Here is a 71443-nt window from a genome sequence, read left to right on the forward strand (position 1 = left end):
TTTCTGTCCATATCTGTGGTCTTGCTGGAATTTCACACCAGCATCATGGAATCCACACCTTCACCTTTCAGCCACAAGTAAGATCAGGTCATCTTGACGCCTCTCCTTGAGGTGTCACGTTCAGCTCTGAAAATAAGACTTTGTAAAGTAACCCATAGTAACTGATTACTATTAGAAAATTATTAGAATGCAGTTACATTTACTTATATATAGTATGTTAGTAATATATTTAAATGTATGCATGCATCATTCACTATTCTCAAAAACGTGTGGAGAAATGTACATTCGAATGCATTTATCTTCATCTGTAAAACAAATGTACATTTTAAAAACGTAGAATTGAGCCTTTACGCATTGTGAACCAGCAAAATCTGAAAAAGCTGCAGACTTCAGATTTAGATTGGCTCCGTGTTGGAGAGTAAATACAGCGACTATGAAAGGTAATAGCATTGTAATAAATTTACACAAGTGCCTGTCAGAAGTGCATTCATGTTTAATGGGATCATATCCCCTAGTCTTTGTCCTGAGGGGAGAGGAAGTACTTGAGATGGGGGGGGTACTCCTATCTAACTGGGGGCAGATGTGGTCTCTTGGTCCTTTGGGAATAATGGGGTCTGTTGATGCAGGCCAGTGCTGTAGATTTAATCATTTTCATGTTGGTCACCAAACTGAAAACATCAAAGAACTTCCAGATTATTGACTCCCAAAGGGGAAGAGAGCTTTAAAGCAAACCAGCCCTCCCAATTAGGCCGCACCAACAATGTGGCAGCGCTGCTTTACAGCAGAGGTCAACGTTTCTGAGCCGACTGGTTCATCGGTTCCAAGAAACTTTTTTTTAATTGGGGATGTGCTGTCCTGGCACATTAAGGTTAATGAAACTAGCTGTAGGCGTCAGTAAACTGTGAAACTTAATTATGTGGAGAAGAGCTGCTGTATGATCTCACGGGTCCAAAAGAAGTTACAACCCAGTGAGAAGGATTTCCATTGTGACGTCTCCAGCTCTCACTTTAACTCAATGAATCCTTTATTGCCTTCGCATTTCTTTTCTGACTTATGGTAAAATGTTGGACTACAGTGTTTCTGCTGCTTTACTGGCAATACCCACATTCATTTAGATCTAATCACTTCCAGGATAAGAAATCAAAGTCTGGGCTAAAAGACTGTTGAGAAAGACTCATGTGTTCACAAACTGCATTCCTTAGCAAGGACACATCTATAATCAATATTTCCTCTGAGCTTCTGGAGATAAAGTTTTATTTACTACTCTGCAGTTAAAGGCAGTGTGTAATTTAGATGCAATCTGGAGGTGCTGGGACACAGCTGAGGAAACACTAAACACCTATAAATAAAAGCAGGAAAGCAGCACAAGTCCTGGGTTGGGACGGCTCTATACGAACACCTTCTCCACTTTATGATGACTCACTAAATATGCACGTTCTCCAGACATTTAGAGGCATTTCCATTTTTTTTTTTGCAACTGTTGTAAATATGAACGCTTACATTGTCTTTCTCGTCATCAATCTTGTGCACTCACTTTGTCATACAGACAAAAAGAGAATGAGGGATGGTGTTGGTTGTACAAGTGGAGAAAACGAAGAGTACAAAACAATCCACATTTTATTCAAGTTTTATAGTGTATTGTTTTAGTACAACTAAATGTAACAATGTAATGCAGAAAATTTAAGATCGTAAGGCATTTTGCAGATGTACCTATTACAGAGGCTTACTACAGTTTCCACATTATAGTTAAACTCTATAACAAGCAACTATCGACAAACAACATCACTTAACTGACAATAACAATATTTACTGAGACAAATTCTGGAAATCTGTGATTCAAATAAAATACAATAGTGGAGTCTCATTCTTGATGCATCAGAGTTTTCTCGTCCAGCATTCAATAAAATATTAGTGTTGAAATACATTTATTTGATATGGTGGTGTGCTGGTATTAGAAGTAATCATGAGAACAGAAGTAACCTCAACTCCCGACGAAGAAAGAAATTCAGGATGAGCAGTGATTCAAATCCAGGTCAATCAAAAGTAAGAACAAACTCTTGGTTCTTAGCATCCCTGTATAAGTGGCGGAGAACTGAGATTTTGCTGATAATTCTTACATTTGTTGTGCACATTCATTGAGATACAGCCATGTACCTGAGTTGTGTTATCTTGACAAACAACCAACAGATGGCATCAACGCCTCTCATCAGCATCATCATCACAAACTGTTTTGGTTTCACAGTTGCTACTGAAGTCATTTTTGCAATCACGATCATAACAGTGGCACTCGATGGTTCCTTTTTTTAATGACACATTGTTTCATATGTACTGTTTAAGAGAGCAAATAAAGGATGTCGCTATGATGAACTTGTCATTAAAGTAAACTCAATAGTAAAAAAATAAATAAAAACATTGGTTTCTCTAGCCCTTTGTTATTCAGTATAATTTTATTGCTTTCTTAAAAGCCGGAATGCAAAAGGTGATTAAGATGTGACAATAAGATAGATATAAAACGCCGTCCTATAGTAATCTTTGCGCCTTGCCATAGGCAGGCACAAGAATTAATACAATGTAGTGTCTATTTGGATGGTCTATTTTACAACAGTCCTGGCAGCAACTTACTGCAACTTGCAACAAATACATGGACAGTTTTTAATACAGAAAAACATCCTGTCGATAAAACAATTCAGTGGAATTGATAAAATATTTAAATGCCAAAAGGAATTTTATGGATCATACCTTGCACATCCCCATAAGTTTTCATCCAACCATCCCTCTTGTACATATGCTTATCCAACTAGGAGGAAGAGGAAAAAACAGACACATCACATTCACACCTACCTCGCGGGCAATTTCTAGAGTCATCAACTAATCTGAAATACATGTAGTTATACTGTAATAGGAAACTGGAGTACCGAAAAAGAAATCCACACAGATGGAGAACCTGCAAACTCTTCAAGGAAAGGCCAGTGATGTCCTCACTACAACCAGAGAGTGCTAACCACGACACCACCTTGTCTCTTCCCTAAAAGCTTATCAAAATGTTCTGATATGCAAAATACCAGACATCAGAAATATGTTCTTGATTTGCTCCAGCAGACCCAGATGTGAACTGACTTAGCAGCAGTGCTCTCTCCTCACATGTCAAAAGACCAAAAGGGACAGTCCAGGTGAGGACTGTCAGGTCTCTGTGTCTGCCTCTGTGTGTCTCACCTCGTGTTTCCAATTAACCAACGTTCCACTAGTGTCCACCCCTTCCTTGTGTATTTAAACCCCTTCTCCCCCTGTTGTCCTCTGACAGATTGTCTCGTTAACATGTCACTCCTCTCATCGTGTTGCTCCTGTTTTCCTCGTGTTCCCTGGACTTTGCGTCAATAAACCTGGTTTTTATGGATCTTCTCGAGTCTGTGTTTGGGTCCACCCTGCATTCCCCTGGCATTCAGCTTCAAAAATAACCTCTTGGTTTCCACCAGCTTGAGAAACTTTATTTGAAAGATGATCAAGCTTTGAGACAAGACAGGTGTTTTTTGTTTTTTTTATTTGAATTCAAGAAAATATTACAATTATATACTTTCTTTTTTTTTTTTTATTAGCATGTATATTCATAGATCATCTGCATAAAATAAAAGTCTGAGAATAATTATTTGGGGATATGGCGAATTTCAAGTTTCATTGAATGGCATCACTGTTTGTATATGACATTGAACTCCTTTGTACATCTATTTCCCACCACAGTGGTTGATGGGTAAGACTGACACTTTCCGGCCGGTCCCTTGGCCTATCTGCTGCCTTCTGTGTGCACACAGGTCTCCGCTGAACACACAGTGACAGGCTGTCAAATATGCCTGGCATCTGAAACTGGCCTCGCTTCTCAAAGAAAGCCGTTGTCCGTCTTTTTTTTTCTTTTTTTTTTCAGTACTCATGCCACAGCTCTTCATCCTCCTTTCACAGGCAGGAGGTTGAGGGATTACTAGACAAACATCAGCCCTCTTGATGGGGCTTTAGGAGAGAAATGGCTTTGGTGACAAGTGCCAGAAATCGTACAAATAAGATAATATGAGTGGGATGAGTTGCTTCTACATGGTTCTTTCAGTTAAACTTGAGTTGAAGAATTGGAGTGCTGCGTGAGACGGAATCGTTCGAGGAAAATCCTGATGTGGTGTGATGAGATGTGGAAGTGTGACGAAATAACCGTCTGCTCTTCCGTACAAAACTTGTAATATCACAAAATCAACAGACACCAAAACAAAATCACCAATTTAAAACACTATCTAAAGTGCCAAAAAAATACAAATACTGAAGATTCAACGATTTTACAGGAAACTCAATTCAAATCCCCCTAAATGGCAGATGGATGACCCCAAACAGAATACTTGTATTGGTGCATCATTCATCATTTTATTTATTAGTCACACTGTGAAATTCCCAGTAAACTATGAAATCCTATTGGATGTGTTTATGGAAAGATCGGACGCGTATGCCAGGTAGTGTTTTGTGGGTCATCCGCTGATGCTTAAGCCAGATGCTAAACACGAATGGAGGCCCGTATCAAAACCCAAACAAGAGGTAGTTGCTAGGAAAAACGGCTACATGAGCAATAAACTGGAGCAGAGAGTGGAATCACTAACATCATTCACAGAGAGAAACTAAAGTCCAGAAGCTCGGTTGGACCCAGTGATGGTTTTTTTGTGTGCGAGTGTTTCGGTCTGTGCCATTTAGTTGCAGACAGTCAACACGCCCACACTGCACACATGGGGCTCATGAGAAATGAAAGAATGCACTTGAGTCAGCAAGAGCGCCAATCTACTGCCATCACAGGGCTCCTAAATAAGGCCTGCACAAACTTTAGATTGAAAACTTTGACAATGATAATGCGTGACAGCAGAGGAGAGCTCATCTGCAATGAAGAGTAGAAACATAGACTCGCAGTATTTTTTTAGGTATTCCACACCCCTCACCCTCTGTTCACCTCTGATTTGTCGGCATGGATGGCCATATGGGAGGCAGACCCACTGGAACCTACACTGAACAGCACACCAGCAGGCGCTAAGGAAACCCTACTCTATCAAAACAAAACCTGGCCCACACATTTTGAACTATGTAAAGGGAAAATATTTCAAAAAGTCTGCCAAAGGAAATCTGCACAAATAAACATGCATGCATAAGGAAAGGACAATTACACTGCATGAACAAACGACAAGAGAAAAGTTTTTTGTCTTGTCTTTCGCTCTGTATGTGGAGAGAAACCTTTCCAGCGTCCCTCAAAGTGTCACCGTGACAAGATGATCAACCGTCGTCTGTTTGCAGGGGTCAAAGGTCACAGTTCACCCTCACGCCACACTTACATCAACCAGCCTTTTTAGTCTACAGCTGTTCTGTTCGGCGAGCAGTCTGTTATTAGCTTCATGTTTTCCCTCACACACAAAGCACTCCTTTCCATCGACTTCTCCCGAACCTCATAATAACCCCAACCAACCACAAAGTTCTCCCAATGGCTACGTCAGGACTATTTTTACTCAAAGCAGGACTGTTAAAGGCGATACCCCACAGAGAGACGTTAATCTCCATCCACTCGTCAGTTTCATTATTGTTGCAGTGAAAAAGAAATGAGTGTCTGACTCTGCAGGCAAGACAGTAGCTCTGCTCAGGCTGGCCTGCGGTCTGCCACCAGGCAGTGAGAGTGGGTGTGTGTGTGTGTGTGTGTGTGTGTGTGTGTGTGTGTGTGTGTGTGTGTGTGTGTGTGTGTGTGTGTGTGTGTGTGTGTGTGTGTGTGTGTGTGTGTGTGTGTGTGTGTGTGTGTGTGTGTGTGTAGGGGTGACGGGGTTACGAAAGCCCTGGAGGGTTTAAATGGAATTTCAAGCAAGTCTTATGTTACGTTTTATTTCTTTAAATCTCCTTTCCTCATTGCTGTTTTCCGTCTGTCTGAGAGCACGCTGACAGGGATTTCAGTGTTTGTGAATGTAGTGCAGCTGTTCCTGAGTCTGCCCAGTTTCTAACTGTGCATTTACATCATACTTGATCATTCCGGCTACAATAATAAAAAAAAAAAGCTGACCAGTCATTTACCTTGACAACGTCTAGGATTTATAACTTTTCTCATGGAAAACAATAATCAAGACTTACAGTCTCCAGTGTATTTTTATGTTCCTAAACTGATTGACATTTTGTGGTGCGGTTCTAGTTGAACCTGAAAACTCAAGACATTTACTGAGGTGCATGAGCGGGAGAAAGTGGAAACAGTTGAGTGGTAGCCCCTCGGACACCGAGGTGATGTTGAGGTGGTGCTAAAAGCGGCGCTGGTGGCTGCCGAGTCCTCTGCAGCAGACTGCAGGCTCAAGTCACACCTGATCTAACCCAGCTGTGTGCAGTGATCACAGCTGTAGGAAACATGCTTGAGTGTAAATATGGAAGCTGGGAAAATTGGCAGCACATACAGTAGCACAAGTATGATGAAACTTAGATATAGCTTCACGTGTAAAAGATATGTGGCATGTCCACTGAGCCAGACACATCGAGAAGCCTTCACATAGGAACCGAGTACTGCTGATCGTGCTCGTCTTGCTCCAGACAGGAAGTTGCAGCACTGCCATGCTCACTGATGGCATTCGAGACAATGAAGGGTAGAGGGCAGAGTCATGATCCAGTGATGACTATAGAAGCAGATGCCAAGTTTAACTGGAACCTGTAAACAATTCCTCAATACAATTAATCGAAATATGTTGGTACTCAGATTATAATGAAGGTTTCATTGTTTCCATGGGCTGTTTTTTTTTTGGTTTGTTTGTTTCTTCCCCTGGACTCTCATTTGCCTTTTAAGAGTCTCAAAACTTCAAACTGGAATAAGTGACTCCAGCTTCTCTTTAAACAGTGGAACTATTGTTTTGAACACGCTTTTGCTCTTGCCCGGATTCAGATACGATATAAAGGAATGGTAGTGGTTAGAACTCTCACCTCATAATGAGATCGAGGCCTTTCTGTTTTGGAGTTTGCATGTTCTACCTCAGCGTTCTGGGTTACTTCAGTTTCACCCGGGAATAACCTTGCACGATTTAAAAACTATGAAGAACACATTAAGTGCAATTCCTCAATGAAAAAAAAATGCTTGTTATATTAATCTGTTTGGGGGGGGGGGGGGTCACAATGTTTGAGTAGCACAACTTCCCAGTCGTTGCTGCAGGGAAAGCTACTCGATAACCTTTCTGCCTCTTATATATCACATTAGCATAAACTCAATAATACGGTGGAGGAGTTCATCAAAACATGCAGATTAAAAGCTGCAGAAACCATTGCAGCCTGAAAAGGGACATGGTTTTGTCAAAGGTTTCTTCAGACTGCACATGTTGAAAGATATTATACGTCTATCATCACAACTTCTGTTCAGAACGCACCTCTGTCCATGTTTGGGCTGAAATTAAAGAGTAAAACTTGACTTCTCTGTATCTCGCCGTACGTCTTTCTACTGATCTGACATCACATGTAGATGTATTTGGCTGCTGAAGCGCAATTTGAGCTCATTTTGAGCATGTTTGCTAAGGCTGCTGCTCGGTCAGCCCAACAGATCGCAAAGCCATCCTAATTTAAAGAGACAGATGTTGTGTATGTCTAATGATGTGGCTGTTTGTTGTTTTTTTTGCCAACCTTAAATAATGGTTTGATGCGGGACATCGCTTTGTGTTAAACAGGTCTGGCTTGTTGCTCTTTTGATGGATTAAACCGAAAAAAATATCTTGTGTGATGGAAAAAAAACCCTGTATTAATGTGGCACGACTATGTGTCATTTATACAGAGAGGACATTTAAGTCTAAAGCAGAAGTGGCTGAAATTACACAATGTTAGTCACAAAGAGTGAAAGAGGTGAAGGAGAGGAAGAACACTGTCTTTCGAAAGCCAAGAGGAAATATTTATTTATAGAAGCGGAAATCAAATTCCACGCCACCAAATATCTCTGGAACGTTCACTTTAAATAATGTCGAGCCGCGGTTTAAAAGTTTATGTTGGAGTTCATCAGTGCTGTTTTGCACGTTATTTCCATTGTCAGTTGTGTTTATCAGGGGACGTGAACTGCACAGGGGCTCGTACACTGTCACTTCGGTTCACGTTTGAGGCTTTGTGGGGTAAAAACTGGCTCGAGGATTCATGTCATGTACTGTCAGTTTGCTCACACGAGAGGATGTGGGTGTGTCTTCACACGGAAAGTAGCTGACCCAGCATCCGTTAGCATTATTTGTACAAAATACAGAGGAGAGGAGGAACCATTCAACTTGCAAGGCACCTTCCCTGATGCACAACAACGAAACTGTCAGGTCAGTCACAGAGACATCATTGTGTCAATAATCAGTGCAAAAATGCTAAATATGCTTACACAGCAAATGCTGAACTCGTGTTTGTTTCAGGCTGCGTACAGACTTTGCGAAATGCATTTAAGACACGAAAACTACATGACGTCTCATCAAACACCCTCAAGGATTTTTCTTCTATTCAGTTTTGTTTCTTTTCATACAACAAAGCACACTCAACTTAAACTTTATTAATAATGAAATTTGTCTTGTTTTGGGGATTTCAAGACTTCTGAAGCGGCGGTCTCTTGATATTTCTTTTAGGGAACACACATGGAGAGAAACTCAACTTTTCCGCTGTTCCCTGGCAATCACAGCCAGACCAACAGCACCTGCTCCCGAGACAACGTTTTGAAGACGGTGGTGTTTCCCGTCCTCTACTCCTGTCTTTTCCTGGTCGGCCTGACGCTCAATGGGGTGGCAGTCTGGGTGTTTTTTCGCATTCCCTCTCGGTCGCACTTCATCATTTACCTAAAGAATATTGTTGTTGCGGATGTCGTCATGACTTTCACCTTCCCTTTTAAGGTTGGTTTTATTTTCAGATGGCTTACCTTCACTTCACAATGTCTTGGAACAACAATCACATGCAAAATGTTTCTTTTGATAAGCAGTGTTTCATTTTTAATTGACCCAGGAGAGGTCAGTAAGTCTGCAGGGAGATATGTAAAACATTATTAAGTTAAAAATGGTGGAAGATTGTTGAATTATTGCTCCATTATATACAGTGAATATCCTTGAGTAAATGTCTTTATAGATAGATGATCAACTTTCGACTTTAAAGAAGTTTTTTTTCCAGAAAGATTTACCCGTAAACCTACAATTAAATGTGTGTCAATGTTTTTTTTTTTTTCAATATAAGACAGATTCCTTATGTACAATTTTATTTTGCTGTGTTTGTGCAGGTATTGTCCGACTCCAATATGGCATCCACTGGCCTTCGAATCTTCGTGTGTCGGGTGTCTTCTGTGCTCTTTTACCTCACCATGTATATCAGCATCCTCTTCTTTGGCCTCATCAGCATCGATCGCTGCAGAAAGACCCTGAAGCCGTTCAGGGGCACAAACTCTGCGCGTCTGGCTCGTCGTAAATTCCTCTCAGGAGCCATTTGGACCTTCCTGCTTCTTCTCTGCCTGCCCAATGTGATCCTGACGAATAAAACCCCCAAGTCGCATTACTTTAAATGCAGCGATCTGAAGTCGCCGGCCGGGTTGTATTGGCACGAGGTGGTAAACCACGTCTGTCAGGTGATTTTCTGGAGCAACCTGGTGACTGTGATAATATGCTACACTTTAATAACCAGAGAGCTGTACAAATCCTACTCCCGCACAAAGTCTCCCAGCACCAGAGGGACTGTATCTCAAGCACCGAATGGGGAAAAGGCTCGAAAACCCCATCAGGGCAAAAGAAAAATGAATGCAAATGTGTTCCTGGTTCTGGCGGTGTTCTTTGTGTGCTTCGTGCCGTTTCATTTTGCCCGAGTGCCGTACACCATGAGCCAGACCAGAGGAGTTCTCTTCGATTGTAAGCTTAAGCTCTTCTTCTTCCAGCTGAAGGAAAGCACACTTTTTCTCTCATCGCTGAATTCTGTCCTGGATCCTCTCATCTACTTCTTCCTCTGTAAGTCCTTCAGAAACACTCTGTTCAGGACCCTGCGGCTGCCTCCGGGTACCTGCAGCTGGCTAACAGGGAGAGAGCCGGATACAGACACAGGCAGCTCCCCACTGAGAGACTCCTCTGCCTGCACATAAAACCAGTCACCACCACGAGAGAGAGACTTTTTATTCTGTGATGTGCGCTTTTACATTTTCTGTTCGCGGTGTTCGATGTCCCACCAGTCGGAAATGGATCAAATCTGAACTATGCGACAGCTTCAGCAAACCGTGTGACTGCGGTTCTCCAAGAGAAACAACATGACGCCAGCATTTTGAGATCTATGTTTTACACTAGCCAACTCTCTTTATATTTTATACGGGAAATAATGAATTGCTTGTTTAAAAACTGAACAACACATAAACACAAATAGACACTTATTTCTGAGATGATCTTGCTTGTGTCTAACTTAAATATCTCATCTTGAAACAAATTGCGTTCTTCTTTCTGTTCCCCTTTGGGGAAAAAAAAACATGAAGTTTCTGTTCTTTATTTGTTTTGTCACTACTTTTTAAAAGAGAAATGTGACTTACTAACTTTTGAACAAACAAAAAGTCAATGAAAGATGAACTGTACACTGTGGGCAGTTATTTGCGATGGCAGTTTTATTAGATAACAAAAAAACATAAGACTTACTTTCTGCATTCCTCTATGAATTTAAAACAAAAAAAAAAATAACATTTATATTGTTTTTCCACACTCAAACAATATCGAGACAATATCGGTCTTTTGAAATATTCAAGAATGCTTTTAATGACTTTGAAGGAATTTAAAACAGTAATAGGCCTAAATATATATTTATTTGTGGGTCACAGAAACTGCTTCAACACAAATGTTACCACAACAGACGACTAATTTGAATCATCCACATTGAAAGCACACACAAAGCAGCTCACTGTTCATGGATTTGCATTTTTTAAATTTTTTTTTCTGGTTGAAGAAGCGGGCAAACATTTGTAATGTATTGCTTTCAGGGTAATATGTCGGGCTGCCTTGTGGAGAGTTACGTCCATTCTCATTGGTAATGGATTTACTATTTCTTTCAAACTTTTAATATGGCAACAAGTCACAAAAGCAACGAAACTAATGTCACTTGTTTGAAAGAAAAGGGATTTTGAAGCAAGTCACAAATGTAATTGTGATAAATACGACATAAGCTGAAGTTTAACGACATTTAATTTTTGCTTGACTGAAATGTATATTCTGAAAACAGCCTTTTTTGTTATAACCGCAACATTTATTGCCATTAGTTTTTACTATTAAAAACAATTTTTCTTCATAATAATTGAAAATATCAGCTGGAATCATTCAGAGGAAAGGGTTGATACATTTCAAGAACATTTGTTATTCTGAATTAAATGTTTAGTGAGTGAAAACCCCACATTTGGTCACTTCCTAATTTTTCCGGTTTACCAGAAACTAACAGTGATGAGTTGATAACAATCAAAGAAAAAATGAAATAAATGTTGTGCAAAACAATGAAATCTGTCCTGGTGATGGCGGATATTTTTGGCCCCTTTGCCATCAACAAGCACTTCTTACTTGAAATGAATACAAATCTTTTTATGTGGAAAATAAGAAAACGTGTGACTTAGTACTTAATCAAAGAACTAATAGAATAAGTAAATAAACACAACCTTTGATACCCAATATGAAATACTTAATTACACACATGTACCGAAAGATAACTGTTAATACGTCAGGTCATATGTGTGTCTGATAAACTACCCTGAGGCTGTAGTTTCATGGCAATGCAAAGCCAACACCAGCATAGCTGCCATCCTTCAGTGCTCAGCTTGAGTGTTCAGAATATATTCAAATACTCTGGTTATGCCTTCAGAAACAAATCAGGGTAACAAATGTTTTGTAAATTAAATGACAAACGCAAATCAGTTTCAATGGGGAAAGTTGAAAAAATCTGAAGCCGTGGTACTTAGTCTCAAGCAAATGGTAAACAGGACCAGGTCTAGTTGATCCAGATCTCCCATTAAGGTGAGTTACTTTTCTAATCATGCTGATTAAGTGTTACAGCAAAATTAACATTTTAGAGGATTTGCTAATTATTGCATCATTTTTGTTTATGTTTTGCATATCGTCAATGTAATAGACTTTTTTAGAATTGTGGTTGTGTTGTTCACATGCCGCTCCAAATGGGACATTTATTCTTTGATACCAATGATCATTTATCCTGTGTATCATTCTCACTGGGCTTGTTAAACCACTTTAGCCTGAGGTTACTCCTTCTTAATCGTCTTGATTTTATTAAAAATTCTTTCCCAGATGTCCAACAAAACATCCCACATCCCCCCTGTCTGCGCCTCAGCCAACCTCGAGTCTGTAGACGTGGTCATATCCATCCTCTACTTCCTCTTGTTCCCCGTTGCCTTGCTGCTCAACGGGATGGCAGCGTGGGTGTCTTGGGACCTGCGTTCCACCTCTACCTTCATAGTCTATCTTAAAAACCTGGTGGCGTCTGATCTCCTCATGACGCTGACACTTCCCCCGGTGGCAGCCAGCATGCTTCCTGGAGTGAGCGTGGAGTTAGCGGCTTTCACCTGTCGCTACGCTGATGTTGTTTTCTTCACGTCTTTGTACACCACCATTGCACTGATGGGTCTCATCAGCCTGGACCGCTTCTTCAAAGTCGTTAGGCCGTTTGGGAAGGCGCTGGGACAGAGTGTGAGGTTCAGTATAATCACGTCAACCTTGGTTTGGGTTGGGTTGGTGGCCAGCACAACTCTCCCAACTATGATTCTGACAAACAAAGATCCCACAAATATGTCTGAAAAATGTTGCATGGCCATGAAAGGTGACTCAGGGAGGCATCTCCATGTGGGTGTGGTTGTTTCTATGGAGAGCCTCTTCTGGTTGGTCTGCATGCTGGTTGTGCTTTGCTACATCGGCATAACTCTGAAAGTCCTGCAATCCTTCAGAAACTCTGGGAGCAGCAACAGCCAAGGAACAAAGAAAACCAAACTGCGAGTCTTCTTGATCATTTTTGTGTTTTGTGTGTGCTATATGCCTCTTCACCTGATTCGTATTCCTTATACATTAAAAACCTTATTTGCCTCTGATGTCTGCCTGGGAATGTGGACTAAAATACTGAATAAAATATTCCGCTGGATCTCAACCACTAATGCTTGTATGGACCCAGTTCTTTACTTCTACCTGTGTCGGGAGTTCAGAGACAAACTGGTTCATTTGATGAAAAGTAGAGGTATTTATATAGGGCGGGGGTCTTCAAACTGAAGCTCTCCAGCCTCGTGGCTCCTTGGAGCAGCAAAAAAAAGAAAAAAAAAAAAAGATAAATAGTTGTATGTTTAGATGTTATTATTTCTACTGAAGGTCTCTTTCATAGTGAATCTTATCTTTTAACCCTGAACTAAAACCAAAAGTCTTTTGTCAACAGAAATCAAAATGTATGTACGTATGCTTTATATGCTACAAATTTATATCACACTTTTCATATCACAAAAATATATCACAATGTTGTTTACAAATAAAAACCTGGATTATAAAAAAAAAAAACCTACATCCATCCCTGCCTCGCCCCACAATTTATTTATTCATATTTTTACCAGAATGTCTAAAGTGTTCAGAAATGGAGACAATAAAACAAACCACGTATCCCTGTACTAGAGTAAACAAATAAAACCATATAAAAATATATAACTGATCTGACAACACAAAAGAAATGCATGCCTGCATGTCTGTATGTATGTATGTAACTGTATGTATGTGACAAAACCTTTAAGAAATGGCTCCTTTCAAAGTTTCAAACTTGGTAAGAGGCAGGTATGGCCATTCCTTCTTTTTATGAGGGCGGTACATGGAAAACTTCTGTGACTTCCAGCCAGAAGTTTTACTCTTTGAAAATAACTTAGTGCCAGTGAAGTTCTTCTAACGAATAGAGAGGTTCAAATTTTTTTATCTTTGAACACAGTAAAACGTAAAGCAATCCTGAATTATGTTGACTTAAACATTAAAGCTACAAACCTGCCACTTCCCCTTGCATCGCATGCATTATTAAAATAACTGTCTTTTAGTTTCTCATGGATCCCCTGCAGGCTGGTAAGGGACATCCAAATGGTTACATGTGACTCAACCCTTTTAATGCCCAAGACTGGTATAATATAATAACTTAGAGATAACGGAAAATGTTTCACAACCTAGAAAACTATAGGCGTTGGTGGGTATCTTGCAGATCTTCAAGATTCAGCAGTTGAAGAAAGTGGTCTTTGTCACTACTTACATCATTTTATTGAGTGTAAAGACTGCTAAGAGTCTTTTCCAGAGTCACGAGAGCTGGTGATCTTAATTTTTTGTGTTATACCACCCTCTGGTGTTTAAATGAAGGTAAGCCCTCAAATGACAGCGCCGCATTAAATACAATAAATGACATTAATAACTACATGAACACTGTGACAATTTTGTGCTAAAAAAAATAAATAAATAAATCAAAAATGCTGCATGTTATCTTTGCATGCCTCAATGTGGCGTTTTTAATATATGAGCATACATTCTGGCTTCTGTGAATGTTTGTGTGGTGATGTATCCAGCAGTATATATAAGAGAGCATTGCATGTCTGTCTTAGATAAATTGATCTAAATACTTCACTCTCTCATGATTTCCTGTCTGAACTCCATGATGTATTCATGAATGATTTCATGACTAATCTTTGAATTAATTGAAAAGTGAAATATAACAGTGTGGAGATGAATCACGAATGAAATAAAGAAATAGAATACATTCCGATTGCATCTTGACATCTTTTTTGTGGCATTATGTGCAGTGGGTAGAAAAGGTCCGTGAACCTTCGAAGGAGCAACGTAGCCCGAACCATGATGCTCCCTCCGCCCTAATCTATCTTGGCTTCGTCATTTCTTGAAACAGCTTTCCAGTAGTGAGAGTTAAGGTGCTGTTTGGCATTCTGTGGCTGTACAGTTTTGTTTTAAGGGTGGACTCATAAGCCCGATGCAAGAACTGAGTTCCAGTGATTTCTTTTTTCATGATTTTTTTTATCCCCTTTTGTAGTTTCTGCTGCACTCAGGTGTCTCAGGTCATGTCTTTACTGTCAACATGCCAGGACTCCCGCTATTAAAGAGAGGAATCACATACTGAATATTCTCCAATCCCAGATAATCGTTATCTCAGGGTGGACTGCTGAATATTCAATATCTTTGAAATAGCTTTTTAACCTGTTCCGCCTTTATGCAGCCTAATAATTCTTGACTACTGGTCTTCACATACGGTTCTGGTAAGGAATGGTTCACATCACAGGATAATTCTTGTAAATAGCACAGTCTCAAAGGTGGATCGGTACCTGCCCAATCCTTTTGAACTCCTGACTCCAATTTGATTTCCTTTCTTTTTTTAGATTAATTTGCCTAAGGGATCACTTAATTTTCCATAAATAAATTATTTATATCATCTAAATGTGTGCAGTGATTGGTTAAGTACTTTATGTTTGTCTGTACTTGTGACTGAGATGGAGGTCAAAGGGTATTTTAAGATAAATGAATGCAGAAAACTAGGAAACATGAAGGTTGTACATGCTTTTTCTTGTCACTAAATGTGAGCAAGAATTGTTATTTGAAATAAAAAAAAAAAAAGGTTTTATATTAAAAGGAAGACAAAAAAACCCAGTGAAAAATAATGTTTCCAAATCTGAAATCTATTTTAACTGGGAACGGAATCATTTACAATCTCAAGCCTTAATAAACCTTTGAAACTTGTCAAACATTATCTCATAAACAAACTCTTCAAATGCTAAATGAAGGCTTGAAATAGAAACACATGAATAAATTCCAAATGTATTCACTTTGTCACCACAATGCAATCGCTAATACACAATAAGCATTTCTCCGTAACTGCTGCACCCAACAATAAACTGCAGTAAAAGTTTCTACCTCTGACACCACCACCGCAACAAGAGCCACAGATTTATTCTGTTTAGGAATAACTGGGGCACTCAATAACTTACTTATGAACAAAATCAACAAAAACACCATTTTAATTTAATATCACTGAAATTAGTTTATTCCAATATGTTTCAAAAAGTGAAGGTTGTTTGAGCTGCCGACAAACACACAGTGATGATTTGACCATTTGTGACATAATGATAGAGTAGAGGGCCACAATAAAATATCCAGAACGAAGCTGCACTGTTTGTAAGGTGAGATCGTTTTAGCACATTAATCCAAAGAAAGCACTATCCGGCACTCTGAATCCAACCTGTTTGTTCAGCCGAGGTCTTCGCTGCTGACGTCCAGCATGTTTTTACTATTTTTGCATACGTCCTAATAAATTGTGGAGCTTTTTCACAGCTGAAACAATAATTTGTATGTTAGGGAAATTCACTGTGTTTCTTAAGCGCCTTCTATTTTACATTATTACACTGAACCACCTTGTAAATACTGTGTTTGAGGAGAGCATCAAGACAGCAGCTGTAAGTGTTCATTAATGTGCATTGTATTTTTATTACAAATTTATTAAGTTAGGATTGTTCATTAACATCCTATATATTCTGTCTGGGTTATAAATGGCATGGCGTGACAGACCACTGCAGCTATGACATATATTTGATTTAAAATGTGCCTGATAATTGTAAAGGGATTTTTTTTATTTGTATTTAGGAGAAAATGTATTGTATCTGCATTTAGTAGGGCTATGTAAAGGAAATAGAGTGTTTTCAAAATTGTTTTACATGGTTTCTGTATGTTGAATTAGTTACTTCATTGTCCTTTCTTCTGTATTAGATACTGAAATTTTTGTATTTGTTTTATCATTTTTTTATTGTTCAAGATCATGAATCTGGAGAATGACAGGAGTAGAGAAAATATTGTGTCATTGTTATCAGAGGTGGAAAAACAATTATAGGAAGAAAAAAAAAAACAACTCCAAAAAACACATCTGATCTTTTGTTTTGCTCAGATTGCAACTGGGACTGAGAAAAGCATTTGACCAATGGATGAAAGTGAACACCAGAGTGAGTATGCCTCAGAAAATATTCAAGATTTATCCCAGTGACGGCTGCACATATTCAAGGGGGGAAAGTAATTGTCAAAACGCACACATTCCTGTACATGTTTCTTGAAACGACAACACTCTGAGCACTAAGAACTGCATTGCTTTTCCTCAGGTGGAGCCACGATGTCCAATCAGACATCTTACAATCAGTCTGCTTGTCCACCTTTCAGCTGCTGTCCAAATCTTGTCCCCACGCTTTACCTTCTGATCTTCCCCATTGCCTTGCTGCTGAACGGTGTGGCAGTCTGGGTGTCTGTACACCTCAAAGCCACTTCCAGCTTTGTTGTTTACCTGAAGAACCTTGTCGCTGCTGATTTAATCATGACGTTGACGTTGCCTATTGAAGCCGCCACTGAATTGAAGGGTACCTCGACCATGCTGTATGCGCTTACATGTCGTTACTTTAGTGTCATTTTCTACAGCACCATGTCAACATGTATTGCTTTCTTGGGCTTTATCGGACTGGATCGTTTCTTTAAGATCGTGATGCCACGCAACAGATTGTTTGGGCAAAACCTGATCTTCAGCAAAGTGACGTCAGCGCTTGTCTGGATAATACTGTTTGGCTGCACAGCTTTGCCAAATATTATCCTAACTCACACGCCAGTGACCAATCTTACAAGGATCACGTCCTGCATGTATCTGAAAGGACCCGCAGGACTTTTATTTCATGAAAACACCGTCCTTTTTTTAAACGTATTTTTCTGGATAGTCAGTGTGGTCATTGTGGTCTGCTACATCTGCATCGCAAAAAAAGTCATCCAGTCTTTTCGCAATTCTGGCAGCAATAACAACCAGGGGAATCAGAAGGTCAAACTGCGTGTTTTCCTGGTTATCGTTGTGTTTTTTGTGTCATTTGGACCTTACCACATCGTCAGAATCCCGTACACATTCCTTCAAGTGAGTAACTTCTCTGACAACTGTTCTTATGTGGCACACAAGTTTGCCAAGAAGCTCAGCCTCTGCCTTGCCACCACAAACATCTGCATGGACCCACTTCTTTATGTGTTTTTGTGCCGGGAGTTCAAGGAGAAACTCATGTCGATGATGGAAAATGTTTCCATCTACTTTAGAATAGTTCCCGCAAAGAAGGAAGGGAGCAAGTCGTCACAGTGCAGACTCTGATCGAGGTGTAAAAATAAAATAGTTTCCACGTTCGTATTGTAAAATGAATATGTTGTTTTTTTGTATTTATTTGTTACAGTGACTTCTTAAACCCGGGTTGGATTTGTTCTTTGGTATGGCAAAGCGTGACTTTAGAAAGCTCAAAACCCTTTTGTCAGGATATTATGCTGTCTTTCGAAAGCTGTAAAAATGTCTACATTGTATTTGTGGAAGTTCGCGGTAAGCAAACAAGGTCATTTAAATGAAACTTCCATGCAAAACAGGGCAGGTTTGAAGTTTGTAGGCCTTTGCATTTACCATTAAAGATACTGTGTGGTGACTGTTAAATGGGTCATGTCATGTATTGGTTGCTCTGCAGCTGTGCAATGGACGCCTCGGGTTTCCTCTTTGGTTTGTGGTGTTTTGGGGGTGTTTTAATGAAGATAACATAACAACAATGTGCTTTTTTAAACTTTAGTAATCAGTAATTCCGACAAAAGCTTCTAACTTTGCGTATATGACTTAAAGGAGACATATCATGCTTTTAAATCCTTCCTTTTTACATATAAATCATACAGTTGTGGTCTATACAACGCGAAACTGCAATGCTTGGGTCTGAATTCCTCATTATTATAGCTCCACAGGCCCCTTTTCAACCCCTTTTCTGATGTGCTTCTGAGAGCAACTCGTTTTGGGGCGGTTTCTTCAAATGCAAATGAGACACTTCATACCCCTCCTCCTCTCCAGGTTGCAGAGGTGACACTCGGTTCAACGTCACCCTGTTCGGCCATCTTTGTAGTTTGATAGAACAGATACAATTATCTAGCGGCGCCGAAACTTTATATTCACACATTATTTACAAAATGTCAACAACGGAAGATTTGTCCATCCAGCCATACATGTTGGAGCCAGAGTCGGACCCGGCGGAGCGAGATGAAAATGACGATGATGCACCTACAGAACAACGTCTTCATATGGATGTAACGCAATGGTGTGTTACTATATTTACACTAACTTCTCCATCCATGCCCACTACTACAATACTGCCTGTATTACAACGACTATTTAACACAGAAGTTACATTCTAATCTAAAACGAGCACACAGCGCTAACATATGAAGACGGTGCAACTGCTAATGCTAACAAAACAATGACAGGGACGTCTTATCATCACACTTTTTAGCGTTATATACAGCTTACCGAAGTGCTCTGTTCGTCGTCTCCATAGATAGAAGGAACTGACCGCTCAATCAGACGAAGTCTTTCGGCAAATCCTTCTTTATACTGGCGGAGGTTGCTGAAGCAGTCGTCCTTAAAGTGATTCGCGCACACAAAAATGACCTTACCCACAGATGTGGGTACATTTCTGTGAAAAATAAAACTCAACCAGGCACTTCGAAAAGGTTCTGATGCTGGGAGACGGTGTAACGAAGCTTGTGGGTTACTACATCCAACAACCGAACATTTCGACTTATCCTCTCGTAACTTCGGTTGGACTACAAAATCGCAGCGAGAAACAAAAATGGCGGATTGCTCGAAATGTCGATGTCCTAATTTGGCAGTTCCGCTGAGAATACTGTGACGTCATTGTTCAAAAAACGTAATAGAGAATAGAAAAATCGAAACCGATCGCAAAATATGACCAAAACAGAATATAAAGATATCAACGGAGCACCTGAAGAGACTACTTTGAACTTTTCTGTACTTCTAAACACTCTAAATATACAACAAAATGCATTTAAGGGCTAAAAAAGTGGATTTAGCATGATATGTCCCCTTTAAATAAGAATTAACATCGTGATCACCGAAAAATTACTGTTTTTGAACATAGGCAATATAGTAGAGCAGATTCTGAACAAAACAACAAGCTCATTGGGGTTACTTGCAAAAAAAACACATGCATGACATTCCTCATCCTTGGCTCACCCACCAATAAAATCACACAGGAAGTCATGTTGCTGTGTTCTCAGTGTGTGCTATTTTTACCAAGGATTCACAAAAGGGAATATAACTCCATGGAGCAAAGTCACATTTATGTCAAGTAGGTCATCTATCCCTGTTGTTGCAATTGTAAATAGTTGTTGATCAGTCATGCAAGAACAGGGAACATGTGTAGACACACAATTATACTCGTCTGGATTTAGTTTTAAGCAACTTGCCTTTTCTGTCATGTTAAGCTACGCATTTCTGCAGGAAGGAGATAATGCATGCACGCCAACACTGCAGCTTGTTGGGGGTTTTTTTTTTTGGTTTGTTTGTTTGTTTCGCACTTGGTGGTGGATGCTGGGTCAGATGCGGAGAGACAGTCAGATAAAGCTGTGGTCAATGACTTGCTCAGTGGAAGGAGGCGCAGTGGGCTGCAGGATGTCTATGAATGTCAGTCAGCGAATGAGTCCCTGGCTTTGGTGTTCGCCTGTCGACAGTTACTGAGCCTGACGCAGGCGAGCAGAGACAGAGGGACTGGCACGGAGCAGAACAAGCCTCTCTGCAGACAATTGGAACAGGAAGCAAGGAAGGAAAGGGTCTTTCACCCGGAGGAAGACTGGCAAACTCATTGGGATTGTGACAAGACAGCCACACAGTAGCTCCAGAGACCACCCATTGTAAGAGCATCAAACACACATATACTTAAAGAGGGGGAGAGAGAGAGAGAGAGAGAGAGAGAGAGAGAGAGGGTAGAGAAATACTGAGAAGGGCTCAATCCTCAGGTCAGAACTACTATTTCTTGCCTGATTAAAGAACTTAAATAACACCTGAAGGTTTTCTTCTTCTTTTGCTTCATTATCTTCCTGTGGGTCTGAGAAAGATTTCACTTCTTCCTTTTGGTGAAATGTTGTATTTTTTTTACATTACTTCCCTCTTCATTCTTCACATGCCCCACACAGTCAGACGGTAAAGAGCGACAAAGGAGGTAAGACTCAATGTTTGTCTATTAGAGAATGTCTTTCAGATAAAATCTTATGAAAAAAAAATTAAATGGGCACACTAATGTAAATTGTGTAACAATAGTTGTAACTAATCTTGTTTGTTAAAAAAAAAAAAAAGTGTGTGCTCACTGAGACGGACAAACGTTGGAAAGTATTTTAAAGTTTGGTTGCCATAGCAGCCGTTCCTGACCTGAGTGTTATTTTAAGTTGTTGGGGGTTTAAACCTTAGTTCAGCAGTGCATACGGTGAAACTAAAGGAGAGCGAATTAAATTTGTGGCCATATTCTGACTGCAATGTTTTATTAAGGATCATCATCTTTCTGTTTTGTAGTTGGCAAAAATAATAAGGTCATGGCAGTGAACAGAGTTTGAAAAATTCTAAATGCCATTTCTTTAAAAACATCTCAAATGACATGGGCTACATGGGATATTCATGAGTTTTATGTAGTATAGCTTTGTTTTTTGTGATGGTTACCCTGTTCTGGTTAAATTTCAGTTTTGTCATCATGTTGCTATACATTATATTTGTGACATATATGTATACTGATGCCATTGTTTTCAGTGAAACAGAAAGTTATATTGTTATTCTTTCAATTTGAACATGGACAACGGTGAACCGAAACATTGCCACTAAAAAAAAAACAACAATACATTGCATTCATAAACTGGCTGAGCAAGTCAACAAAAGTATGAAAAGCATCGCAACAATGGTTTGAGATGATTCAGAAATCATAGATACAGAATTTTAAAAAAGGATAAAAATCATCAGGTTCGGGTAATAATGATCAATATTTCTTCGCAGTACTACTTGAACTTAATATACGTTAATCCCCTGTCTTATTTCATCCCACCAAAGTTCAGAAGATCAGAAGATGAACAGCACACTGTCCAACGCCTCAATTAAATGTGTCCGGGATACCAGTGTCACAGCAGTGGTTTTCCCCTGTTTGTACACCATCATCTTCATATTCGCCCTGGTACTGAATTCTTTGGCTGCATGGACCTTCTTCAATATCCCCAGCACCTCAACATTTGTGGTCTTTCTAAAAAATGTGGTAAGTAAACGAAGCATTTGCTTTACAAATCAAAAAAAAAAAAAAGGATATTTTTCTCCATAGAAATGAACCACAAAGTTCTACTTGATATCTCAACGGCAGGTTGTAGCTGACTTGCTGATGACTCTGACCATCCCCGTGAAAATCTTGACCGATGCCGGCGTGGGGTCCTGGCAGCTCCGCGCCTTCCACTGCCGATACTCGGCTGTTCTTTTCTACATCACCATGTACATCAGCATCATCTTACTGGGCTTGATTAGTTTGGACCGCTACCTGAAGATCGTCAGGCCGTTTGGGAAGAGCGCCCTGCATCGAGTCCGCGTTAGTCAGATACTGAGTGCAGGCGTGTGGGCGGTCATGTTATCTTTAGCGCTACCCAACGTGATTCTGAGTGATAAGCCGCCACAGTTCTCTGGGGGCCGACTGAAGTGCACGTCCATGAAGAGCCAGGCCGGCATGCAGTGGCATGGAGGATTCAACTACTTCTGCCAGGTAACTATAATTAGGACATAACCCTGTGTTTTTCTCTATTTCTTTGTGAAGAAGCAATTGTTCGATTGAGCCAGGTGAGAAGATTAATGCCATGCTCGTGTTTGTCCATCAAACATGAACATCTTTTACATGTAAATAAATCAGAAATGGCTTCATGATGACACGAGAGATGAGAGTTTTCATCTAGATTGAGAGAGCAGATAAGGTTCGAGAAGAAAATGATCTAACTTTGAACTTCTGCACTGAATGTAAATACGGAGCTCACTTCGAGGCACAGCAGAACTGTTAGTATTATATCTGACCTTTGACTTATTACTCAATAACAGGAAAGACAGACTTTGTCATATGTGACACTCTGAGAAGTGCCGGTCTTGATTCATGCTCTGTTGACATGTTTTCCAGGTCATTTTCTGGGGCACGCTTGCCTTGATGGTGGTTTGCTACACATTCATCAGCAAGAAGGTCTACGAGTCACACCGAGCGTCAAAGAGCAGATCGCAGTCGGCCAGCCGCAGGACCAAGGCAAAGGTCTTCGTGGTGGTGGGGGTGTTTTTCATATGCTTTGCCCCCTTTCACTTCGCCCGTGTACCCTACACTCTTACACAGCTCAATGGAACAAGTCATTGCAGGTCTCAAAACGCCCTCTACATCGCCAAGGAAACCACTCTGTGGTTGTCCGCCACTAATGTATGCCTGGACCCGCTGATCTACGTGTTCCTGTGCAAGGTGTTCAGGAAGAGACTGACAGCCACACTTTGCCGAAGGCCGATCCACAAAGGTGTCGGGGAATCTCCCACAGCAACATCAACACAGCTGGAGATGTCTCAAGTGCCCCACAGCAACAAACTGTGACACAATGGGATAACACAACAAAAGGGGAGAAAGCGCAACAGGACACGATTAATCATTTTTCACCGGTCAAGCCAAGATCAAACACGTCTGAAGACTTTTTATAGATGTTGATTTATTGTAAATATAGAGGTTGTGCAAGCATCTACTGAGAATTGTGATGGTATGAAAATGTGGAAAATGGACAATGTTGAGCAACAACAAAAACTTCCAGAATATTTGGCTTAAGAAGCAAAGTTTGTTGCAAACAGTTTTCCTTTTTATGAAAACTTCTCTTCTGAGTTTGCCATGTCATCCAACACATTTCCTCAATTGTGCTTACTGTCTTTTTGTAACTTCCTTCTCTCTAATCTCATTTAAACTGCACTTTCCCTTCAGCAAAACGTTGGTGGAAGAGTAATCACGTTGACAGTTCCTATTTTCTGATGACTGCACAACACCCGTCAAGTGACTAAAACTGTCATCACTCCTTATAGCGACTTAAAGATTAATAATAATAATCAATAAAAGTTTATTTTTCATTACTTCGATTGCATGATATTTACTTTAATACAGTAAATCTTCCAGTCCAATGCTGCTGGAGCCAATCCCAGCTTAATCACACACACATACACTCACATTCACACCTTTGGGCAATTTAGACGAGGCACCAATTAGCTTTTAAGAAGGTTTGTTCACTGTGGGAGGAAACTGGAGTACCTGGAGAAAGATTGTGAAACCACTACTCAGACTGACCTGTATGTTTTCTTTTTCAAATCTAAGAGAAAAAAGAAATACGGTGTGTGTGTGCATGCGTGCGTGCGTGCGTGCGTGCGTGCGTGCGTGCGCGCGCGCACAGCTGAGGTAAGATGGCTTTGCAACATTTTCCGTAAATAAGAACTGAGAGTAAGACTGCTGGTTTTACCACAGTAGAGCTGACATGAAATGACTCACATTTACCACCATGCTTACGTCAATGTAATGATGAAATAATGTTCATTGGAAATGAGGTCTAAGTGTACTCTTCTTAAAGGTCCAATATTATGCAAAATTCACTTTATACTGGTTTTCTAACGGTAACATGTGTTCCCATGGTCTGTGTATGAGGACCCAGAAGTGAAGAAAGTTTGTCATCTCCCTCACATTCTTGCTCCACTTTTTTAGTGAATGTGTGCTCATACAGACGAATCAGAGATTTTCCCTCCATGACATCATGGAGGGAAATAAGCACTCCCTCTGGTATTGAATACTCACTTTGACCTTCCCACAGGTAGATAAAACCCTACGAAGATTGCTGATATCTGGAATATATCAAGCATAATGTCAAAAACCATAACGGGTACCCTTATAGTCAGCAGGAGCTACCTCCTTGGTAGTATCTGTAACAACACATATGACCAAACTAAATAACATACTCAGACACACAATATTTTTAACTAACCGATTTGAAACGTCCTGCTGCGGCCACAGAGTCTGAACTTCTTCGAGGTGTACGAATTCAACGTCTTTCCGTTTCCGTCTTTCCGTTTCTTCAGCCAATTCAGGGTTTCAGGGTGCCAGATCCATTTTCAGTCACACATTCACATTCACTCCTGAAATCAGTTTAGGGTCGCCAATTAACTTCAAACACATGTTTTGGATTTAAAAAAACCCGGCAGTATTCAGACTGAACTGCACAGCAAGAACCTGCAAACTTCACACTGGCCTGGATCTGAATCCTACCATCATCTCATTATGAGGTAAGAGAAACTCCAGCACCGTCTTATTGATTATTGAAATACTGTATGCATTGTGGAAATGTGTGACTTTATATATATATATATATATATAGTGAGCACAACGCAAGATGACTGTATTTGCTCATCATGTTATTCATTATTAGTGGTTATCATTACCTAATGCACTTTATATGATTATTGAGCAGTGGTCCTAGTTCGCTCTACTGGAGATCCAAAAATTGATAACGCTGAATGAAAACCGAATAGAACAATGCAGAGTGAAAATGCATGCATTAGCAAAAATATGATATGGCGTTTCACAATACTGTGCCAATGCTTGATTATTTTTTAAATTGAACATGAGTAGAGAGGGGGAAAAAATCCCACAGAGAACTAGAATAAATTGACTTTTCCCAACACTGCACCACCCTAAAAAATGGGTTTCCGGACATTCACAAACTGGTTCCGTGGGATTAATGTCACATCCCTTCCTGATTTATAATCACCTCCCCATGTGGGTTTGATTAATGTAATAATGAAATATGATCTCTCTCCATCCCACCCTCTGTCGGTTACGACAGAGGCTGATATTTGGGCAGGAAATTAATGAGCTACAGAGCGGTCAGAGCGCCAACTGCAGCCGGGGGAAGGCCCGTTCGTCACCCTCAGATTAAATCCTCTGACAGATGACCCCGCGGTAGTGAATTATGAGAAATTCTAAATGACATTCATTGAAATTAAATAAACCCTGAAGATAGTGTAGATGGGTTGTATGCACAGACACACTTTGGGTGCAAAAAAATGAGCAAAATAGGTGGGGTTGGATTGAGGCGGACAGTTTCTTACAACAAATTACACAACATCAGACGAACCCATTAGTGAGACCAATCAGTATGTTTGTAAATGTTCCAAACCCTGGACAGATGGCCCAGTTGAACAGTACATTTACAGTATATACTACAGGTTAATTAAGTGATTTCATATATTTTTCAAAAGTTCACATTTCATTGAATGAAAATGAGATGGAACCGAATGTAATAACTTCAGTCTTTCCCCAAGAGGGAAATACATTATAAACAGAGCTTCACAAGTTCAGTGATTGGCAGTAGCTCATATTATATTGTACACGAATCACCCTGACATTCACCTTGAATAAGACCATACACCATATATAAAGACAGACAACCTAACAGCTCCACATATGTCGAAGCCAAAACATGTTTGACAGGTTTTATGGCATTCAGTGCGTCATAAACTGTGGTCCCTCTTTGATGAAAGAGGCGACACTGGCAATAATTAAAATAAATAAATATACACCAACAAAGGAACTACATTTGAAGAAAGAAAAAAAAATCTGCTTTGTTTTAATTCTTTTCAGATAAAAAAAAAAGTGCTATGAAAAGGAGTCTGATTCCACAATTGATTGAGTACTGAACATGACTATATTTTAAAAGAGAAAAATCATAAAGAATACATATTGTATACTGTAAAGCAGCTGTTATACCAGTCATAATAACTTTGATTTCTTTGGTACTGGGTACTTTTCTGGTTTCTGTTTTGACTGAAGATTGGCTCATCTTCCATCCCCTGTGGGTGGGAAACCTGCCAACACATCATCTTCATTTCTCATGTGGTTAATCAAACAGAGGAAGTCAGAACCTCTTCTTCTAACCCCAGCACACTTTTTGGAACGTTGCTGTTCAAAACTTGTGTTTGTTATAGATGAAATGAACACTGTCACAATAGGGCCCTTTGGCTTTTTATTTTTTTAAACTGGATACTTTATTGATGCTCTTCTGGGAAACTCATAGTTTACCTTAAAGGGGACATATCATGCTAAATCCACTTTTTTAGCCCTTAAATGCATTTTGTTGTATATTTAGAGTGTTTAGAAGTACAGAAAAGTTCAAAGTAGTCTCTTCAGGTGCTCCGTTGATATCTTTATATTCTGTTTTGGTCATATTTTGCGATCGGTTTCGATTTTTCTATTCTCTATTACGTTTTTTGAACAATGACGTCATAGTATTCTCAGCGGAACTGCCAAATTAGGACATTGACATTTCGAGCAATCCGCCATTTTTGTTTCTCGCTGCGATTTTGTAGTCCAACCGAAGTTACGAGAGGATAAGTTGAAATGTTCGGTTGTTGGATGTAGTAACCCACAAGCTTCGTTACACCGTCTCCCAGCATCAGAACCTTTTCGAAGTGCCTGGTTGAGTTTTATTTTTCACAGAAATGTACCCACATCTGTGGGTAAGGTCATTTTTGTGTGCGCGAATCACTTTAAGGACGACTGCTTCAGCAACCTCCGCCAGTATAAAGAAGGATTTGCCGAAAGACTTGGTCTGATTGAGCGGTCAGTTCCTTCTATCTATGGAGACGACGAACAGAGCACTTCGGTAAGCTGTATATAACGCTAAAAAGTGTGATGATAAGACGTCCCTGTCATTGTTTTGTTAGCATTAGCAGTTGCACCGTCTTCATATGTTAGCGCTGTGTGCTCGTTTTAGATTATAATGTAACTTCTGTGTTAAATAGTCGTTGTAATACAGGCAGTATTGTAGTAGTGGGCATGGATGGAGAAGTTAGTGTAAATATAGTAACACACCATTGCGTTACATCCATATGAAGAAGTTGTTCTGTAGGTGCATCATCGTCATTTTCATCTCGCTCCGCCGGGTCCGACTCTGGCTCCAACATGTATGGCTGGATGGACAAATCTTCCGTTGTTGACATTTTGTAAATAATGTGTGAATATAAAGTTTCGGCGCCGCTAGATAATTGTATCTGTTCTATCAAACTACAAAGATGGCCGAACAGGGTGACGTTGAACCGAGTGTCACCTCTGCAACCTGGAGAGGGGGCGGGGTATGAAGTGTCTCATTTGCATTTGAAGAGACCGCCCCAAAACGAGTTGCTCTCAGAAGCGCATCAGAAAAGGGGTTGAAAAGGGGCCTGTGGAGCTATAATAATGAGGAATTCAGACCCAAGCATTGCAGTTCCGCGTTGTATAGACCACAACTGTATGATTTATATGAAAAAAGGAAGGATTTAAAAGCATGATATGTCTCCTTTAAATAAAGATATGAGCAGTGGTGGGTTTCTGTTGTATAAAGACCAGAGTCCTGCAGGTGGTCTAAAGTCTAAGGCAGCGTCATGCTTTATCATTTTTACAAAGTCTAAAAACATCCCGTAAAAGCACCACATAGACAGGTTTTAAACACAACTATTTCATCATGTATTGTTGATCACAAGTCGAGGTTGTGTTGTTATACACACTATCAACACAGTCCTATGGTCCACATTGTCTTCACTGACACAAGACACTAAAGCACAAGGGGATTTTTGAAACACAACACAAACTCGTCAGCACATTTATTTGTAAGTGGATCTCAGCATTACTGTAGGTTTTACTCCCTTGAATAATGTACATTTATTTGGACATTACTATTCTATGTGCAACCAAATTGAGTAAGCATCAGTGTCATTAGTGCAGTAACACTCAGCTGTTATGAATGTCATTAAAAAAGACTAGTACTATTTTCAGGTGAGCCTGAACTGGAGCCTCAGTTTCCCATTTCCTAGTTAACAGAAGTGGCTTCTGGTTTGGTCTTCTGCTGCTGTAGCTCATAAAGAGTGATCATTTGAGGTAACTGCCTTTCTGTCATCTTGAACCAGTTCAGCCATTGCCCTCTTACCTCTGCCATCAACTAATTTGTACACACTGGATATTTCATAGTATATAACCCTTCAGTCAGAGTCAAGGATGTTTACATGCTGAGAGCTGAATGTATCTAATTGGTTATAATTAAACTGAATAATTTACCAAAGCAAGGCAAGGCAAATGTATTTATAGAGCACCATTCAAACACAAAGATAAAGATGGAAGATGAATGCATGGATATTTCATCATTTTCAAGCCTTTTTATGTAAAACCTTGAGATGACTGCATGAAAATCTGCAAAGATCTGTTTTTTTTTCTGAAATATTCAGAGCATTCTGTCTGGTGCCAACTTAAACTACAGAAGAGTATCAAGGCCACTGAAGAAAAAGGTCAAGATGTTTTTTTATGTGAAAAAAAAAAGTTGTTTTTAAATTTTATTTATTTTTTAATACAAATTGGAAACGTCCATCTCTGGTCCATCCACACGCCAGTGCATGTGACTGCTTCTACAAAATGCACTGCAGACAGTTTAAGGAACTGGTGAAGCTATGGTTCTGAGCACATAAACACAGTGCCGTTATCATCAGTATTAGAACTTTAGAGACACAGTGCAGCCTGCAGCTCTCCGTAGCGCCTCACTGCTTTCTTACAGAGTATGGGGGACATAGGCACTGATCCCAGGGTGCTTATAAAATGTATTAATATTAAACAAGGAAATCCGACGTCCATAAGCAGTAAGCAACCCTATATAGTCAGTGATTTATGTGATTTATTGTGATTATTTCGGCATCCACGTGCAAACGATGAGGGATGGACCAGAGGAGACCGACGTCTCCAGTTTGTATTAAAAATAAATAAATAAATAAATCTTGACGTTGATTTTCCGACTTTTTTCTCGAAGTGCATTTTTTGTTTTACCTCCGAATAAATTTTTTTCGTCCGTGGCCCTAATACTCTCCCGTACCCAAACCACAAAGACTGAAAGACACAAAAATAATAAATGAAAGTATTCAGACGTCAACAAACTGAACGGCGCGCAACGTTACGTCACGTGACGCTCCGTCTGCGCGCTCACGTCCATTTCCTGACTTGGAGGAAGACTTTCGGTCACGTGACTCCACCGGCTGGCGGTCATATGACTCGCGGTGCTCCTGCGTCTCCTCTCTCTCTCTCTCTCTCTCTCTCTCTCTCTCTCCATTCACAAACACAGGAACATGGCGGAGATCGAGGAGCAGCAGAACCTGCTGGGAGCGGAGCAGGAGGAGGACGCGGCTCCCCGAGGAGGCGTCCGACCTCTGCCCGCTATCTGCGACCCCAGCCGCCTCCCGCACCGGGTGGTCGTGCTCTGCTTCATGTGCTTCCTGGGATTCGGTGAGCAGCTCCAACCGCATCCCGGCGTGTGTTATTGATGGAGAGACTTGAGTGAAGTTCAAACGAGAGCTTCTAGACTAGTTTGTTTGTGTTGATGATTTTTTTTTTTTTTAAATATAATATATATTTTAATACAAAGTGAAAGCTGCAGTCTCGTCTTGCCCGCTAACAATAAATACTGCGGGTGTTTTCTTCCAGGAAGCTACTTCTGTTATGACAACCCAGCTGCACTTCAGACTCAAGTCATCCAGGTGATTCTGGCAGCATTGCTTCACATTCATCCCGAACTCCGTTTACACAAGGACAGGATTAGTCTGTGCAACAAGACAAATCTACAGAGTGATTCAGCATCCTGTTACAGGGCCTTGAAAACGTATTTAGACCTTTTGTTGTTGTCACATTATAGTAAAAAACGTATGTATTTTATCAGAATTGTATGTGATAGGACAACATAACCAAGACCAGAGGTTTCAAATATATTTTAATTCAGTTCATGCAGCCCAATTTCATCTTGAGTAGGTAAAATAGTGACATAATAACCTTTTAAATATTAACTTTAAAGTTTTTATTCATAGTGGCACAGAGTATAAATAATGAAAATATCTATATTATTGCAAAAACAAACAATCCAACAACAAGCAATTACTACAAAAAAATGACTACAATCGCAATATAAAGCCAGTATGAAACCTTATGCAAAATATAGTAAAAGGTCCCAAAGCCTTCTCCTATAGCTTGTTGCATTATGCATGTTTTTACTAACTCAGCCTGACAGCATGGCTTTGAGGCTAGAACAAGGTAGTTTGCTTTCATGGCAGCATCGTCTATCAGCTCGGGTCTCAGTGTTGTGTTCGCTACTCTTAAGAAATTAAAAAATAATTATAATAAATGTTTCCTTTGAAATACCTGCAATTTGCTCAGAGCTTTTAACGGGCTGGTTTTGGCCCATGAGCCTTATGTTGGACACACATGACAAGTGGCATCAGAGTATTTTATTTGTAAAATAAAAATTGGAAACTACATAGCAGTTGCTTATTATATTTTTTTATAAGTATGCTCCGCTTGTCCTACTGCATAAAATCCCAATACAATTCATTTTTGGAGTGTACTGTAGGAAAGCTCAAAGATTTTAAATACTTCTTCAAGGCGTTGTGCATGGCACATTAAGACAGGGCTTTTCACCCCGCAGTTCGAATAAATCACAATTAGAATTTGTGATTTCTACATGGGCTAGATGCATGTCTTCAAAAAAAAATTTTTTGATTTAAAATATAAAAGTAAAAAGAAAAACATGTTTCATGTGTTTTTCTCATATACACACTGCTCACTCTTGGTTCACCCAAAAAGTGGCGTGTTTCATAAATGCTGCGGATCTCTGCATAAGGGGATTATTCCACATTATACTGTGTTTCTCCTGCCAGGACATGAACCTGAACACTGCAAAGTTCATGCAGCTGTATGCCTGGTACTCCTGGCCCAACGTCGTTCTCTGCTTCTTCGGGGGATTTCTGCTCGACAGGGTCTTCGGCATCAGGTAGCGCAAGCACTCGCAGCATTCGATCCCAATCGATATATTGCAGTCAATAGGTTGTGTAAGTATTGGGCACGTCATTCCAGGTCAGGTTTGTTTACTGTTGTTTTCATTCCAGACTGGGGACCATCATCTTTTCCCTTTTCGTCTGTGTGGGGCAGGTGGGTATATTTTGAACCGAACCTATTTAATAGAAAGGAGCATTTCAGGCGTGTTCTCGTTATGCACCTACTTCAACTTTTTTTCCATTCCTACTCAGGTAATATTTGCCACTGGTGCTTTGGCAAACCGGTTTTGGCTGATGGAAATGGGACGTTTTGTATTTGGGTAAATGGTTTTCATCTGGTTATAAAAAAATCTAATTCTTAAGTTACAAAAATGATGTCAATGAAGAAAACAAATATAGGATTCTAAATGGTTATTTTCTTTGTTGAATAATCTGTTTTATTCTTTTCAAGCAATCATTTATGTTTGCTCTAAAATGTAAGAACATTTAGGAAATTGTCAATTATATCAAAACTTGAAATGCATCTTTTGTTTTGTATTGTAACAGTTCACAATCCAACAATATTCAGTTGATTAATGGAGCAAGAAATATTCACGACACTGCAATCTAATGAGAAAGAATGTTACATTAAATTCCTTCTCTGCATTTAACCCATCATATTCATAGTTAACCTTAACTGTTACAACACTTAAAGGCAGTCGATCAATTAATATCTGATACACGAGCTGCTGAAGAGAAATTAAAAATAAAAAGGTTGCCAATGATCCTGTTATTGGTTCACTGCTTTTACTTTTTTTTGAACCACTCTGACTCATTGCTTAATTGGGCTTTCCATTTTATTAATTTATTTTTTATTATTTTGTCCTTTGAGTAGCATTGGAGGAGAGTCCCTGGCTGTGGCCCAAAACACATATGCAGTCAACTGGTTCAAAGGAAAAGAGCTCAACCTGGTGTTTGGCCTTCAGCTGAGCATGGCTCGACTGGTAAGTACACTGCCAATAACACAATAAAGTTATAAATGCTTAAAAACATTTTTTTTTTCTAATGCTACACTGCATTCACAAAGTATTCACAATGCTTCACTTTTTCCACAATTTTTTAATGTTTACAGCCTTATTCAAAGAATGCAATACATTTCTTTTTTTTTTTTTTCCCTCTCAAGAGTCTCTACACACAATACCCCATAGTGACAATGTGAAAAACCTTTCTTGGAATGTTTGCGTGTTTATTCAAAAATACAAATCTATTAATGTATATATATGCAGTATCCACAACCATGAAGCTAAAATCAACTGCTGTATGCCTGTTGGCAAGACTACGTCAAAACTACTGCACAGATTTTCTTGACATTTTCACCACCGATAGATATTAGGCCGTGGAAGATTCCATTCAATTTTGGAGGTGATCCGGAAACCTTTGGCAGACGTCAGAAACCTCTAATTGCTCTTGTTAGACATGATTTTGAAAGGCACACACCTGTTTGGTCCCACAGTTGACAGTGCATGTCAGAGCGACCTGTAGACCTGAGACAGAATTGTCTGGACACACATCGGGAGACTACAGAAACATTTCTGCTGCTTTAAAGGTCTCCGTGAGAACAGTGGCCTCCATTATCTTTTAATGGAGAAATTTCAGAAGGACCATGAGAAACAAAAGGAGCGAATTCTGTGGAATGAATGTTGAAGCATCATATTTAAAAGAATCCAGGCACTGCACACTGCTGTTCAATAGCATCCCTACAGTGAAGCATGGTGGCAGCAAGCATCATGCTATTGGGATGCTTTCCAGTGACAGGAACTGGGAGACTAGTCAGTATAGAGGGAAAGATGAATCCAGAAATGTACAGAGACATCCTGGATGAAAACTTGCTCCAGAGCATTCTCAACCTCAGGCTGTGGCGAAGGCTCATCTTTTGGGGAAAACAACCCGAAGCACGCGGGCACAAGATATCAGGGGAGTGGCTTCAGGGCAACGCTGTGAGTGTCCTCGAGTGGCACAGCGAGAACATCTCTGGAGAGACCTGCAAATGTCTGTGCACTGATGCTTCACCTCCAACCCGATGGAGCTTCATAGAGCAATGGGTGAAGCTGCCCAGAGATCAGTGAGCCAAGCTTCTGGCGTTGGATTCAAAACGATTATAGACTGTCGCTGCAGCCAAAGGTGCATCACAAAAATAATGAGCAAAGGTTGTGAATACTTGTATACATGTGATTTCCTAGTTTTTCCATTTTTTTTATTGCATTTGCAGACTTAAAAAAAAAAAAGAATACATTGTCATTATGGGGTATTGTGTGTAGAGTTCTATAGGAAATAAATGCATTTCATCCATTTTGGAAAAAGACGAACATAAACAAATGTGGAAAAAGTGAAGAGCTGTAAATACTTCACTGTATTGTGGATATGAGACGAAATTAACCATCATTTACATGGGCGAATGAAGCTTCAAGTCCACTCCCTCCTCTCTGCTCCTCAAGGGCAGCACAGTGAATATGAACATCATGGGCTGGGTCTACAGCAAATTCACTGATGTCACTGGCTCGCCTGGATACACTACACTTGGTGCATCGCTCATGATAGGTAAATATTATATGGTTACGATTTCACATCTGGCTTCCCTCCAAAACAAAACAAAACAAAAAAAAAAAATGACACTTCAAATTGGCTCCGGTTACATATTGAGATTCTGGTTACAAGCACTATATCTCCGCCTGTGCTGAGGATACTAGATCCTCTCTGTGTAACTAACGATCTCCGATAACGGAGGCCGGGACAGAGAGAAGTGGTTTAGGGAACTAAAACCGCTTCTCGCTGCCTCAGATGAATCACAAGAGTTGGAAGCAGTGTCGGTTCTTGTGATTTTCTCCCTCAGCTACGTTTTTTTTTTTTTTTTTTTTTTTTGCTTTTACTGATGTGTATAGGCTTCCACTTTTTTTTTTTTTTTTTGCGCACCTTGCACCTGTGTGCTTTCTTTTACGGTCTGTCTCCACTGCAGCTGTAAGTTAAACTCTAATCGGATCGCCTGACTTGCGCATTAAGAGCAGCACTTAAGAGTGCATTTTGGTGTCGACTCTGAGTATCTTTCGCTCAAAGTAAAGCAAAATAAATCTGTGGAGTCATTCATATTCAGCTTGTCATTTCTTGTTCACTTTACTCCTCTTAGCTGCTGTAACCTGCCTGTTCTCGCTCTTTTGTGCCGTTACGCTGGGATTTCTTGATAAAAGAGCGGAGAGGATTCTCCAGAAAGAAGAAGGGAAAACTGGTAACGTTCTCCAACTTATCAAGATCATTTTATTCTACTCTTCTTCTGCGGTTTGCATTTTGCCATAGATCATCACTCCGCTCTCTGTTTCCTGGTGCAATTTAATATATTTACATTTAATATAAACGACTATATTAATCTACAGGTAACACAAAGCGATGCGTTCTGTCTTTGGTGTTTCATTGTAGGTGAAGTGATCAAGCTGACAGACGTGAAAGATTTCTCTCTCTCTTTGTGGCTTATCTTCATCATTTGCGTGGGCTACTACGTCGCCGTCTTTCCTTTCATCGGGCTGGGACAGTGAGTATCGTATTCATTATTCATTGTCCACGTAGTCGCGTCGGGTGAAATCTTACTTGAAAATGCAAAAATCTTCTGACAATTTGCCGAGTTTAAGGTCAACGAGGTATTGTAAGTCACACCTGGAAATAATGTTTCATCTGAGTTCACATTATACACACACACACATTCTTTCAGTGGCCTCTACATGCCTTCACATCTCTGAAGTTGTATGTTTTCATGGTCATTTTTCTGTTTAAAGGATCAGATTTTCTCTTTAATCCTGAAGTTGCAGTCGGTGGATCAATCCCTTAATGCCGTGCAGTTTGACCTCGTCCAGGTTCACCTAAAGCGTTAAAGTTGGTTTTGTTAGTTAAGCCTAATGAACCTTGTTCTCTTTTATTCCACTTTTGTTTCTTGTTGACGGTAACATTGTAATTAGAAGAAGAAGCGATCCAACGTGCAGTTTACCTCAAAACATGGCAGATATGTAATTTTGAGGAACCTATTTGGGAGTTGCAGACAGTAAATGGAACATGTTTCCAATTGTCAGCCGTAGGGCTTGAAACCTAGTCGTTAATGTGTTGAGGGTTTTGAGAGACTTTTCACATTTGAAACTAATGAAGATACAAACGTAAAATGTTGTTCTTAATGTTTTTTGCAACACTGACATGCCTTGTATTGAACCCAGGGCTGTCAAAATTGAAACGTTAAAGCAGATTAATCTGATTAAAAGTTGTTTTTTTTTTTTTTAATGCAATTGACCCGTTCGCAGCAGAAAATGACTCAAAATCACAGAAACATCAATAGCAATGCATTTTGGGCAGTTTGTCCCGAGTTCCCATTGGTCCGGTAGTTGCAGGATCTCTTGGGAGTGGTGGGCGGCTCATTCAGGAGCTCACGACAAGCTGGCACCGGCGGCTTGCAAATGTCTCGCCACTTCTGTATCCACTGTTCCGTGTGGGAGAAGGAAGGAAGAAGCGCTCAGTTCTCCTCTCGAACAATGTCAACAAGTTAGTCTGTCTCAGTGGCTTGACTGAAAAAGGAGTAAGAGGAACATTAATGTGGTCAAATGTTTGTTGTGAAAAAGAGAGACGGTCTTAGTCATCATGAACTGTTAAAGGTGTTTGATAAAACCCTTTTAAGTGAGTCTGTTTGCTCATGCAAATGATTATAGATTCAAAATGAATGATATTTAATTATGGTTTATCGGAATTAATCTACAGTAACCCTGTCATTAATCTGTTTAAAAATGTGCATCTTTTGATTGCACTAATTGCATCTGAACCAAATATAAGAGTTGGTCAGTGAGGCAGCAATTGCCAACTTCACACCGACATGACTCTTGTTTAAAGATCAAATTTCACATTTATATCTGGTGTATTATGGTTTTATTGGGCGATATGCTGTTTCATGTGGCCTCTCTGCAGTGGGAATACATTGAACTTGGATAGTTTGTGTGTAGTTTTGTCAGAGAACAGCTTAAAAACCCATTCGAGAGGCTTTTCTTTTTATTTATTACACACATAGTTACAACACATGAGGAACTTTTTTAATGTAAAAACATCGAATTGGCATCACAACAAATAGGCAATGCTTAATCTTTTCCATAATAATTAAAAAATGTTCTCAAATATTTTTTATCAGCTAAAGCAGTGACAAAGATGATTCTAGTTTCCTTGAAGCTGAAGCCCTTTCCATCAGAATACACATTTACCCATTTGTGCCACTTTAAAAAACAAAAAAAACAACAACCCACCAGTTGTTTATGATTGGTACCTGAAAAAGAATATCATTTTTATTTAAGCTTGATTGAAGGATGGGCGAGACGTCGTTCTAAGCGGGAAGCATTTTGCAGCTGGGTTGTGTGGTATGACTCGAGCAGAGAAACCGCCATTCAATTAGTACAATGCCTGAATGTGAAGACGTGCAGCCTCACAACATTGTGCTGTGATCAGAGCGAGGGAGGGGGAAGCCATCAATGGAAAAGAGGTTTGACAAATGGATTTGCAGTGAAAAAAAAAAAAAAAAAAAAAAGCAATTGCAGCTATCGCAACCTATATTTCCTTCACTCAGAGGCACTCTGAAATCACTTAGCGACTGACATAGGTTTTTGTTTTTTTTTCCACAGAAGGTCACAGCTTACAGAGAGAATGGTTTTCATGCAAATGTGGGCATGAAACAATATATAGAACAGTGAGAGTGACCCAGCTGCAAGAGGAAACTCAATTTCTTTGTCATCTTATCGGCGTTGGCATAAAGGCTTGAGACACACTTTGTACCGTGACCTGGCTTGTTTTCTTTTCATTTCGCAGGGTTTTCTTCATTGAGAAATTCAACTTCTCCCCGGCTGAAGCCAGAGCTGTCAACAGGTAACTCAGGTCAGGCTTAAATGGGCCGTTGAGACCAACTTACCTTCCGGCAGTAACACACTTATGATTGGCTGTAGCTGTATGGTTTTTTTGGGGGTTTTTTTTCTGCAGGGGTGCATGTTTCTTTTCACTGTAGATCAGGTTAATAGCTGTTTGCCCAGTGCCTTGATAATGTGTCGTCATTCTATTGTCTCTTAATAGCTTAAGCCACAGAATGATACTTGGACTGAATTTGTCCTTTAATCAAAATCCAACAAAAACCCAATATGGTTCTTCTCCCATGTATATTGATGATAAAGTATTTGTAAATTTAGCGTTGATCCTTCAAGACGTTATTTGTCTTTTGCAGTATTGTGTACATCATCTCAGCCCCTGCGTCTCCTCTTCTGGGCTTCATGGTCGATAAGACTGGCAGAAATGTCATTTGGGTTATCGTCGCGGTGGTGTCGACACTCGGAGCGCACATGATGCTGGCCTTCACCTTCTGGAATCCGTGGATTGCCATGGTAACGCCCCTGCCAACCCTTTTTGCCCTTGAACTAAATTTGATGTTGTACTTTTGCTAATGCTCGTCTCATTAATTAACTGTGCTTTGAGCAAGTGTGGCGTGTTTTCCATTCTGTGACGCGCCTGTTCGATGGCGGAGCCACAGTGACTGTGGAGGTTCAGTGAAAGAACAAAGCGGATTTCAAGTTATTATTGACTTTTTGTCCGGCACACCCATTGATTTGCTGTGCAGCCACCTTGTTTTAATCTGAAGCACGTTTCCAGGATTTCCTGGTAAGGATAGAAGTTTCTATGTAAAAGAAAATTAAAAGAAATCGATTGAAACATTGATTTCTGTTTAACTAAAGAGCAATGTGTTCGGGGGACGCCTGCATCGGTACCGGTTCAGATGCATTCTTGAGCATTATTTTCTACTGCATAATCCTTCGAAAAACTGCCTCGGATCTTTTTTCTACAAAAGCATGACTTATTTTTTGAAACTTAAAATGGAATGAAAACTCAGCAAATCCGCCCGGTAAGCCAAAACACAGGTCTGAGGCTGTGTTCTGACTTGTGATGTAATTACCCAGGTCCCGACTCAAGTAAGAGAAACATTAAGAAGTCTACTGGTTTGTGTGGCGCTCAATCAAATTTTCAGCATTAGACCAATATATATATATATATATATATATATATATTGATCTCGATAGATGCTGTGTGCTGAATGCAGCACAATGCATGTTTGTTTCATTTAGTGAGAAATCATTGGCAAAACACAAAATGTATTAAGGAGTTAGAACGGCTGCAGGAATTCAAACTTTATGCACTACATTGAGAAAAAACTCCATTTCGTCCCGTGTGTGGTCTGCTCGCAGCGCACCAGTCCACACTACAGCAATGCGTCCATTAAACTTCCATCAGGCAGAGACCTATTTTTCAACATGCACTCATACCTCTTGTTTGGTGTGCACCGAGGTTGAAAAATCTCGCCAGGCTTCTTGTTAACAAGATGGTTACAAGATGAACACGGTCTGATTGCCCAAAGATCTAAAAGAAACCTGTCAGTCGGTGGTGTATTATAAAGCAGACCTGTGTCACCCTTTAACGTGCATTCTTGTTCCTTTCACCACACACTGTTAGTTTTGTTTTATAAGGCAGTTTAAAAGCATATGTTTCCCTTGTTTGCTTTCCAGTCACTCCTTGGTGTGTCATACTCTTTACTGGCCTGTGCACTCTGGCCCATGGTTGCCTTTGTGGTTCCTGATCATCAACTGGGAACTGCGTACGGCTTGTATGTACCAGTAGACGATAATGCACCTGAACATATGTATTTACTGCTTTGCTCAATAATCCAAAAGTAATATATTGCATTATTTTTTATTTTTTTCCATTGATGCTGATTGTGCCTGTTGCTGGTCCACCAGCATGCAGTCGATTCAGAACCTGGGACTTGCTCTCATTGCCATGGCGGCGGGAGCCATCCTCGATAACAGAGGATACCTGTTCTTGGAAGTGTTTTTCTGCGCCTGCATTTGCAGTCAGTTTTATATAATTTTTTATTCTTTGTACATGTGTAGTGTCAGACTCTTTCACACGTTTGAATGTTTTTTTTCATCCATTTTTCTTTTCCCTTTCTTGCAGTCGCACTGATGGCAGTGGTGGCGCTGTATTTCGTGGATTATCTCAAAGGTACAAGAAGACAAGAGGCCTGAACTCAGCCGGCGCTCCACTTCTCCCACTCCTTCCCTCATAATTAGCATTTGAGACTTCTCTCAAGCTTGTCTCACTCTTTAGCGCGCTCGTCTCTTTACTATCACACTGACTCACTTCCTGCTCTCTCCGTCTGCCTCTCCTCCAGGAGGACATTTGAACCAGTCAGCCGGAGCCAGAGCTCGACTCCAGAAAGAATCCACTCCAGATGCAGAGTGAGTAGCTCTGACCCTCCTTTCCTCCGTCTCTGCTTTTCTTTATTTATTTTTTCCCTTCCACTTGCCCAAATAGATATTTTTCTCAGAAACATGTTGAAGAACTTACTCTTGTAATCAAGTGGCTTCGACATCTTGTGAATAACAAGCCCTTAAGCGCTCCGGGATGGCTCTTCCACTTAAATACACTGAAAGTATATTTTTGCTCAACATGTTGCAGGGGATTTTAATAAGTCTCTGCTGAAGTTATTACTGTAAAAAATGGCATAAATACATTTGTTTTCATCTGTTGAGCATTATTTATAATGTGCTGAGGAGGGCCTATGAATGACTCGAGTGAATCTAGATAGGTTTTTCATAATAGGTGCATAATCAAGTTTTTAGTTTACAGTTTATTTACTGAACTGGTATCCATAGACACACAGTCAACATGGGAAGGATTCCTGGTAATGGCTAATATGGATCGTGTTACGGTCAGGGTATGAATCATCCAGTGATAATTCCCGGTGATAGGTACTATATTTTCCAAGTACCTCGTTACGGTAGCGGGACCCATCGGCAATGGAACCTTGCTGAGCGTCCCAGGTGTTCCTGTGCCGTGTCCAGTCTCCAGTGTCTCCTGCACGGATCCCGTGTCTCAATAGTTTTCTCTCCAGCTGCCGGCGCTCCAGTTCTGCCCGCTCCTTCGCCGGCGCGTCTTCCTCGCTGCGGCGTTATAAAGTCTCTTTGAAAGTCTTGTTAACAACAACTTCCTGCGCCTGATCACCAAGTCAACATTTATTTTACCAACTGAAAATGAAGGAGACAGTTGCCTGTTGAAACAGCAGGTTTGAACCAAACTAAAATATCTTTCTTCTTCTCTCCTGTCTTTCTTCACACCTCGGTCTGGGTGAGATGGATCCGCGGCCAAAATGCACAGCATGCAAATGCATTTTTGTGACAGAAAGTTGATGCAAACATGCAAAAATCGGTGAACCACTTATTGTTGATTTAAAACCAGGTCGACGTTGCACGAAGGATATGTCCTTAACGCACCACAAACGGTGGTATTAACGAATGTTTACGGAAAGGAGACTCGTATTTGAAATGTCATCGCTAATGGGCACAATCAGCTGGTGAACAGATGGGATTTGTTTGTTTTCTTTTTCTTTTCCCAAAAAGTTTTTCCTAACCCTGTAACACATAAACCCACGGATTGAAACATTGACCTCCTTTACTACAAGGAGCAAGTCATGGTTTTCTACTCAGCCCAGCTGTGGTTATTTAGGCTTTTTTCTGATATACTAACTAACATGTGTGTGTGTTGATAACACACCACATGTTGGTTTATTTTACATTATGGGAAGTTGCACTGTTTCCCTTGGGGGGGGGGGGGGGTCACAGCTGGTGACTGGTTCTCTGTTCATGTCTTCGTTCTTATATTGGTTTACATTGGGCTCTGAACAAGGTCACTTCTGCTTCTTTTGTCTAATTTTAAAATTCTCGTCACATTTCACGGATTCCAGACCGTCTAATGTTCTCTGCTCTGCGTTCTGATTATTTCCAGATGATGATGAGTACACGCTGATGGTTCTGGGCCTCAGCGCTACCAAGGCGGCACTATCCCAACTTGGAGGCTGTCGATCTACTGTCAGGGGGCGGGGCTCTGGGACGGACTCCGCCCACTGATGTCACCTCCTGTTCCTCACATTGGAAGTGGCCGTGTGGCTTTGACTGCTGTGTAGCCCGAACCAAGTCACATTTAGCAGTGACTCCGATTTAAGCAAGAGGTTTATTCAGGGAGAGAAAAAGGCTTGGATGGTTATTTAGTATTTAAAGCCATTTTAAGTGATTTTAATTGTTCATCAGAAGATGAAACTTTTAACTAATGGACTGGTGCCTGTTATTGCTATTAAATAGTTATTACCTTTTATTATATACTGTTCATATGGGACTTCTGTATCAATCCAGTTGTTTTTAAATGAATATTACGATGAGTCTGTTCTTTGATTGTTTAATTTGACAGATTTTTCAGCTGGACCCTGACCACTTTGCAGCTCTTCCATGTAAATATCTGTTGTTCACATTTTGCAGTTATAGCTCACGCTTGTTGCACTGTCCTCATGCACTGTGAGTCTATATTCAGTTTTTTATATATATATATATATATATATATATATATATATATATATATATAATTTTCTAATCTGCTCTTTGCTCATTTCTAACGGTTCATGAGTTTTTCTGCCACATCATGAACTTACACACTACTCAAGGATGAATGGGTATTAATGCATTTGCCGGTGTCATGTAATTCAGTTTGAGCTTTTTATAAACGCTAATGTGACATTTTTTTAAATATTAATTTCCATCCAGGGATTATGTTGTGCTCATTCTGTCAAGCTCAGGTAATTAGATGCAACCTCACCCTTATATTTGCTTCATCTAAACGGTGCGACAAAACGTCAATTTACTCTGATTAACTGGTACTATTTGAGTAATGAAAATGTGTTTGTCTCATTGTGGTGATGTTGGGGTTCCAACCTGTGGATAGCTAACGTTCACATTTTGCCAATACATATAAAGTAGGTCACTAAAGTTAAAGTGTTGTAATTACAAATTAAAACAACCACTGCCTCGGACAGAAATGCGCTGCTCTCTTCAACTGTCACCGATTTGCACTTACTGCATTGATGCAGTGCAGTTATTGTTTGAGTCTGTTTGTGTTGAGTCATGGAAATGCTTTTAATCTGTGTACGAGATTTTATGAAATTGTAGACAATCTACACATAAATGCAGATAACCAGAAAAAATAAATTGCTTGAAAGATTACCCTAAAACCATTTTGCAAAACGAAATCATGTTTGATATTGAATGGGGGGAAAAAAATGCAATAAACATGTCTTTTTATAAAAAATTTAAAAAGAATCGTTTGAATTTTCATTTTTCACATCAGTAATATTTTTCCAAATAACATTGGTGGTAAGTTATCTTCTCTCTCTTCTGCGGCAGACTGCATGATTGATCCCGTTGGTTATATTTGAATAATTGTGCCCTTGTCTGTGTTGGATACAAAGATGTTCAGTTGGCGACATCATTATTTCTGCAGGATTAAACTGTGGCGCGGTAAACTGACATCGTCCGAGTGTGCGAGACTGGCACCCATGTCTGCCTTTGGCCTGCGAAACCGCTACCTCTCCAGGCTGGGCACACAGGTACGCCCCCAGATCTGCACAAATCACTGGTAATCAGACACGATTCATGCTGAAATGTGTTCATTAATACATTGTCTCTAATCACGTCACTGAGAATACATCCGCTTCTCTCGTTAGCGTCCTTTTAGAATATTACTGTTTCAGTGCCGTTACTTCAGCCAAAGCAGCCCCTCTCTTTTTTTTTATTTAATTTTTTTTTATTAATTTAATCCATCTTGTCCTGTCTGCTCTCAGCTCCCAGACCACTGCTCTCCACATGTGTCATCGCTTGCCCACAGGAGTATTTTGAAATGACGTCCTTCATTCAGCGGTCTGCTCCTCCAACACTTTAAATCTGTTTATTCTGGAAAAGTACTCCAAAAATGTAATGCCTACAAAATGACTTTTTAAATTTTTTTTTCCATTGATGTTTTGTGGCACTCTTTAGCTTAACGGTGTTTTTAACCTTCACACATGAATTGACTGTTCGGGGTATTTCCCTCCATATGTTTGTGCTTTTGTAACTAGGAGGTCTATGAAGTTGCCCTCCTGCTTTGTGATGAATGGATGCAGTATGAAGACTTGATCTCCGTCAAACAACAGGGGGCACCAATTCCCTCACATGCTGAAACCTTATGTCTGAGCTTTTGTTAATTGTAATCATCAGTTCCAGTTCTGGCATTTTTCTCCCTCATGTTAGCTTTTCCTGTCAGGATTTTTTTATGTTACAACAAGCTACTAGAACATACTGCAATTTGATGAAATGTAATATTAAGCGGGGACGTTTTTTTTTTTTTTTTTTGACTTGCCGGATGTTAAATTATCAAATACACTTTCCTGACGTGTGTGATTAAATTAGTAAATACGTCTTGCACACAGTGAAGGCAGTTGACTTGTGTTTACTGCTCTCCAGTGATGGGACTCACTGAAGCCTGTAGTAGAAGTAATTATCTGATGAATGGGCTCTATTCTCCCGACCCTGTTTGTGCTGTCTTCATCCTGCAGACGCATGCTGGGTCGCACTCTCTCCTCCTTACTCCCCCTCGACAAGAACGGGAGCTCCTGGCACTGCCGATCAGAGCCCCTCAAAGTAAAGCAGAGGATTTGCACAGCAGCTTAAACCACTAGTTTGAAGGCGATCGTGGTTGCGCTCAGATGATGATCTTCCTGGTATGAAGACTATTACGCGTAACTACACGGTGATCTGGCACAGAACAAGCGGCAAACACAAATGCATAAAATAGTGAGTACACGGGGTAAATTCATGCACTGGCCTGGACCTATAAAACGTCTTCAACCTGAAACAGTACCCAGTGGAGAAATTAAGGAAAGGGATTAGCAAGTCTGTTGTCAAAAACGATGCAAAACGTATCTTAATTATGCTGGTCAGCTTGCAAATGAAAAGTTTTTAGGCCTGAGGTGTGCAGTACCAATAGAATGACACAGCTGAGAAATGTTATACTGCAAAAAAAAAAAAATATATATATATATATATTTTTATGATTCCACCAAAAAGCCTCAGCTCTCCCATATCATAACTGTGGTTGCAGAGCGAGGTAACTCACTGACTGGGTTCTCAGAGATTTAAGATGGGGTGTACAGGGAGTACCGAGAGTTAGACTTTGGGGTCTTCCCAAAAGTGATACAAAAAAATGACAACTTTATTTATTTTGAACATGTAAAAAAAAAAAAGTGAACGAAAGAAAAACATCAAAATAAATGAAACAAATGTAGAAAAGATCATCTGTGTTCACATGATCGGAAAGAAGTCCCAAACTTATTTTATCCTACCCCTTTGCATCTGACTCATGACTGACACAAATACATTTTCAATAATACTCCTATTAATGAATGGAAATAAACTTTGACTTGATTATTGATAAATTATTTACTATTGAGCTCTGGACCAGGAGTGTCAAACACATTCTAGTTCAGGAGCCACCTAAAGCCCCATTTCATCTTGAATGGGCCGAAGCAGTAAAATAGTGCCATAACCACCTTTCAATTTAAACTTGACAGTTTTTCTTTGTTGTGGCGCAGAGTATATGGTGCTGAAAATGTCAATATTTTCACAAAGTCAAACAATTACTGCTGAAAATAACTACAATCTCAACATGAAGCTAATTTTAAGCGATACCTTACAAACTCCCCCTGACATCATGGTTTTTAAGGTTAATGCTCGTCTGCTACCTTTCATGTCAGCCTCATGTTTTCTCAGCTCATGACTGTGTTGTGTTGCACCACTTTTAGGAAATTATATAAATAAAACAAAATCTGTTTTCTGAAATTTTTCCAATCTGCATGGTGGTTTGGCAGGCTGGATTAGAGCCTCTTGCCGGCCGGTTTTGGCCCACGGGCCTTAGTTTTGACACCCCTGATCTACACAGTTGTCAATTTTTTTAGACTGTGCGCCACCTGACAAAACGTTAAACTCTCTATGTCGCCACTGTGACCACGCTAACCAGATTACGGGCAGTTCGAGAGAAAAAACAAACATATTTTCTCCAGATATGATCATTTATTGACAATTTCTGCAACCCTGGCCATGCAGTACAGTGACATTATAACAACTCCTACTAATAAAGTGATGCAGATCTTTATCGCTTATATACACTGGAAGCCAGAACTTAAAAAATAAAATAAAAAAAAACAGCTGTTGAAATGTGTTCAAGTATAACCTACGCACATTTTTGAATGTATAAACCAGACTGAAATAAAGGAAAGAATACTAATTTAAATATGAATGTTGTGTTTTTGTTGTTACTCCTATGGGTCCGTCCAGCACATACACACACCAGCCAGTCCAATGTTTACAGTCTTTATTTTCGACTCGCAGGCCTTTGCGGTTCATATATATTATACACCAGTCCTACCATTTTGTGCGCTCCATTGCAATACAGCCTTCCTGCTGGCTATCGCAGGTAGCCATCTCGGCAAGCTCCATCTCTCTTGCTGTCTCCAGCGTCTCTCTCTCAACCGGCGTATACTGTGTGTATATTTGGAGAGTTGTAATAAGTTGATGTGCAGCTGGAGTGTGTAGTCACTACTGCCTATTGTGCTGTTCCCAAGGCCGTATCATACAACTCTCGTCTGCAGCCACGCTGAACCACACTGATCCTGTAGATCCAGGACAGATTTCAAAGATCTCCATATTTTGAAAAGTCCACTTTGGTTGAAAGGCAATGTCCCTACTTTTATGTGGACCGACCGAGAGGTTTTCAACAGCTTTATAAGAATGATGTTTGGTTCCTCAACACTATTACAGATGTTTATTCAATTGTTTTGCATCCTGTAGAAGATTCTGTTGAGTTACTCACACTGAAGAACCAGATTTGGGATATATGTTTAACGTCACAATAATTTTGATGTAATGTTGAAAATGGGAGTTTTTTTTATTTTTTTACAATTATTAGTGAATATCACAGAGTGGAATATGCTAAAAAAAAAATAAAATAATAAAATCATGATACTGTGTTGAAACTACTGAATCATTTCAGGCAGTAATAACCCACATATGAGCTTTAATAAAACACACAATTGAACAAATAGCCCGCAGTCATAATTAATTTGACTTGCAAAGAGGCACAGTATGGTTTCCAGGTGATTGAGGCAGAAAATCAAAGTTATGTTAACTTGGAAGACGAGAGGATGGAACTGTGCGAATCGCATGTGCTTTATGTATTTATTTATTCTCCTCTAAACACCTTTGTAAACCAATTAACTTCATATGTGTGATTAAATAAACCGGCGCAGAGATATTTCTGAAAGCTTTGCACAACAATAGGTTTTGATACGATCGCAGTTTATGTCGTTTTCCCGAGAGAGGCCGCGTGCGGGATAATTAACGTCGAGATTAAGTCTGAGTTAGATGACGCCGTCGACACGTGCACTTGTCTCTCTCTCAGTGTGTGTGTGTGTGTGTGTGTGTGTGTGTGTGGGGGGGGGGGGGGGGGGTATAAAAGAAGGCGCGTGCGCTCCGCATCCCATTGGCTGCCAGAATTGTCCAAGTCTGGTGTATTTCTCCGGCTGCTCCCCTCTCAAAGTCTTCACTTCATCTCTGTCTGGCTGCGAAGACCGACCTCGACATGCTGAGAAACGGAACATACAGGTTCGTATCGTACCCGGCGACTACTCATTTAAAAAAAAAAAAAAATGTAATTGAATTGTATTATTAACGCACAATTGCGGGGCAGCCGTGTTTGATTTCGGATGAACGCTTGCAGCCTCAGTCCGGAGCCGCTTCGACACGCTGTGATGAGTGATAACATCCTGCAGACATGCAAGAAGCAGCAGTAGCAGCAGCAGCAGCAGCAGCAGCAAGCTACAGGCTGCACACATTCTAAAAGCTTGAATTTTTGCGATGTGTTGTAAGTTGGGTGATGTCCTTCCAGGAGCGTGTACCAGGGAGAGGAGGGGAGGCTGCGCAGCGCGTCTCGGGATAGGACGCACCTTGCTCTGCGTATTAACAACCAGGTGAGACCCGGTCCCTCAGAAGTGATGTCATTACCGCCCACGACGTTATGTCTGCATATATATATAGTTATATATATATATATATATATATATATATATATATAACTCTATAGCTGATGCTTGACTCTCTTTCCATTTCTTTTTTAGGAGGGGGGGGGGGGGGGGGGGGGGGGGGGGTGAGAGGCTTCTTGTAATGATGTAATTCACTTTCTGAGCTTTTTTTTTTTGTAAGCCTTGCGTTAAAGTCTGAAGCAGAGGTCTCCTAAAGAGAGAGACACTAATTTTCACACTTATCTTTTTGCAAATCTTTATCAACTTTTCACCCCCCCCCCCACATTTTTTTTTAAAATTTAGGTTACAATTCACTAATTGCAGGAGACAAAAACAAAAGCTGCAAAACATGAACAGTGAAACATCTGCTTCCCACCTTTCACCTCCAAACTGCCCTGAAATGTTCTTCCTTTATTTATTCGCCCATTCAAATGGCACAATTGGCTGAATTCAATTTGGTTTAGGAAATTGCTTTTTTATGTTGGCCTGAGGCCACTTGATGATTTTTGTCGTGGCAGCTACTGAAAAGGTCTCGTTAATACTTTTTTTTTTTTTTTTTTTTTTTTGTGGTCTCTGTTATAGATTACTTCATTTTCAGCCAGAAATAGTAATGGCATAGGTGGCGGGCCTCCCTTCCAGCTCAGAGGGTTTCATGCACTGTACATTTTGCAACTCACAGTACATTCGATGTGAGCTATTGTTGTAACTGACTTCGCATTGCAAATCAATTTGACTTCTGTTGCCTTTCAAAATAAGTATGTGGTGTCTCTTTGGCATGCTTGGACGAGTGTAGGTGCACAAGTTCACCTGGGTGTAGTGAGCTCCTGAATATTTAATGACAGTGATGTAGTGTTGCGCATTATCGGCAGCTGGGGATATTGAGCCTGCGAGATCTGAAAGCACTGTTCCATCACTGCTTTCGACTTACTCTGCAATATATTACGATGGCGCACCAGCCCCGTCGCACACACTCGCTCGTGCACGCTCACACGTCCTCGCCGATTGTCTTGCTCACTGCGTGTTCTTGTGAACTTTCTCGTTTTGACTCCACGTTTCCTCCGATCTGTTTCCCTCTGACCTGCCTCGTGCCTCGATTGTCATTTACATTTGTGACTGCAGAAATAGGACGAGTCTGGGCTGAAATACGAATCAGTAATTGATATGTGAAATAGTGAAATGCAAGTTATTGGTTATTGAGGCTTTCCCACTTGCTCTGTTTGTGTGAATGAGTCAGATTCATTGCCGAGGCGGGAACCCCCCTGAGAAGCACATTAATCTATCCAGCTATTACCCCATAATCAATGGGACAGCTGAGTTTTATGGCCTGGGACCCGTGTTGTTAACCATTTTACAGAGAGTTTATTTAAACAGCATGCCAAAGGGGCCCCATTTAATGGGGTTAAGCGTGAAATATACAGTATAATACGGGTGGAACTGTTGACACAGCACTTGCAGCTGGAAGTTTCTAATCATTTATCAGTATTAGGCAGAAAGCCCCTTGTTGCTCCTAATTCACCGAACAATAAGAAAACTGTCCCAGTGCACCGGCCACCTAATGAATTCAAGTTTGTGCTCCACAGGGGGAGAAATACAACAAACCCGAGGACCATTTACACCCAGCGTCGTATTAAAGGGCAGCACCGGCACACCGACACAAGCCGTGGGAGACGCAGATGTGGTGCTCTGTAAAATATAGAGGGATGTATCATGTACATAGTGGGAGTGTGACGCCAGGGAAGGGTGTCATATTTCAGAAGTGCATTATCGTATCTCCCCCAATGGGACGGGGCTGTGCTGAGTGCTGTTTGCGCTGGCTCACTCAAACGCTCCACGATTGAGTCGTAATAACCTGCACAGGAGCAAGATGAGCCTGCTCGCTGACAGATAGGTGTCTTTTGGCCCGCCACGGTCATATGATGAAGAATTATATGCGGCTTCTTGTGGGTGTGTATGTGGTTGTGGTCCACGTCGACGCTGAAGAAAATAAAAAAATGAAACGGACCATTTAAATGCACCGTAACTCTTTCAACCCATTCATGCACACACACACACACACACACACACACACACACACACACACACACACACACACACACACACACACACACACACACACACACACACACGGGCTGTGTAGTGCTTTCCATCTTATCCCTTTACCATGTCTTGTGAGGCTGGTTTGGATCCAGAGAGTGAGCTTAGTCTTTGATCGCTGAAAGAAGCCTCCTCATTGATGATAGGCATGTGTGTGTGTCCTCACACTCCCTTCCACACCATATGTTAACCAGAGCAGCTCTATACTGGTTAATAGTAGCAGGGGAATTGTCCCAAGAGCTCCATTTTGCATTTTGATAGACTGTATGATCATTTTCTCGCCCTCACACCTCCTTCATCTCCACTCGTCACACCCCACCCACCTCCACACTTCTTGAGATATCTTCATCTTTCTCATTTTCAGTTATCTTGTGCCCACTTCTCTTTCCTTATTGAGAAGCTCTTGCATCCCTCATTGTGCACCTCAATTTTTCCCCATTATCCTTCACTGCACCATCATTGAAAAATGCATGGTAGTTTTTAAGGATTCTTATCCATTTTGTGGACAGGAATCACTTTCTCAAGTTAAGCCATCCTGTAGAACAATTACTACACAACTAGTTGTGATAATAAATCAGTCATCGAATCACAGTGATTGCCAATAAATGGCTTCTTGCACTTGCAGATTTGAGGAATAAATATTTAGAAAAAGTCAAAAGGTTGAATAACGAATAATCTTTTTTGCAGCCTAAATTTGTCTTATTTTAAATAAGTCTGCTTAAGGACCTATCTCTTTTGGTTCGTGTATATACGGCTTGTGTGCTCCAGAAGAAATGCTTATTTCTATTATTATTAACGGCCTAATTGTAGATATGAAATTGCCCTCATCTGTGCATGATGCAAGTCTCGTTGATTTTAATATATCTTATCTGCTCCTTATAGGTCATTCCACTACACCTGATTTAGCCCTGAAGTGACGGCTGCATTAGCTCATCACCATAAATATACACATCTCTACGGGTTGTTATCTGATCAGTATAAAATATTCTCGCTCCGCAGCCTCAGTCAATAACATTTTATCATTTGGAATTTTATGCCAGGTGTGCACACAAACCTGAATATCTTAGACTTTTTAAAAAAATTTTCTCCTGTTTCTTCTTACTAACTCAGTTGGGATTTAAAGGTTTTCTGTTTCGACTGCGAGAAAATAACCTTTTAAATTGTGTAATCACACAGACTCATCAGTAACACCTCCATCTCTCAGAAGACTCCTTCTGGTACTCAGGCAAAAGAGTAAATGTTGACTTCCATATTACCCCTTGGACGCACTGCGCATGTAAATTGATTTCCGATGGGACGATTAATGAGCATCTCCACTGGTAAAGCTCTCCTGATTGGTCGTTTCCTTGAGTTGAGCAGCTGGTCAAGCAACAGCTAAGCATCCAATAGTCTAATGCAGATGTTTCAGTGCCTCACTGGGCTGCAGTCACATCATCGGAGAGCACATTGATGCGTATTGGTATTTATGTGTGACTGCACGCATGCAGGTGCACAAATGCGCTAGGGTGTGTGTGTGTGTGTGTGTGTGGACTTCATTGGATAGACCACACCAGGCTGAAGGGTACAAAGGCCTGGCCACTCTTTGTGGGACAATACGTGTTTGTCTGTGCGTGCAAGCTTTGGCGGGGACATTCAGCTCAGCCTGCCATCGATCTCTGCGATGGAACTGGAACTCTGAAAAATTACAATTTTAATAACTCATCAATTAAAGGAAAGCAGTCCCTCAGCTGTGCGCCGTAGTTTTCTCTCCTCTTCCTTCCTCTTTTCTATCCGCCTCTCATTTTTCAGAAAGATAATGCTTATTACAGTCTACCTTCGCCTCTCAGTCTATTGATTGCCCTTATTTTGATATTGAAAATGATGCGATTATGTTGTTTGCAGCCCTGCAGAACAGGATCTGTTAATAACCCGGACTTTTTGCAATCATGTATTCAACTATTGATCTAATAGATCACCCTATAGGCTGCAAGTAAAGTGTTCTTCTTCCTCTCATCAGCGACGTTTATAACGCTCCCTTGGCATTTCTTATTCAACTTCACTGCACTTTATCTCGTAAACAGACCCAAGAAATTACAAGTGGTTGTAAATACACAAAAGAATTTGGTTAGAAAAGCTGAAAAAATTATAGCTGCTGCAAAAAAGGGACACGTGCTATACAGTATATGTTGCAAGTGTTGCAGGTTTGTTTTTTATGATCAAAGGAATACTAACCAATTTTAAGCGGAGACTTTTCCTGCTTTAATCATATTGCTAATTTTAAAGTTGAATTTTGCCATATACCAAGATAAGTCAGCAACATATTAGTCATTTCTGATTATCAGTCATTAGAATTTCAACACCAACCCCGACGCCAAATGTATATTTCAGCCTAAAATCCTCTTTTTTCAAACTTCCCACGCTATCACTAATAAATCAAACTCTCTTATTCTCATTTTTCATGGATGGCTCTTTCGGCGTAAACATCTGCTTGTGCTTATCATTTAACATTGCGCAACACTTGTCGATACAGTTATTTTTTGAGCCTTCGTTGGCCTCTTGCCTGGCATCCCGGACACTTAATCCACACTGGCCTTGTTTAGTGGAAAAGCAAGAACATTCAGAACAGGAGAACTAATGTGGTAAAACAGCATCGTCCGGTTATGAACATTCAGACTGTGGAAGCTCACATGTTCACCAACACAGGCACATACTGAAATATTGACCTGATATCAATCTGATTTAAGTTTGTTGGATGATTTTTGTGTTGCAACGGGTAAACAACTCTAGTCTTTGGGGAATTTGAACACAAAAATGTTCTGATATTTTTTTAGGTTTGCTTTTTTATGGCAAAAAGTCTGATGGAGACAAAATATTTGTAAACAAAGTTAAAGCAACTTTTTTAAAATGGATTTTTGTCAGTCACTCCTTGCAGAAATGGGATCAAACTCCTCAAACCCTAAGTTGGTTGCAATTGTATCAAAGATGGATGGATAGATGTTTAATTTACTGATCCTCTGTACATTATGGATCCATTTGAATGTCACATGTCTGAACTGCTCATGTTCACTCAGACTAAAAAAAAAGATTGATAAAAGGTCAAAAGTGCAAGAAGCAACAGATGGAAACAACTCGGTGAGCAGAGGGCGGGTGTCTCTGTGACATAACAGCCAAAAGAGTCACGCTGCAGGAATCTAATGCTCTGTTTAGTGCCGTTTTCACCAGTATACGAGGATCATGGTTCTTAATGCAAGAGAATTCAGTAGATCTAACAAGGGCAGTGTCCTCTTGTAAACACAAACATCTTGTTATCCGGCTAAATCAACACAACAGATGGAGGACTGTTGTTTTGAAAATAGCTATGTGATATTTGACGCTGAAGTTTCCTGGTGTCAGACCTGTAAATATTTATCAGCCATACCTTTTCCTACACATCAGACTATAAATGTACCTATGAACAAAACCAGATGTTCTGCCTTTGTGGGGTTAATGGACAGATCACAGGCACCTTCAGCACTAAGAATCGTTAGGGAGAATGCTTGCGTGGTGAAGTAATTATGCAAACTGCAGGAGATTCTGTTTGTATCATATCGAAAATCAATTACTCTTATGTCAATCTTTGGTATTTGTCAGTTGAAAGCTGAAAATGTTTGTAGAAAATCTATTAGGATATGCGATGTTAATTATATATCACATTTAGCTCATTTAACTCAAGGTTGTGAGGCGCGGGAGACTATTCCAGTTGGCTATGGGCGGAGGCAGAGTACACTGAGGTGAAGTTGTCCTTATTATATGTTGGAATTTAAAAAAAAACGTCTGTTTTCTCTGTGCAGGAAGAAATGAAGAGGTGTCATCGCTACTGCAACCACAGCGGCGTGCAAGCAGTGCAAAAGGTGGAAAGGTAAATAAACAGAAATGTTCCAACTTTTACAGTAAAACATATATTTTCGGGATATGATGTGATGTATAGACCCTTTTCGCTTCACTTTCCTTAACCCTCATACTCCTATGCTGTCAATGCTGAAAAGATTCGGCATGCATGCTAATCATAACAATAGCTGCCATTTATGATATATTAAATGTTTTAGATCTACCAGAAACATGACATGTGGAGCTATATATTACAGAGGCCCCCAGAACGTCTCCTGCACAATCACTCAATAAGACAAGATGTCATCAATTTGTTTGTAATTCTGAAGATCTTCTAGTTCTTCCGAGTTATCTTGGAAAAAAAAATTGCAAAAGCACTCACTCAATTCACTTTTTTGCAATTCTGCAGCAATGAAATATTAACATTTCCTAAATGCCTGAATAGATGGTAATTATAATGTTAAGAGGGTTAGCAACGTTTTCTGAAATATAAACCTGTCACTCTGTAAATAGGTTACAAACGGCATTGTGTCATCAAATGTGCGCTTTGTCGTTTTGGACTTGACAGTCGTGTTTACCTGCCTTGTTTTTTGTGTGACAGAAGCTCCCTGAGTAGGAGCGAAGAGAAGGATGACAATAGTCCCCGTCACCGTGAGCAACAACGGCGTCTGGAGATAAAGGCTATTGTGTGAGTGTGACCTGAGGCTTATTTGTGTGTGATTGCGTTTACAAAATGACTGTGTCTCATTTCTACTTCACGAGTCGTTTTCATACCGAGCGGCAAACACAATAAATGTGACCTCAAAAGCAAATTGTTCTTGTTGTGTGGGAGAGCTCCATTTATGTATGGCTCTCATTCAATTCTTGGGCTCAAAGGTCAGAGTGCACTCTTTTAAGTGCATGATTCCTGGTAGACTTCCCTCTAACACTGTTTTAGTTAAACATGGTCCACTCTTATATTGGCACAATGTGGAAAGACAGCTCTGGCCTCAGGCTATCACTTCCTTGAAAGTCACGACTGCAGGAAAAGGAAGCAGGTTCTGTGTGAAGTTAACTTGATTGGGGTATAGAAAGGTGAGACTGAGAGAAAAAAAAAAAAGTGTCAAGACAAACTCATCGAAACGGCAGTGGAACGGAAAGCATGGTGAGGCGGAGGCTGGAGCAATAGGAAGAGCAAAGGGGATAAAAGTGGAGAAAATAGGGATGGACGAAGGAAGGGGGGGTGGTGTGGTATTGGTTTTGGAGCTGGGAGTTATGGCTTAATTCAATTTGTTCCATTTGGCTCAGCTGTCTCTCTCTGCTCCACTGGAGGTGAATGTACTTCTCCATTGGGTAATTGATCCTGCACTCCATCCTGGACCCTGGTGTCGGGGTGACTACAGGGATGAAAGGGAGTGGAAAGTGAGAGCTGGCTCTTGAGGTTGGAGCCGAGGGGAGATAGGCTGGGAGAGGTCATCAAACAGGGTGAGCAGGATTCAAAGGCAACGCATAAAGTGGAAAAAAATGTGATAGAAAAAGAGGTTTGAGAATGAGAAGTTGAGTCAGAAGGAGAGCATGGCCGTGGTATGGTACACTGACATCACGCTCATCACGTCTTTATTTGACTTAAAACGAGCCCTCGAATAAGCAGGTATTGGGTTTTTTTACGCTATAATCTGAATTTTAATGATGAATTAAGTTCTTTAAAAGACACCTTAACAGTTATTAAAATTATTTTCAGTTGCATAAGGTAGTCATAACTGTAATTTGTCTGAAATAAATACATTTGAAATTGTATTGCAGAATATTGTGATATCTGTCAGCAATATATCCTATAGTGAGCAAAACATTGCACTATATTAACTTTATCTGATCAAAATTAATAATATTTAAAAAAATATTTATCAAAGTTCCTCCAAACGTGTTTGTAATCTCTTGAAAACCAACAACTTCAATTATGCAATTAAATGCAATCAAATGAATAAAAAATTAGAGTGAAGGGACTTTGGTTTTCTTAGGTGTGCTATTCGGTAACAGTCAGGATTTGATGGAAAGCATCTTTGGATAAAATATATTTGAGGTTTCTGCAACGTTACATCAGCTTACCAGGTGGGTGGAGGTCTTATGACCTGTACTCCAATCAACTGGGAGCTTTGAAGACGTTTTTGGACACGGTCCTACATAGCTGTCATCCATTTTTTGTGTTTGTTTCTTTTATTGAGGAAGTAAAATAGTAAACACTTTCCGTTTGCTTGATTGTACAAACTTCCGCAATGGCCCAGGTGAGCAGGAATCTCCAGAGACCTCGAGTTAGCAGAAGAAAGAAGCACTGCATATTGACTGAATCCGAGAACCTTTGAATCTAAACATCCCAAAGATTATTCTACTATTTAATTTTAACCGATTGACTTTTCAACACACCTAGTCAAGCAGTGTCAGTGCCTAAATCTTACCAGTGACCCTCAGAGCAGATAGAAATGCTCTTTCATGTTGCCTTAAGGAAAGATGACCAGGTCCAGAGGGTCACACAGTAATGTAAGACCCAAGGTTGTGAATACACAAAAATATGTACATATATATATATATATATATATATATATATGTTTTCATTTTCTAGACCAGTAGCACCATCTAACATAACAGTGACTTCACTGGTGAATACACCCATTCTCTTCTAAAGCGAAAGGCAGCTTTCCAGGCGTGCTCTAGATTTTAAAAATACCTTCTTACGGTTTTGCATAGTTTATAAATTTTTGAAGGCCTCGACACACGCAAAGCCAAATGGGTCCCAGGCCCCAGGTTGAAAAACTACAATTCTAGGAAGAAAGTGACAAATCGATGTCACAGATGTGTGTTTTGTCATCTTGTGTTCCCAGAATCCAGCGTGCCTGGCGTGCCAGCGTGTCCCGTAGAGAGGACTGGCAGGTACAAGACAAGACTCGTATCAACCATCACTGGGATAAGACCATGCCTAAAGAAAACCTCCAGGACCCTGACATGACCATCAATATTTCTCCGGTAAGACTGCAAAAAAAAAAAAAAAAAAAGAAAGTCAAACAAGCGACCATATGGTGCAACTTGATCACGAGCCAAGCGGTGGGAGATGTAAACATCTTATCCACTGTCTTGTCTGAGTAATCAGCTGCAATCTGTTGCTGCAGAGAATGAAAAAGGAATGGGTGAGTGGCTGCGTGAATGGATAGACTAATAAAGGAGAGAAAAGCAGAGTATGAGGGAGGGGTGTTTACCTCTAGTGTCATTTGGGGGACCACAGGGGTCGTATTGGTGGAGGTGGATGGGATGCCAGCTGGCATTGTGCCCAGATCTGTAATTAGCTGTTAATTAGGTAAATTTTCAAAGCTGGTTGATTGATTAATGAAGTGTCTCTGCCCTTGTCCTCCCCACTCTCAACCCCCCCCCCACCGTCCCCCTCCTCACCCCTTCTTGGTCCCGGGGGAACACACAGGGAAGAATTAAACAGTGCTCACAGGGCATGGCAGCCAAACAAAAGCCACAGAAAAAAAGAAAAAGAAAAAAATAACTGTATGAGCAGGAGATGAACAGCGAGAGGAGAAGAAGAAAGGAACAAACAAAGTTGGGCAGGAGAAGCTGAGGCAGACTTAAGGAGACGCAATAAAAGATGCCTTTAGATCGCCTCCAGTTCTAAGTGACAGACACGAACACACAGGAACAAACAGACAGTCTACCGTGCTGGTTTCCCGGTCTGTGTCGGCTCTCGCAGTATACACAGACACACACACACACACACACACACACACACCAGCTACCCGTGCACGGCTGCCCACGCTCTGCTGAGATTCAGCATAGAAGAAAAAAAAAAAATGATGTCATTTCTCTCTACTCCCTAGTATGTATGTGTGTGGGTTGTGTTTTTTTCCACTCTCTTTTAAAGGCAGCGTTACTGGGGGAAAAAAAGTATCCCTTAGTAAACAGATGGGACAGCATCCTGGGGAGACCCTTTCACTGTATGTGTTTGCTTTGTTTTGGGGGTTATTTGTTCTGGTTGAAAGAGTTTGTTGCTTCTTACACAGCAGTAAAAAGCATTACTAATTAGAAAACTGCTGTTATTAAAAAAAAACGATATTACCGAAAGAGCAATACCGGACAAGTACGGACATTTGCCACTCGAGTACCTTCCCACTGTAGCCCGAGACACACTACACTCCGAGCTGCACTTTTTACCTCTCACTGCCTCTCAGCACCTCCATTTTTCTGTCTCGCGCTCTTCTTCTGTCCTCATTCAGAGTCCATCACTCTCCTGAAGCTTGCGCATTCTCTGAAGGACAGGCATTCATCAGTGTAGGGCTCGGATGCCACACTATATCCATGTGTGTCTATGTGCATGTGTCTTGTTTTTGTGTTTATGTTGGCTCATGTGAGCTCGAGAGAAGGACCTTGGTTGTGGCCTGTAGGGGGGGTTCAAACATACTTCATGCATAATTCATGGGACTCCGATATTGAAGGTACACACACATGCATAGAGAAGACACTCCAGGTTTTTTTTTCCTTCTTACGCTCTTACAATGATACCTCCCAGAAACCAACCGCGTTTGCATCAGCGTCCAGCAGATATTGCAGTTGCATTTCAAGAAATTAAAGTCTTGAGCATGCTGAAACGCTCGACCCAAATGTAATATTAATGCACTGGGGGAGCAGGCCCCCGACATGCCCTACCCTGGTCGTGCTTTCTGCACGGATAGTAAAGCAATAGGTTTGACTCTTCAGGACGCACTGTTAGCTGCTTGATGTTGTCTGACCTGCAGGACCGGCTGTGTAGGTGAGAGTGTCGATGATTCTTTAGCCAAATCACCAGTGAGCATTGAAACATCACAGCACTGTTGCTTCTTGATAGGAATAGAATACGAAATATATTTTTTTTAATTTACAATGAACTGTTTGATATTTAAATAGCTTTTTGCCCTTCTTGCAGAGATTAGTGAACTTTGAAATCTGAAAGTTTTATATATATATATATATATATTTAGTTTATTTATTTATTTATTTATTTTTGTTGAAAGATCCTTCTACCAGAAAGTTCAAAGTTTACTAATTAAGACACCATCGTTTTTTCTGTAAAGTAAACAAAGATAAAAGAGTACTACCCTCAATATCATGTTGTGGCTGCATGCCTAGAAAAACCTGCTAAGTTTGATGTCTGGCCAGACTTTTTATCCATAAGATAGTTGATGAACATAATAAAAGACATCAAGTATTCATCAGAAATGGGTTACACACAAAAAAGTGTTTTGGAAATGTGTATATGATCAATTAACAAGCATTCAACAAAAGCCTTCTGTCTTCAGTCTGTAAATGCCATCTGGGAGAAGCATAAAGATGTGATTTACTGTAGTAGATGTAATAAGGCTTCATACTGCCTTTGCATGGATATATATACAAGTACATACACAGGCAGACAGCACTAGAAACAAATTAAACTGACTTTAAACCCATCCTCAGCATACATAGTGTCATTCCTCCAAAGCTGACTATTTACCACCACTAAAGCAACTGGGAGCATTGACAGTCAACATAATAGTTAACATGTTTATAGCTTTAAGGGGCAACTCATTGAGATGGTTTGAAAGTAAATTCTCTTCAACACTAAACCCTGGCATGTGTTTAAGATGTTTGGTTTTGTTTTGTTTTGTGCTTATTTAAGGTTTCCTAAACTGATAATTGACTATTCAAGAGTTTTTATATCATAGGTTATGACAGTAAAGTAATTAGTAAACACTACTTAATATATGCTTCATTTTCTATAATATGCATCTATTCAGACTAAATCACAGTAGCATGTTTCACTACAAAGACTAATATCTGTGAACCGTATACAAAATCCTGTTTCTCCCAGTAATTCAATCATCTGCGATTGCTATTATTAACTAAATATTCTTAGTTTGAAGAAGTATACTTAGTGCCATGTTAAACTCTACAGGTCCACTTGTTTATTTATTTCAGAACATTTTTATTCTTTTATTTCAGGCGTGTCACATTTCAAACATTTTGTGCAATCATATACGTAACCAATACCCCCCCTCCCCCACAAAACACACACACACATACACATGTCCAATAGCCCATGAAAATATAGTTATACAAAATATATAATCTATGTTTAAGTATACCCACACATACTTACCAACAAACATACACACACACACACCTCATATACAGTATCCGATTAACAAGCCTAAATTGTCGACCATGCAGATGGATGTGATTTCATCGCTGAGCTGTTCCAAGATCTCCCCTGTACAGAAAATGTTTGTGTCGTCAGCAAACAAAACTAAATAAGTATTTCAGAGATTGTACATATGTCATTTATACAAATAATAAATAGTTTAGGTCTCTACACAGACCCCTGGGGGACACCACAAACAATGTCCAAGCATGAAGACTGAATAGCTCCCATTTTCACAAACTGCTATCTGTTGCTTTTCATCCACTGTAAAACCACACCCTTCATACCGTAACGCTCCAGTTTATTGATTAAAATGTCTTTTTTGATAGTGAAATGCTTTTTTTTTTAGGGCTATCAAAACTTCTACTGCACATTTCTTTTTGTCGATGGAGCTGGTAATTTCCTCTATTGATTTGATTAATGTCATTGAGGGGGATCTTTGTGCTCTGAATCCATATTGGCTTTCAAACAGCAGTTTGTGTTTATCAGTAAATTTGTCCAATCTGTGAGTGAAAAGCTTCTCTAAAATTTACTGTATATGGGTGAAATGGAAATGACTAATAATTGATTGGTTTCCAGGGGTGTGTAGATACATGTTACCATTGCATTTACTTGAGTAACTTTTTGGATGAACTGTACTTGTGAGAGTAATTATAAAGCATCATGACTACAATTCATTCTGAAAATAATGTGAGTTTTACTTTGTTACTCTGGGCTTACAGCCACTTGTTACCTTTACTTTAGACTGAAATACATGAAAGTAATCTTAATTTTTTTGGTATTCAAAAAAGCTCTTCAATAAAGAATCTGATTATTTCACTCTTCTTGAGACATTTTGGCCCTCTAACTTTATGTGACCAATCGAACAAAGTCGCACAGCCATTTGACTGCACATAAACTCTCTGCAAGAGAAGCATCTCATTATCAACTTTTTCAACTGAGTGGGATAAAATTTCTGCTGCAGCCACTCACATCAGTGTTTTATATTGTCCACTGATTTATATTCGGCGCTACAAACGGTAACCATTTCAAAGGCTACTCAAGGTTGATTAGAAATTTAATTCATACAATTCATCCCTCCTTCGTACAGACAGAAAATTCAATTAAAGAATAGGAATAATCCTAATTTAATGATGTTAACAAGATTCTTCAGCAATTATTCACTACTTGAGTAGCTTTGAATCCAAGTACTTTGTTACTGTTGTATGCCTACTCTTTATGTTTATTTGATTAATTTTATGCAAAAGTAGAAACACTTTTATGTGAGTAATTTTTCTAAGTACTCTGCCTCTGTTGGTTGCAGATTTGAACACAGAGATGTGTGTTTGTGGACACTCAGGAAGGCAAAATGTGTTTCAATGAAGCCTAAATTGTTGACCACCCAGTTTTTTCTGCATTTATCTATGAATCTATGCTCTCTTGTTGTGCATCTCCATATGTGCTGACTTTGTTGCTTCTGTGGAGCCCCATGACTCACATCTGAGCGTAGTCCTCTGGGATGTGTTTCTGGGATTTTACTCAGAGACAAAGTCATCAGAACTTTTAGAATATGGATGACGATTAAATGCTTTAGTGCTGGGCCTGTCAGTGCAAAGAAAAACCAATACTGCTGGTGGGCTGCCTGATCACGAATTAAGTGATTTAAGTGACGGATAATTTATAGATGAGCAGGATTGTCAGGAGAAGAAAGATAAAAGAGTAAAAAAAAAAAAGAAGACCGAGCATCTCCTTTGCTTCGGTTGTATAAAATGAGTCTGTCCACGGCTGCTTGTTTGCCAGCACTGTTTGTGGACATTGATCTGTTCCTAGCTCTATGACGTGTTGCACTTTTTCCCTGCACATTTTCTGGGGCCCGGGCGGAGGGAAAGTGTCAGTGTAAGCATTTCTGCAGGCTGTGTGGGAGATCTTTCTCTCATCTCATACCGCCAAGAATCTCACGAGGCAAAGTGACGGCTTCATACATGGATCCACCTCAGCCCCCCCCCCCCCCCCCCCCCCCCCATAATCTCTCTTTTTCATGCTTGCTCCATGTCATCCCTCGTTCTCCCTCCCACTGCCTTTTTGCATGTGCAGGCACACTTAACCCACACATTCACTGACACACTCCAGCCCCCCCGTTTCTGCAGACAGATGCTAACAAATGTTTTATTGGTGTCAGTTGCTGTCTCATTTGAAATGAATTTATACACCTCTGCACCAGAGCTGACATCGATCGGGTTTAACTCATTTAATAGACATGACATTTGCCTATTAGCTTATTTACTGTCAAAACAGGCCCCGGCTCAGCTGGTTTCCAGCGAGACACTAACTCTCGTATTTGTATCCGTTAGGGAAGAAAATGTGATTGCTTCTGCAAAAGATAAACTCCATAGGAATATTCTCTTCTGGTGCACACACAGACTTGTACTCACACATACTAATGTTAAAATTCATCATGATTAAACTCAACTTTACTGGATATTGTAGATCCAACTAGAATACAAGGTTTTTGTTTGTTTCAGCTACACAGCCTCATATTATACTTCATTTAACTTAGTCTATTTTCTGGTGCACTTTAGGTGTCTTTTTTTTAGGAGTTTTAGAATGGACAACAAATTCTTGTATTTGTTTTTGTGTTTCATGTTTATTACAGACTTTTCTTTACAGTTAAACCAATTTGCCCGTTCATGACACAAACATATATCCTCCACAATGGCTGTTGTGTGGCTCTGTCAATTTTCTGATCTACATTAAAACAGCCACTGTTTATGTTTTCTTTCCACAATATTGTAAGAAAACTGTCTGTTTTACGTACAGTATTTAACTCTTCAGTCAACTGAACTATAAACACTTCATTATATCTATATTTGATGCAATCAGCATGACAAAAGCTGTGGTTAATGTTCTTTTGAGAGGTGGTCTGCAACAATAGTCATATTCTCTGGCAAAGCCGCTGGTCAGCAGGTGGTATTAGAGAAACGTGTTCTCTCTCTGACCTCTTGCTTCAAAGAATTGCTTTGACGTTTCGTGGTCTGGTATCACGTCAAGCTGCAAGTGCCGTGACTGAGCAGAAAACTTTGCAGGAACAGCGACAAAGCAACTAATAACTTACCTGTACAGCAAATTAAGTACAACAAGTACACTCAAGCAGCAGTAATTATACCCCTTGCAGTGTTTTTCATTACAGACGAGTTGTTCCAGCTTGATCACACCTTCACTTATTATTTGAGACAACAGCTTTCATTTGAGAGGTTTCGGCATCTGGATATCTGCTTACACACTGCCGCAAAATCCCACGTGCACACAGGCTCACAGTACACTGGCAAGTGAAGCTCCAAAATAGCCATTGATTTTGTGAAAGCCCACTGGGAAAATATGATAGAGATTCATCATAACTATATGGCAGAAAAGGAAAATGAGTATAAGAGAGGGCTAATGTCTCCAGGAGGCGGAGGAAGAAAGAAAGATGGATGGATAAAAAGTTGAAAGGAGGAGGTGATGGAACGAAGATAAGGTGCGGTGGATTTCGGAGGGATTATTAGGATAATAACTCTGCATTAAAGTTCCCTATTTTTTATTTTTTTTGTAGATGTGATATTGAGTGCATGTACAACTGCAGGTATGTGTGTCAGGTTGTCTAATACCTTTTTCCTCTTTGTCTTTTTCGGTGTCCTCTTCCTAGATTAATGTTAGCTATTACATCTGTGGACCTTACATGGCAACATCAGGCTCATGTACTCAAAAATAAACTCACCAACAATCTTCAGCGACACATTAAGGGCACCTTATGACCCCTCTAAAACAAATCAATGAAAGCCGTTACACCAAATGGAGAGGAGCTGACAAATGAAAAAGGAGGAGATGGCATGATAGATCTTGATGGGGACACAGGGGAACAGCGTGGGGAACATGGGGGTGAAGAGGGAGCCCTCTCGTTTAATTTTTACATCCAGTGTTGTTTTGGTGAGCCCAGGGTCTTGAATCACTTGATTGGATATTTACAGCAGGCTGTGTGCAGCATTTCAATGAAAGCGATGGTTTACAGCTGGTGTATGGGGATTTGATTGGATGCTGTTGCTCACTTCAAACCCCCCACGAGCTTCTAATTGGTTATTTATCTAGAAAACATGCCATTTAGCTGACATTACTTAAACTAAACAAGCATATAGCTGAATGCATGCTCGCATATGGCTGCATGCAGACATGGATGTGACACTTATACACACATAAAGTGACTATAAACACAACACAGCATCAATCTGCTGGAAGCATCCCCCAACCATCTGCAGCAGTGATAACACTCTGGTACCTTCGACTATATGCTCGACTGTTCTATTTCAGCACACTCCTTTCTTCACACATACCTGCAGTTATCTCATATGCTCTCTTTTCCTGTTCTGCAGCCTCCCTTTTTTTAAAATCTCCCTGTATTCTTCCTTCCTCTATCACTTTCGGTCTGCTTTTTCACACCCATCTGCTCCCTTCCTCTTACACATAGGGTTCGTCCTCCTCTTTAGTCCATCACATAGGCAGATAGGCTCAGTCTTCATGGCCAATGAGTCTGCCATAATGAGATCCCTGGAGGAGAGAGGAGCAGTTTCAAGAGGAGCAGAGGGCAGCGTAAGGGAAAGGAAGAGCTGGGAGTTGATCTTCTATTCTGACCTGCACAGATAGCAAACCTCCCCGCCGCAATGTAAATCCTCCCTTTATCCAATGCTCCATCACTCCTCGCCCCTCTCCTCCCCTCTGTTCATCAGCCATCTACAATTACTGTCCATTAACCAGATCAGAGGCATTATAATCTTCCCCTGACAGCATCCCTGCTGTGTTTACAGTATGCACGGCGTTGAGAAAAGCTAAGGGAGAAGCGCAAACGGCCATTCTCTGAGAGGAGAGTGAGTCGAGGCTGCGGAATAAAATCTCAAGTGTGCATATGTAAAGAGGAAGCTGGGAGCAGCAATAGAGGAGTTTTATCTCACATGGCGGGCAGTAGGCCCGTGTGAATGTTCCATTCTCTTTTTTGGTCATCAAAGTTTATAAAACTATTTAACAAAAACGTTTGGAAGGAATAAAACTTTATATGAGCTCTGTTTCTAAAAAGCCCCAATCTCATGCATGTTATTCAGCTTCAGTAAAGACCATCAGCGGATTAGTCATCCCTCCATCGATCATAAGGAGGCCAAGTAGAAAGGACTGATTAGGCGGTCAATGGCTGTTAAACTGGAGGCACCTCCCTGATATCATAAAGTTTGCGCTGTGGCAGCTCGCTGTTGTTTGTCTCATTAGTCTGTGCACTAACGGGGAGGCAGGATGCTCATCACCTCTAACAGTGTATTAACAGTTGAAGGAGGAGTTCAATAAAAGGGAGTAATAATGAAAAGCTCTCTAGCTGTTTAAGAAGGATTGCTTTCTGTTGAGGGTGAGAGCATCCTGTCACATGACATATTGGCATGCTTGAGTCTAAATAGTAAAATACTTCCAGACTACAGATATAATGTGATTACAATCTCTTTGCTAAACTTTACCAAATCAATTCAATAAAAAAAGAAATGTCCGAACATCAAACAACAAAAAACAAGCTGACATTTGAACATATTAGCACATCACATGAATAGTATTTGTCTAATCACGATCAGATGTATATTTGAATATATTTCATTTAGTTCATTTCACAAGCAGAGGATTTGGTGAGCTTGAATTCCTTGAACATTGTACTTTGGTGTCTTTAACTGGTGGCTTTCTTTAATTAATGGAGCGGAAAACAAGCTGCCATCATCATGAAATATTAATTCTAAAGATGGCCGGATTCACTCTGCTCTTTGTGTGGAACTTCCTGTCTGGCTCATCTCCTCCTTGTGCAGCTCGATGTGGCTTCCATCAAATCGGTCTGATGAGTGGAGCGCCCAACTGCTTTTGGGATGCTTCTCTGAAATGCTCTGCTTCGCATCTTGTAGAAGCATGAGCATTGTCTCGGGTCACCACAGATCACAAGACGTGGCTGCTTCTGGTGTGAGTAAGAGGTAATTGCATATTTGACAAAGCATCACAAGGGTAAAAAAAACTATTGTTGGGGAGTTCTGTGTCAGCTGCTAGTGAAATCTTAAACCAACAGCTGAACTGGTTTCAGTCTCAAATTGAGATGTGCCATTTCGGTTCGGCAGTGTTGAATACCAATCACAGACACATTGTCGTCATCTCCACAGAGTTTGCTCTTTGGGCAGGCTTCTCGCTGCAGGGCTCGATCGATTCCCAGTCAATATTTCCCAGACCAAGATCTCACGGTGAAAACCGAGAGATGTTAGGCCATGTTTTCAAATGTGACTTGTGATATTTTGTTGTGTATTTCTTGACATTGGATAAGCGCTTTAAGTATTCCAGCAGAGGCTCTGTCGACCTCCCGTGGCTAAGTTTTCTCACAGGCACATCTGATCACTGTCTGCCCTTTCTCTGGTCTTTTTGATGTGTGTATCGGGGATTAGGGGAAGAGGGCGGTGTCCTTTAGTGTGGTGCATGTGATGAGCCTCCACTCTTTACTGCATCACAAACAAACAAAAGCAGAACATTAAAGGAGTGAGGACACAAACAGCTGTTAGAAATCAAACCGCTAATGTGGCCCATGTATATGTGATAGTGGGGTAAAAAGTGCTGCATTGTGAGGACGCTTTTAGCGTGAGGGGAAATTTCCTCAGCAAAGAGCCAAGAGCCTTTCTTTGAAGTTTTGTCGTTAATTGATCTCACAATCTTTGAAGCTGGTGTGAACACAATTTCATTTGCATACACATTTACATTAACTGTATAGATACTGTATAGGCATGTGTGTGAATAGCACGCTTGTTCGTGTGTGTGTGTGTGTGTGTGTGTGTGTGTGTGTGTGTGTGTGTGTGTGTGTGTGTGTGTGTGTGTGTGTGTGCGCGCACCGTCACCTGTCTAGTTTCCCCTCCAAGCAGTTTAAACATTGGCCAAATGTGGCCTCCCAATCTCCTAGCATCACCATGGTAACAGTGAATTTGCTCAGGATGTCCTTATTTATTTATGCAAATGACTTCCTGCCGCTCTCCAACCTGTCAATCTCAACACCAAACATATTGTAAAAATTCAACCAGAGGTGAGAACGGTCAGCCCCTGCTAAAAGTTGCATAACCTTCACTCAGCACCAGTTTTGTCAAATGCCAAGTGGCCTCTGTAGAGATCCGTGCCCCAACGAGTTTTTAGGTGGTCGTGAATCTCGCATTACCTCATGGTCACGTCATTTGTCTCATTTATCAGTTTCTAATTCCGAAAACCCACAAGGTCTTTCATTAGAGTTATGGCAGCATGGGTTGTAACTGCAGATCAATATATTGACTGATTGTAAATTCTTTTTTTATTGTATCAAATGCCAGACCACAGTTATAAGGTGCAACGTTTCCACAGCCAAAGCCGACATGGGCTCTAACGTTTGCCATGAAGAAATTAAGAAATGATGCATCAAAAACGGCATTACTTTGAATCAGTTGCTCATAATTTATCCAAATGCCGGTCTCTCACAAAAAGCAAAGCATGTTCCAGCATGTGAAGTTTTAAGCTCATCAATATTATGGATCCAAACAGCTTTTAATGTCAAAAACATTATGAAATCTGGCATTCAGCCAACATATACTCCACGTTGTGAGTCAAAGCATGTGAGTTGGAGAACTTGTGCAAAGTTGTTTAAGCTCATCCTATAATCGATACCATTCTTTGTTGTTTTGTTGTCTGATTGTGAGAAATTGTGAAAATCAGTTAGCACGTGTATCGGAGGCTTCAACACAGCATCGGGATTCAATCCCATTTACATTTTATGACAAAAATTACAGACAGTTAAGACTTAATCTCCTGTCTTTAACTTATTTTTAAGCCGGGTTATTTTTCGCGAGCTCGATTTAAATTTTGATTGACCTACACTGGGCTTTCTGCATTATGAAATCCTGTGTCACGGATGTCATATGGTCCTGAGCATAAATATTTCCCAGATGCCTCAAGACCTCCTTCACGTCGATGTGTTGAGTCGCTTCAGATATCTAGTTAGGATGCTTCCCTGGATGCCTCCCTGAGGCAGTATTCAAGGCATAACCAGTTGGGAGGAAACCTTTGGCCAGAGAAAAGATGCTTGATGGATTTTACATCCCCTCTGGCTTCAGAACCTACTGGGATCCACGGAAAAACCTGGAGGATGTGGTTAGGGAGAAAGTTATCTGTGCTACTTTGCTTCACCTGTAATTGCTGTGACTGGAATATAACGGGGATGGAAGGGGAAATAAGCTTCTGGTCCTTGGACTGGGGGAAGTTCACTATTTTGTTTGGATGATTCATCCATATAGTCTTGCAATAAACTCGGCGATCCTTTTTATGAAGCTATTTCAAACACTCTGATCAGTAACAGGAAACACTCTGGGTTTGTAGCCACTGTGTATGGTGAATGACTATTCATGAGTTACTACTCTATCTCTCCTAACATAATGGTGTTTGTGTGTTTGTGTGTGTGTGTGTGTGTGTGTGTGTGTGTGTGTGTGTGTGTGTGTGTGTGTGTGTGTGCGTGTGTGCGTGTGTGCGTGTGTGCGTGTGTGCGTGTGTGCGTGTGTGCGCGTGTGCGCGTGTGCGCGTGTGCATGTGTGTGTGTGTGTGTGCGTGCGCGGGGCGAGGTTTACTGCTTACAGTAAAACATTTACTCCATAGGATGACATCATAGATCTGTGAGCGTTGCTCCTCCTGTTTCATTTAACCGATGCTATTTCCTGCCATTCAAAAAAGTCTAGAAATTTCTCTGTTTTTTAAACCATGTTTAAATGAAACTTTTTAAATCTCAGGATTATTTTATATTTATAGATATTTCCTTGTTACCAGACAACCAACCGCTCTGGCTGTGCGACATTAATTCATCCAATGTTTGTCATAGTTATTGCATGTTTATTTTAACATTATTAGCAATTTTTTTAATTAAAATAATCTAATAAGCTGGCACAATTACTTCTTAGGCAAACATATTGTCAACGTCTTATCTCTACGTTTGCTGTTGTGGGCGTTTGGAGGTTTCAGTGCTGAAAGTACGAGTTAAGTAAATAAGTGATGGTGAATTATGTGTCATTTCAGTTTTCTTCACACTGTCGATAAGAGTACACTGCATGCATTTCAGCTTGAAAAGGCTGGTAGAGCTAAGGGAACAGTACATTTATGACATTACGTGCATTTTTAAATAATGAGACATTTAATTGCTAAACCATTGAAATTAATGAAAAGTGCAGAGCCGGTGATGCATTTTTTTTTTCTTCACCTCAGCGACAGCATGTAGGTGTGTTTCTCCTGAATTATGCATTCAGTGTGTAAAATGAGAATTGCGAGAAAAATCCCTTATCCTTCCATCTTCTATGCCTGATTCATCCACCTTTAGAGACATGGGATGCTGGAGCCAATCCCCAGAAGATGTCAAAACATACAAGAGTTGAAATTCAAACAGTATTCTGCAGTCAAGGATGCAATGTAGCTACGAATCAGAGAATGCTTGACAGTCATAATTATGAATAGTCTTATTTGAAAAAAGTTATGAAACTATTTCACTAGATGCCAAACAAAAAGTATCCAGTTACTTAGAGAAGTAACTGTGGTTACTTTTAAATGTTTCTTTCAACAACAACAACAACAAGAAAAAGCTGTATTATTGTACTGCGGGTCAGTCTAACTGATTCTCTTATGTACTGCTAATGCTGGATCACAATGGAAAATACATTGTTATAGCATCTTGAGAAAAAAAAAAAAAGAATTATGAATTAAAAACCAGAGCAGAACGCATGAATCAAACAGCCAAGAAAATACGCAAGCATCCAGACGGCTCTTGCAGCAGTGAGCTAATATGTATGTACTGTTTAGATACTGTGGATCCAGTCTGTTGACATCTTTTATGCTGCCGTGAGGAAGATTGAGTTACTTCAGGTATAATGAGGTGCTTCTCCAGTAAACAGTCACAGTGTAACTGTTGAGACAACAGTGAGATGCTTTGATGTACAAAACAAGTAAGAAGCTCAATTATATTCCAGGTCTACACGGCCAGAAAAATCAGATAACTGGGAGAAATCAGACAGACGTAGTAATTGTATCTCACACGTCGACGTGGACTTCAGAAATATGAGAACCTGGCTTATATTTCTCAGGTCTTAGAGACTTTCTCTTTTTGTACGAAACATCTGGTCCTGTTTCGTTCAGCTTGAAAATGCCCACAGACTCAGCATCGGCTGTGTAGAATATTTTCACTGAATTGAAAATTCATTTCAAACACTGTTCTTTCCAGAAGTGGCTCATGTGAGGTGTCTTTTGTCTTCTTGCTCAATTTGTGCCACTTCTCCTTTCTACAATTTGTTTTCCCACAAGTGCAGCTATAAAAGAGCAAATCAAATTAGACGAATGGGTATGCATTCATATGGACATCTGTGTATTAGGAAGAAATCTAGTGATCTAGGTATTTATTTAACTATTTGTAATCTAATAAAATGTGATTATCTGAAAGAAACATGTAATATGATCACTTAGTTTGAGGGGTAGGAGTTAATAAGTGTTTACTTCTTCCTACTCCTTTCCGTGCATATAAATGTAGATTAAGTGGATTGTGTTGTTTCTTTGTTTTTGCTTTATTCATTTGAATGTATCTTTTTTCTTCTTTTCTCTTTTTTCTATTTGTATGTTCCAAATTAAAGATTCATTCATTCATAATTATTATGATAACCCCAGAAATTCGCTAGTGATTGGATTTTTAGTGTTCCTGTAAAAACGCTCATTGTAATACGTTTCTAATTTCACAATATTAATTGTCAAAACGTGTCATACTGCCAGAATTGGTTGCATTACGGTAATTCTTCTTCACAACACCGCAGCTCTGTGAATGACTTCAGAAAATAACTAATTAATTAATGTTCATGAAGGAGTGATCCATTTTGGTTTTGTCAGTCTAAAATTAAATCAGATGCAGTCAGGTTTTAGCAACATTTGCGAAGTGTACAAGTCGATTTTTCCATCACTTGTTTCCTATTTAGCACTTCATGTCTTCAGTCACACCTTGAGAACTCACTTTCCACTTTCTTCTTGATCCAACGTGTGTGTGTGTGTGTGTGTGTGTGTGTGTGTGTGTGTGTGTGTGTGTGTGTGTGTGTGTGTGTGTGTGTGTGTGTGTGTGTGTGTGTGTGTGTGTGTGTGTGTGTGTGTGTGTGAAGAATTGTACATGCTATATCATTATTCGTATTCAGTAAGAAGTTGGCAGAAAAAGGTGAAGATAAAAAGCTTCTCTTGGATGAATTATGGATCACCATACAGCTCTCAAGAAGAAAAATGAGCCATAAAATAGTAAACTTTTTTCCAATTTATGGCCACATTGAACCTTTTAAAGTGGGCAACAGTGACGGTATGGTCGCCTTATTAACGGTTTTAGGAGGAGAGCAGCACAGCAGCTAATTACTATTCCCAGATGGCATTCTGGGAGCTTTTTTTCTTCTTCTCATAGAGTTTTATTTACACAGCACTGAAGACAGTTAACTTTTAGAGCTAAACAAGTTCTCTTCATAATTTTCCCTTCCTTTAATTAGTGCAGTGGTTAACTATCTCTACTGGTA

General features: G+C 40.2%; 6 protein-coding genes across 9 annotated transcripts in view; all 6 read left to right on the forward strand.

Annotated features, from left to right (window-relative positions):
• Window positions 1-8241: 8241 nt before the first annotated feature.
• p2ry12 (purinergic receptor P2Y12) lies at window positions 8242-11628 on the forward strand. Its single transcript, XM_080459560.1, has 3 exons — window positions 8242-8303; window positions 8601-8861; window positions 9239-11628. The coding sequence occupies exons 2-3, from the start codon at window positions 8610-8612 to the stop codon at window positions 10082-10084; spliced, it is 1098 nt and encodes a 365-aa protein (XP_080315686.1). The 5' UTR covers window positions 8242-8303; window positions 8601-8609; the 3' UTR covers window positions 10085-11628.
• LOC308107407 (P2Y purinoceptor 14-like) lies at window positions 11609-13235 on the forward strand (the record flags this gene model as incomplete). Its single annotated transcript, XM_080459728.1, has 1 exon — window positions 11609-13235. The coding sequence occupies exon 1, from the start codon at window positions 12267-12269 to the stop codon at window positions 13233-13235; it is 969 nt and encodes a 322-aa protein (XP_080315854.1). The 5' UTR covers window positions 11609-12266.
• A 3904-nt stretch (window positions 13236-17139) lies between these two features.
• On the forward strand, window positions 17140-18141 carry LOC308107408 (P2Y purinoceptor 13-like; the record flags this gene model as incomplete). Its single annotated transcript, XM_080459729.1, has 1 exon — window positions 17140-18141. One exon carries the CDS (start codon window positions 17140-17142, stop codon window positions 18139-18141), a length of 1002 nt encoding a protein of 333 aa, XP_080315855.1.
• Window positions 18142-20635: 2494 nt separating this feature from the next.
• LOC308107289 (P2Y purinoceptor 13-like) lies at window positions 20636-24430 on the forward strand. 3 transcript variants are annotated; one of them, XM_080459562.1, is made up of 5 exons: window positions 20636-20723; window positions 21006-21031; window positions 21904-22102; window positions 22205-22594; window positions 22997-24430. In XM_080459562.1, the coding sequence occupies exons 3-5, from the start codon at window positions 21920-21922 to the stop codon at window positions 23444-23446; spliced, it is 1023 nt and encodes a 340-aa protein (XP_080315688.1). In that variant the 5' UTR covers window positions 20636-20723; window positions 21006-21031; window positions 21904-21919; the 3' UTR covers window positions 23447-24430. The 3 variants fall into 3 exon arrangements, with proteins under 3 accessions (XP_080315688.1, XP_080315687.1, XP_080315689.1); XM_080459561.1 differs by lacking the exon at window positions 20636-20723 and having other exon boundaries at window positions 20774-21031; XM_080459563.1 differs by lacking the exons at window positions 20636-20723; window positions 21006-21031 and having other exon boundaries at window positions 21829-22102; window positions 22997-23971.
• A 5493-nt stretch (window positions 24431-29923) lies between these two features.
• On the forward strand, window positions 29924-43549 carry mfsd1 (major facilitator superfamily domain containing 1). Of its 2 annotated transcripts, XM_080459481.1 has the most exons (17): window positions 29924-30175; window positions 30374-30426; window positions 31597-31709; window positions 31825-31867; window positions 31966-32033; window positions 32588-32696; window positions 34188-34290; window positions 34874-34972; window positions 35161-35272; window positions 37567-37623; window positions 37973-38129; window positions 39303-39400; window positions 39534-39646; window positions 39751-39798; window positions 39968-40034; window positions 43123-43228; window positions 43463-43549. In XM_080459481.1, the coding sequence occupies exons 1-17, from the start codon at window positions 30019-30021 to the stop codon at window positions 43520-43522; spliced, it is 1563 nt and encodes a 520-aa protein (XP_080315607.1). In that variant the 5' UTR covers window positions 29924-30018; the 3' UTR covers window positions 43523-43549. The 2 variants fall into 2 exon arrangements, with proteins under 2 accessions (XP_080315607.1, XP_080315606.1); XM_080459480.1 differs by lacking the exons at window positions 43123-43228; window positions 43463-43549 and adding an exon at window positions 41581-42017.
• Window positions 43550-47292: 3743 nt separating this feature from the next.
• schip1 (schwannomin interacting protein 1) overlaps window positions 47293-71443 on the forward strand; it is a gene marked incomplete at its 5' end in the record, with an annotated part of 221830 nt that continues 197679 nt past the window's right edge. The window contains 5 exons of the mRNA XM_080460055.1: window positions 47293-47315; window positions 47599-47680; window positions 53635-53702; window positions 54273-54359; window positions 56527-56668. Of these exons, the coding sequence (XP_080316181.1) occupies window positions 47293-47315; window positions 47599-47680; window positions 53635-53702; window positions 54273-54359; window positions 56527-56668 (402 nt within the window). The remainder of the gene's footprint in view (window positions 47316-47598; window positions 47681-53634; window positions 53703-54272; window positions 54360-56526; window positions 56669-71443) is intronic.

This window comes from Lipophrys pholis (genome assembly GCF_963383615.2).
Source record: "Lipophrys pholis genome assembly, chromosome: 3".
Taxonomy (NCBI): Eukaryota; Metazoa; Chordata; class Actinopteri; order Blenniiformes; family Blenniidae; genus Lipophrys; species Lipophrys pholis.

Excerpts from the sequence above, each read along its gene's own strand:
- p2ry12 (XM_080459560.1), top strand. The coding sequence starts at position 8,610 with ATGGAGAGAAACTCAACTTTTCCGCTGTTCCCTGGCAATCACAGCCAG. Across the intron at positions 8,862-9,238 it reads CTTTCACCTTCCCTTTTAAG|GTATTGTCCGACTCCAATAT; the intron begins GTTGGTTTTATT and ends GTGTTTGTGCAG.
- LOC308107289 (XM_080459562.1), top strand. The coding sequence starts at position 21,920 with ATGAACAGCACACTGTCCAACGCCTCAATTAAATGTGTCCGGGATACC. Across the intron at positions 22,103-22,204 it reads TGGTCTTTCTAAAAAATGTG|GTTGTAGCTGACTTGCTGAT; the intron begins GTAAGTAAACGA and ends TCTCAACGGCAG. Across the intron at positions 22,595-22,996 it reads GATTCAACTACTTCTGCCAG|GTCATTTTCTGGGGCACGCT; the intron begins GTAACTATAATT and ends CATGTTTTCCAG.
- mfsd1 (XM_080459481.1), top strand. The coding sequence starts at position 30,019 with ATGGCGGAGATCGAGGAGCAGCAGAACCTGCTGGGAGCGGAGCAGGAG. Across the intron at positions 32,697-34,187 it reads AGCTGAGCATGGCTCGACTG|GGCAGCACAGTGAATATGAA; the intron begins GTAAGTACACTG and ends CTGCTCCTCAAG. Across the intron at positions 43,229-43,462 it reads TCTCCAGGCTGGGCACACAG|CTCCCAGACCACTGCTCTCC; the intron begins GTACGCCCCCAG and ends GTCTGCTCTCAG.